This window comes from Rhinoderma darwinii, chromosome 1, assembly GCF_050947455.1.
Source record: "Rhinoderma darwinii isolate aRhiDar2 chromosome 1, aRhiDar2.hap1, whole genome shotgun sequence".
Taxonomy (NCBI): Eukaryota; Metazoa; Chordata; class Amphibia; order Anura; family Rhinodermatidae; genus Rhinoderma; species Rhinoderma darwinii.
The window spans coordinates 591,795,101-591,863,617 of record NC_134687.1 but is presented as its reverse complement, the minus strand read 5'-3'; the positions used below and the strand labels follow the sequence as shown (position 1 = coordinate 591,863,617).

General features: G+C 43.8%; 2 protein-coding genes across 5 annotated transcripts in view; both read right to left on the bottom strand.

The window, feature by feature from the left end:
* Positions 1–22,494: 22,494 nt before the first annotated feature.
* PIGO (phosphatidylinositol glycan anchor biosynthesis class O) lies at positions 22,495–56,237 on the bottom strand. 4 transcript variants are annotated; one of them, XM_075840031.1, is made up of 11 exons: positions 56,142–56,237; positions 33,565–34,046; positions 32,950–33,093; positions 31,266–31,389; positions 30,966–31,125; positions 30,107–30,280; positions 27,378–28,929; positions 26,462–26,665; positions 26,097–26,302; positions 25,058–25,128; positions 22,495–23,088 (listed from the first exon to the last, which is right to left on the bottom strand). In XM_075840031.1, exons 2-11 carry the CDS (start codon positions 34,043–34,045, stop codon positions 22,959–22,961), a joined length of 3,246 nt encoding a protein of 1,081 aa, XP_075696146.1. In that variant the 5' UTR covers position 34,046; positions 56,142–56,237; the 3' UTR covers positions 22,495–22,958. The 4 variants fall into 4 exon arrangements, with proteins under 4 accessions (XP_075696146.1, XP_075696136.1, XP_075696167.1 ...); XM_075840021.1 differs by having other exon boundaries at positions 56,131–56,229; XM_075840052.1 differs by lacking the exon at positions 33,565–34,046 and having other exon boundaries at positions 56,142–56,235.
* Positions 56,238–61,417: 5,180 nt separating this feature from the next.
* STOML2 (stomatin like 2) overlaps positions 61,418–68,517 on the bottom strand; it is a 12,695-nt gene continuing 5,595 nt past the window's right edge. Inside the window, exons 5-10 of the mRNA XM_075854943.1 lie at positions 67,446–67,547; positions 66,268–66,402; positions 64,482–64,626; positions 62,442–62,521; positions 61,845–61,973; positions 61,418–61,647 (exon numbers count right to left, since the gene is read on the bottom strand). Of these exons, the coding sequence (XP_075711058.1) occupies positions 61,546–61,647; positions 61,845–61,973; positions 62,442–62,521; positions 64,482–64,626; positions 66,268–66,402; positions 67,446–67,547 (693 nt within the window). The 3' untranslated portion in view covers positions 61,418–61,545. The remainder of the gene's footprint in view (positions 61,648–61,844; positions 61,974–62,441; positions 62,522–64,481; positions 64,627–66,267; positions 66,403–67,445; positions 67,548–68,517) is intronic.

Here is a 68,517-nt window from a genome sequence, read left to right as displayed (position 1 = left end):
GTTCTATCTGCCTCCTCTCTTCTCCCTTTAACCTCTATCTGCCCCGATGACGTGCTCTCTCCTCGCCGTATGTATGAATACGCCCAGTTGAAGCACTTTTATGGAGCAGTTAATCGACGCGCACATCTCCACCGGTTGTTAACTGACTTTGAACGCCTCTGTGTCTCCACCCAGCCCCCTACCCACGCCATCTCCACATTATACAAACTACTACTTGCACAGCGATCCCAACAACTCCCCTCCTTCTGCGGGGCTTGGGAGAGAGAATTACAGACTACATTTACAGAAGCACAGTGGAAGAGGTGTTTCACCCTTTCTCAAAAAGTCTCTATAGCCAGTAGGGCCCAGGAAACTAGTTACAAAATTGTCTCTAGATGGTATCGGGTCCCGGCGGCTCTGCATAAATGGTTTCCATCTGTGCCTGACAGTTGTTGGCGGTGTGGTGTTGCGGGAGGCTCCATGTCACATGTCTGGTGGAGTTGCCCCTTGTTGAGGAGTTTTTGGGATGCAGTACTTAAATTAATACTAGAAGTTACCGGAGTTTCTGTTCCCGATTCCCCAGAAGCTGCTCTGTTATTTATGTTCCCGATGCCAATACACGTTTATAAAAGTTCCCTAGCTAGACATCTCCTTCAGGCGGCAAAGTCAGTGATCCCGCGCAGGTGGAAAACTGCAATGCCTCCAACATTAGATGAGTGGTTTCGGGAGGTTGCCGTGATACAGCACATGGAACACCTGGTAGCTCACTCCCCGGCAGCTGTGGTAAAATATACGTCTACATGGTCGCCATGGATAGTGTTCCTTTCGTCTTCTTCATACCTCACGGCCGTGACCTGAGTTGGCCTATGCCCCTGTGAAGTGTACGGTGGTGCTTATTTTCTGTTGGCTGCATTCATAATACCCCGGAACAGGAGTCCAGGATCCTCTTGCCCTCGCCCTTCCCTCCTTTCCCTCCCTCTCTTGGGGCCTTTTCTATTCGTTCTTTTCCCCTGTCTAGGGTAATGTGCCTCTCCTTCTCTGCTTCAATTAAGTGGCCTCAACGTATGCTCTGCTGCTTTGCTCATGAACTCATTCATGCTACTGACGTATACTGAATAATGTTCTTGAATGGGGATGTGATGCACATTTCTGATTTTGTTTTAGTGGGTTTTTGCTTTGGTCTTTGACCTTGTTTGTTTGTTAATTTACTGTGTGGAGGCCTTCCCTCCACTATGTCTTGTAACTTTGTGTACTGAAACTTAATAAAACTTTGAATAAGAAAAATTAGTAGCCAGTATTGCTCTATTAGTAGCCACTATTCGAGACCACTAACTTTACAAAAAACTTGGCTTCCGCCCCCAATACAGGGATCATTTCCCTGTGACAGATGCTCCTTTTGCCCCTTGATGCCGACGACCAAAACCTTCTCCAACCCAGTCGATGGTAGGATTTTTACCATTAAACAATTCATCAATTGTCAAAGTAGTGGTATTGTCTATGCTGCACAGTGCCCTTGCCCAAAATTATACGTGGGCAAGACCATTCAACAACTCCGTAGAAGGATCTCGAAGCATAAAAGTACGATTAATATGAAAGAGGATACACCTCTTTCTAAACACATTAGATCTTACCATCAAGGAGACATCAATGCTCTTAAATTTTGGGGCATCACCCAAGTCAAGCTGGGCCCCAGAGCGGGCAATCTTGATAAAAAGTTACTGCAAGAAGAAGCCAAATGGATTCATAGGCTTAGATCCTTAAGCCCAAATGGGCTAAATGAGGGATTCACCTTCGTAGCCTTTCTATAATTGCCCCAACTTAGAATGCCACACCTGATGTATATATACACACTGACAGCTGTCACCTGGTCACTATGACCAATCGTACCTCTATTGAAAAAGAGACAATATATTTTTATACTGATAATTCAACTGTCATGTATGTCCATTTGGACGAATTGTCCTCCCCCCCTTTTTTTCTTCTCCCTTTTTTTTTTTTTTTTTTTTCTTCTCCCTTTACTCGAACCAAGAGATTGTAGTTGAGCCATGCCCTTTGCGGATAATGACCTAACCTATAGGCTAAACTTGCAGTGTGGACAACATATATATATACTGTAATACTGACCTTTTGATGGGAACGATCCCTGCTGCTGTATCCTCTGAGTGCCCAGACATGCGCACTAAATTCTTACGTCCGGAACCTTTAACTTGAGTCTAACTGTGAATTGTGGGACCTCTGCGTCCCTAACATACTTAGACCACTATCCAAAACATCGTCTAAGCCCCTTTTGGACCCTGATGCGCACGCGCGCCCTATTGATCTCTCCCGAATCTAACTAGAGACTAGACATGCACTTGTAAATCTTCATAGATGCCAAAACCGGCTAAGTCCAGCCGGGTCCGATATACGCATGCGCTGTCGAGCCAGTCAAATCCCTAATATGTACATATATGTGGAGAACTGACCAAGTTTGACCGTGACCATAGTGCCAATGCGTTAAATTGGCCATCTATACGTTTTCTACTATGACTTCTGTCAAGTCTCTATTACGGGGACTCATCTAGTGCTACTATTCTGAGAGCTTGCTCTTTTTCTAAGAGCCTAGACATGCGCATCTATCACTGATAATGTTGATATCGGCTAAGACCCTGCAGGTCTCGTGTGCGCAGGCGCCATTTACAATGGTTAACTCAGAAAAATTTCTAAGTCCAGTTGTGACTCTAGCGCCCATGCGCACTCGGCGCATCGTAATTGGTCATATATACGACTTCCACATTGGCTGGCGCAAACGCCAATCTTCTACTATGGAGGCTCGTCCTCTGTATAGAGCTCTTATTGGTTCTCACACAGGTGAATCTTGTGTGATGCAAATCGAAATGTTTAAAGGGTTTGACAATTCACACGCGCGCTCACTAGCCCCGTATTGATCCCCTGAGGACGCTGTGTTGACAGCGAAACATGTCGGGGGGGCTAAATTTACAATTTTAAAGAGCCTAGCTTGCTTGGTAATCATAAGCACGCATACCATACCATATTCTATCCACTAAAGCTCGGCAGTCTGCAGCTGCCGACCTGATACTCTGCAATCTGAGTACCTGAGTACCTTACACTCCGTCTGGCAATACATGCAGATCGAGTGGAAACAAGCGTGTGCTAGAGCAATACTGGCTACTAATTTTAACTGTTCGTGCTGAATGTTATGTCCCCTTGGACATCTTTAATGGCAAAAATATTAAAAGTTATATTTTAATTACACTGATTAGCAGTTGGGAAATCGATTTTCAGTGTGCCTCAGGCACATTTGGTTCTTTCTATATCTAATACATATCTGCCAACTGCTAGGGTCACCCTAGTATTTGTACTCCAATTGGGTTAATTACCCTATATATTTCTGACCCCCTTTTTGTCTTCTATTGAGATACCCTATTCATATACACATCAATCATTAGGTGATGGCAAATTTTCTAGCGAGAAAATTGAATCCAGATGATCTGGCTTCTGAGGCATTGTTTGTTTTCTCCACGGAAAACGTACCACTGCATCAATTTGATGTGCATACTGCTTTCAGAGACCTTCAGAAAACCTATAAGCAGTATGTGAGATCCTGCTGGGAAATTACCAGTTTGGAAACCTACATACAGCAACAAATAATATACAGAGGTCTACGTATTAATTTAATCCCTAACCTATATCGCAGTGACACAAACTTCATCAAGGGATGGGAACAAATACTAACTGAAAGTTCCCTGCGTTTAATGCAATACTTGTTAGATTTTGAGAAAAGAGATCTTCTCAAGGTTGGCTCACAACTAGAAAAAGAAATTCATGACATCCAGACTTTCAGTTCAACACCAGAATATAGTGAATGTGAAATAAAACTACAAAAAAACATTGAATATCTACAGAGAGAAATAAAGGAGAGAAAACATAGGAAATATATCAGAGACCGCAGAGATTTCGATACAGGTCAGATATACACATATCGTAGCCGTGCCCCCTCCACCCCCTTTCAAAATCGTGATAACAGATCTGTAGACATCTCTGAGTCAGACGTATCTGGTACAGAAGATTCTAGATTTCTGTCTGACGACAATAGATTAGGAGCCAAACGAAAAATAAAAAATAGAAAATATAACCCGTCAAAAAGAACACCTACTGGCCCTAAGGGCATACCATCAATATGGAGAGCTCACAACGGGCAACGTACCGCCACTTCGGCTATCTCAGCTATCTCTACACATGCTACCTCCTCAATCTCCTCAGCGCCCCATATACCCACAACGGTGACACCCAGTGCCCCATTCTCCGTGGGGAAATATGCGGATGGCCCTATGAGGAATGCTGTGAACGTGGGAAATGCGGGCTCCTCAGCCTCAGCACCCACAAACACCTTCTCTGCGATTCCTTTTTTAGGTCTGCACAACACACCATGGAGCCAGACCAAATGACACATAGTGTAAATCGCCTGTTAGATGATATGCAAGTAGTAAATCTTTCACAATTTGAACTCAGCCCACAGCAAAAATCGCTTTTATGTAAAGGCCTATCATATACTCCCACTCCGAATTTTGATGAATTCACTTGGACTAAAGATGTCAATCTATTTGCAAGAAAGCTTGCCTTACATAAATATTTCAAGAATAAATCTGATGATAATACTGCATTTAATCACACTGAACTGACTACTTTACATGCACTAGAAGAGCTAGCAAATGAAAATGAATACCCAGCTGATATGGCTACTGGCCCTTTCTCCTCATTACGACCGAAGTCACGATTAACACCTCCAATATCGCAATATCCACATATCGATATATTTGTTAAAATGGTCAGTGCGGATCTAAAGAAACTTCAATTGCATAAACAAAAACCTCGAAGTAACCTTAGTAAATCAGAGAAAACAGCATTAGATGAACTCAGCAAAAATGAAGAAATTATATTTAAACCCTCTGACAAAGGGGGCAATATTGTTATCCTTAATCGTAAAGACTATGTCTCGATGGTCCAGAGACTCCTCAATGATACATCTACATATAAGATACTAGATGGAAATCCGACGGAACGATATCTATCTGAATTACATACCTTGCTGATTAATGCAAGGTCCAATGGACTAATATCATCTGAAGAATTTAAATCTGTATATAACTCCACACCTACTCTGGCGACTTTCTACGCCTTGCCCAAAATACACAAAAACGTTACACCAATACCTGGTAGACCAATTGTCTCCGGTAATGACAACTTAACGCAAGGTATAAGTACATACGTAAACGAAATCTTGTCACCCTTTGTTGCAGCCCTACCCTCTTTTCTACGAGATACCAAGGACACCCTCACCAGGATCCAGGGGATTAATGTATCTTCCACCACACTAATAGCCACTATTGATGTCGAGTCACTGTACACTAATATCAACCATGATCTGGGCCTTGGTGCTGTACGACACTTTTTGAGCACTAAGGGGACTCAGTTTCAGGCACACAATAATTTTACTATATCCCTATTACAATTCCTACTCACACACAATTATTTTCTTTTCGATAACAAATTCTATCACCAACTCAAAGGCACGGCCATGGGCACTGTTTGTGCACCCACTTATGCCAACTTATTTTTAGGATGGTGGGAGGACACTTTAATTTTTAACGAGGATTTACTCCCCTTCACTTGTCACATCTCTTTCTGGGGTAGATACATAGATGACATACTTGTCTTCTGGGAGGGAGATATTGCTCTCTTCTCTGATTTCATGGATGTCATCAATAATAATCATATTGGGATGAAATTCACCTACACTATACACACAAATGAAATTAATTTTTTGGACCTAAAAATTTCCCTGGACCCTGGTGGGGCTGTCCAAACTAATATCTATAGAAAGGAGACTGCAACAAATAGTTTCCTACATTGGGGAAGTTATCATCCGCCGGCTCTCAAAAAAGGTATCCCAATCGGACAGTACTTAAGAGCAAAAAGAAACTGCTCTGAAGAAACCACCTTTCAAATGGAATGTGATACTCTATATAACAAATTCCTTGCACGTGGATACCCAAAGAAAACTCTGCATAGAGCCTATGCAAGGGCGAGGGCAACATCTAGGGATGATCTACTGCATGGTAAAAAGGAGAATGAAAAACATGTTCTTGATGGTAGCAAACAATCTCCCCTTATCAGATGTATAGGGAATTTTGACAATTGTTTATATCAAATTAAAAACATCTTAAAGAGACACTGGTCTATTCTACTAACAGACACTGACCTCTGTGACACAATCTCCAACATTCCCAACGTCACATATCGGAGAGGTAAGAACCTCCGTGAATACTTGACACATAGCCACTATTCGAGACCACTAACTTTACAAAAAACTTGGCTTCCGCCCCCAATACAGGGATCATTTCCCTGTGGCAGATGCTCCTTTTGCCCCTTGATGCCGACGACCAAAACCTTCTCCAACCCAGTCGATGGTAGGATTTTTACCATTAAACAATTCATCAATTGTCAAAGTAGTGGTATTGTCTATGCTGCACAGTGCCCTTGCCCAAAATTATACGTGGGCAAGACCATTCAACAACTCCGTAGAAGGATCTCGAAGCATAAAAGTACGATTAATATGAAAGAGGATACACCTCTTTCTAAACACATTAGATCTTACCATCAAGGAGACATCAATGCTCTTAAATTTTGGGGCATCACCCAAGTCAAGCTGGGCCCCAGAGCGGGCAATCTTGATAAGAAGTTACTGCAAGAAGAAGCCAAATGGATTCATAGGCTTAGATCCTTAAGCCCAAATGGGCTAAATGAGGGATTCACCTTCGTAGCCTTTCTATAATTGCCCCAACTTAGAATGCCACACCTGATGTATATATACACACTGACAGCTGTCACCTGGTCACTATGACCAATCGTACCTCTATTGAAAAAGAGACAATATATTTTTATACTGATAATTCAACTGTCATGTATGTCCATTTGGACGAATTGTCCTCCCCCCCTTTTTTTCTTCTCCCTTTTTTTTTTTTTTTTTTTTTCTTCTCCCTTTACTCGAACCAAGAGATTGTAGTTGAGCCATGCCCTTTGCGGATAATGACCTAACCTATAGGCTAAACTTGCAGTGTGGACAACATATATATATACTGTAATACTGACCTTTTGATGGGAACGATCCCTGCTGCTGTATCCTCTGAGTGCCCAGACATGCGCACTAAATTCTTACGTCCGGAACCTTTAACTTGAGTCTAACTGTGAATTGTGGGACCTCTGCGTCCCTAACATACTTAGACCACTATCCAAAACATCGTCTAAGCCCCTTTTGGACCCTGATGCGCACGCGCGCCCTATTGATCTCTCCCGAATCTAACTAGAGACTAGACATGCACTTGTAAATCTTCATAGATGCCAAAACCGGCTAAGTCCAGCCGGGTCCGATATACGCATGCGCTGTCGAGCCAGTCAAATCCCTAATATGTACATATATGTGGAGAACTGACCAAGTTTGACCGTGACCATAGTGCCAATGCGTTAAATTGGCCATCTATACGTTTTCTACTATGACTTCTGTCAAGTCTCTATTACGGGGACTCATCTAGTGCTACTATTCTGAGAGCTTGCTCTTTTTCTAAGAGCCTAGACATGCGCATCTATCACTGATAATGTTGATATCGGCTAAGACCCTGCAGGTCTCGTGTGCGCAGGCGCCATTTACAATGGTTAACTCAGAAAAATTTCTAAGTCCAGTTGTGACTCTAGCGCCCATGCGCACTCGGCGCATCGTAATTGGTCATATATACGACTTCCACATTGGCTGGCGCAAACGCCAATCTTCTACTATGGAGGCTCGTCCTCTGTATAGAGCTCTTATTGGTTCTCACACAGGTGAATCTTGTGTGATGCAAATCGAAATGTTTAAAGGGTTTGACAATTCACACGCGCGCTCACTAGCCCCGTATTGATCCCCTGAGGACGCTGTGTTGACAGCGAAACATGTCGGGGGGGCTAAATTTACAATTTTAAAGAGCCTAGCTTGCTTGGTAATCATAAGCACGCATACCATACCATATTCTATCCACTAAAGCTCGGCAGTCTGCAGCTGCCGACCTGATACTCTGCAATCTGAGTACCTGAGTACCTTACACTCCGTCTGGCAATACATGCAGATCGAGTGGAAACAAGCGTGTGCTAGAGCAATACTGGCTACTAATTTTAACTGTTCGTGCTGAATGTTATGTCCCCTTGGACATCTTTAATGGCAAAAATATTAAAAGTTATATTTTAATTACACTGATTAGCAGTTGGGAAATCGATTTTCAGTGTGCCTCAGGCACATTTGGTTCTTTCTATATCTAATACATATCTGCCAACTGCTAGGGTCACCCTAGTATTTGTACTCCAATTGGGTTAATTACCCTATATATTTCTGACCCCCTTTTTGTCTTCTATTGAGATACCCTATTCATATACACATCAATCATTAGGTGATGGCAAATTTTCTAGCGAGAAAATTGAATCCAGATGATCTGGCTTCTGAGGCATTGTTTGTTTTCTCCACGGAAAACGTACCACTGCATCAATTTGATGTGCATACTGCTTTCAGAGACCTTCAGAAAACCTATAAGCAGTATGTGAGATCCTGCTGGGAAATTACCAGTTTGGAAACCTACATACAGCAACAAATAATATACAGAGGTCTACGTATTAATTTAATCCCTAACCTATATCGCAGTGACACAAACTTCATCAAGGGATGGGAACAAATACTAACTGAAAGTTCCCTGCGTTTAATGCAATACTTGTTAGATTTTGAGAAAAGAGATCTTCTCAAGGTTGGCTCACAACTAGAAAAAGAAATTCATGACATCCAGACTTTCAGTTCAACACCAGAATATAGTGAATGTGAAATAAAACTACAAAAAAACATTGAATATCTACAGAGAGAAATAAAGGAGAGAAAACATAGGAAATATATCAGAGACCGCAGAGATTTCGATACAGGTCAGATATACACATATCGTAGCCGTGCCCCCTCCACCCCCTTTCAAAATCGTGATAACAGATCTGTAGACATCTCTGAGTCAGACGTATCTGGTACAGAAGATTCTAGATTTCTGTCTGACGACAATAGATTAGGAGCCAAACGAAAAATAAAAAATAGAAAATATAACCCGTCAAAAAGAACACCTACTGGCCCTAAGGGCATACCATCAATATGGAGAGCTCACAACGGGCAACGTACCGCCACTTCGGCTATCTCAGCTATCTCTACACATGCTACCTCCTCAATCTCCTCAGCGCCCCATATACCCACAACGGTGACACCCAGTGCCCCATTCTCCGTGGGGAAATATGCGGATGGCCCTATGAGGAATGCTGTGAACGTGGGAAATGCGGGCTCCTCAGCCTCAGCACCCACAAACACCTTCTCTGCGATTCCTTTTTTAGGTCTGCACAACACACCATGGAGCCAGACCAAATGACACATAGTGTAAATCGCCTGTTAGATGATATGCAAGTAGTAAATCTTTCACAATTTGAACTCAGCCCACAGCAAAAATCGCTTTTATGTAAAGGCCTATCATATACTCCCACTCCGAATTTTGATGAATTCACTTGGACTAAAGATGTCAATCTATTTGCAAGAAAGCTTGCCTTACATAAATATTTCAAGAATAAATCTGATGATAATACTGCATTTAATCACACTGAACTGACTACTTTACATGCACTAGAAGAGCTAGCAAATGAAAATGAATACCCAGCTGATATGGCTACTGGCCCTTTCTCCTCATTACGACCGAAGTCACGATTAACACCTCCAATATCGCAATATCCACATATCGATATATTTGTTAAAATGGTCAGTGCGGATCTAAAGAAACTTCAATTGCATAAACAAAAACCTCGAAGTAACCTTAGTAAATCAGAGAAAACAGCATTAGATGAACTCAGCAAAAATGAAGAAATTATATTTAAACCCTCTGACAAAGGGGGCAATATTGTTATCCTTAATCGTAAAGACTATGTCTCGATGGTCCAGAGACTCCTCAATGATACATCTACATATAAGATACTAGATGGAAATCCGACGGAACGATATCTATCTGAATTACATACCTTGCTGATTAATGCAAGGTCCAATGGACTAATATCATCTGAAGAATTTAAATCTTTATATAACTCCACACCTACTCTGGCGACTTTCTACGCCTTGCCCAAAATACACAAAAACGTTACACCAATACCTGGTAGACCAATTGTCTCCGGTAATGACAACTTAACGCAAGGTATAAGTACATACGTAAACGAAATCTTGTCACCCTTTGTTGCAGCCCTACCCTCTTTTCTACGAGATACCAAGGACACCCTCACCAGGATCCAGGGGATTAATGTATCTTCCACCACACTAATAGCCACTATTGATGTCGAGTCACTGTACACTAATATCAACCATGATCTGGGCCTTGGTGCTGTACGACACTTTTTGAGCACTAAGGGGACTCAGTTTCAGGCACACAATAATTTTACTATATCCCTATTACAATTCCTACTCACACACAATTATTTTCTTTTCGATAACAAATTCTATCACCAACTCAAAGGCACGGCCATGGGCACTGTTTGTGCACCCACTTATGCCAACTTATTTTTAGGATGGTGGGAGGACACTTTAATTTTTAACGAGGATTTACTCCCCTTCACTTGTCACATCTCTTTCTGGGGTAGATACATAGATGACATACTTGTCTTCTGGGAGGGAGATATTGCTCTCTTCTCTGATTTCATGGATGTCATCAATAATAATCATATTGGGATGAAATTCACCTACACTATACACACAAATGAAATTAATTTTTTGGACCTAAAAATTTCCCTGGACCCTGGTGGGGCTGTCCAAACTAATATCTATAGAAAGGAGACTGCAACAAATAGTTTCCTACATTGGGGAAGTTATCATCCGCCGGCTCTCAAAAAAGGTATCCCAATCGGACAGTACTTAAGAGCAAAAAGAAACTGCTCTGAAGAAACCACCTTTCAAATGGAATGTGATACTCTATATAACAAATTCCTTGCACGTGGATACCCAAAGAAAACTCTGCATAGAGCCTATGCAAGGGCGAGGGCAACATCTAGGGATGATCTACTGCATGGTAAAAAGGAGAATGAAAAACATGTTCTTGATGGTAGCAAACAATCTCCCCTTATCAGATGTATAGGGAATTTTGACAATTGTTCATATCAAATTAAAAACATCTTAAAGAGACACTGGTCTATTCTACTAACAGACACTGACCTCTGTGACACAATCTCCAACATTCCCAACGTCACATATCGGAGAGGTAAGAACCTCCGTGAATACTTGACACATAGCCACTATTCGAGACCACTAACTTTACAAAAAACTTGGCTTCCGCCCCCAATACAGGGATCATTTCCCTGTGGCAGATGCTCCTTTTGCCCCTTGATGCCGACGACCAAAACCTTCTCCAACCCAGTCGATGGTAGGATTTTTACCATTAAACAATTCATCAATTGTCAAAGTAGTGGTATTGTCTATGCTGCACAGTGCCCTTGCCCAAAATTATACGTGGGCAAGACCATTCAACAACTCCGTAGAAGGATCTCGAAGCATAAAAGTACGATTAATATGAAAGAGGATACACCTCTTTCTAAACACATTAGATCTTACCATCAAGGAGACATCAATGCTCTTAAATTTTGGGGCATCACCCAAGTCAAGCTGGGCCCCAGAGCGGGCAATCTTGATAAGAAGTTACTGCAAGAAGAAGCCAAATGGATTCATAGGCTTAGATCCTTAAGCCCAAATGGGCTAAATGAGGGATTCACCTTCGTAGCCTTTCTATAATTGCCCCAACTTAGAATGCCACACCTGATGTATATATACACACTGACAGCTGTCACCTGGTCACTATGACCAATCGTACCTCTATTGAAAAAGAGACAATATATTTTTATACTGATAATTCAACTGTCATGTATGTCCATTTGGACGAATTGTCCTCCCCCCCCTTTTTTTCTTCTCCCTTTTTTTTTTTTTTTTTTTTCTTCTCCCTTTACTCGAACCAAGAGATTGTAGTTGAGCCATGCCCTTTGCGGATAATGACCTAACCTATAGGCTAAACTTGCAGTGTGGACAACATATATATATACTGTAATACTGACCTTTTGATGGGAACGATCCCTGCTGCTGTATCCTCTGAGTGCCCAGACATGCGCACTAAATTCTTACGTCCGGAACCTTTAACTTGAGTCTAACTGTGAATTGTGGGACCTCTGCGTCCCTAACATACTTAGACCACTATCCAAAACATCGTCTAAGCCCCTTTTGGACCCTGATGCGCACGCGCGCCCTATTGATCTCTCCCGAATCTAACTAGAGACTAGACATGCACTTGTAAATCTTCATAGATGCCAAAACCGGCTAAGTCCAGCCGGGTCCGATATACGCATGCGCTGTCGAGCCAGTCAAATCCCTAATATGTACATATATGTGGAGAACTGACCAAGTTTGACCGTGACCATAGTGCCAATGCGTTAAATTGGCCATCTATACGTTTTCTACTATGACTTCTGTCAAGTCTCTATTACGGGGACTCATCTAGTGCTACTATTCTGAGAGCTTGCTCTTTTTCTAAGAGCCTAGACATGCGCATCTATCACTGATAATGTTGATATCGGCTAAGACCCTGCAGGTCTCGTGTGCGCAGGCGCCATTTACAATGGTTAACTCAGAAAAATTTCTAAGTCCAGTTGTGACTCTAGCGCCCATGCGCACTCGGCGCATCGTAATTGGTCATATATACGACTTCCACATTGGCTGGCGCAAACGCCAATCTTCTACTATGGAGGCTCGTCCTCTGTATAGAGCTCTTATTGGTTCTCACACAGGTGAATCTTGTGTGATGCAAATCGAAATGTTTAAAGGGTTTGACAATTCACACGCGCGCTCACTAGCCCCGTATTGATCCCCTGAGGACGCTGTGTTGACAGCGAAACATGTCGGGGGGGCTAAATTTACAATTTTAAAGAGCCTAGCTTGCTTGGTAATCATAAGCACGCATACCATACCATATTCTATCCACTAAAGCTCGGCAGTCTGCAGCTGCCGACCTGATACTCTGCAATCTGAGTACCTGAGTACCTTACACTCCGTCTGGCAATACATGCAGATCGAGTGGAAACAAGCGTGTGCTAGAGCAATACTGGCTACTAATTTTAACTGTTCGTGCTGAATGTTATGTCCCCTTGGACATCTTTAATGGCAAAAATATTAAAAGTTATATTTTAATTACACTGATTAGCAGTTGGGAAATCGATTTTCAGTGTGCCTCAGGCACATTTGGTTCTTTCTATATCTAATACATATCTGCCAACTGCTAGGGTCACCCTAGTAAAGGTACAGCCAGACAACCGATCAATTATCCATTTTATGGATTTCAACACGCGCAATAATTTGTAACAGGAGATAAGTCTGTGTTCACATCATTCGGTTTCCGTTAATGGGTTCCGTCAGACCGTTCCGTCAGACCTTTCTGTCGGAGGAACCCATCAACGGAAAGGAAACGAAAACCATAGCTTCCATTTTCATTACTATTGATTTCAATGGTAATGCTTCCGTTGCTAATGTTTTCCGCTTGTCTCCGTTCCGTAAGATTTCAGGGTTTTTTCCGGAATCAATAGCGTAGTCGACTGTGCTATTGTTTCCGCCCCAAAAAATGGAAACCTTACAGAACGGAGACAAAAGGAAACCATTTGCAACGGAAGCAATTACCATTGAAATCAATGCTAATGTGATCTCTGAAACAGTGGCGCGTCAGGGGAGGAGCGGCTTGCCCGGGAGGATAGACATAGCGCCTGACGTCAAGGGAGGGTGGAGTTTGGCAGAAGCACCAAACGAACAGAAGAGGAGGAAGTGTTTGCTGTCGGCTCGCGCTTTTTTGTGATAGAGGATCTTTTAAACAGCGTCGGGGCCTTAGCCACGGAGCTGGGATCGGCTTGGCTGCCGTTTCCAGGCCTCCGGATTGATTAAGCCCTAGCCCAGTGAGGCCTGGTAGGAGGAGGAATCCGAGTCCCGTTCGTTGGGTAGCCGGACGTGCGTGGACAGCAGCGCACATCCAGGAGGCAAGTAGGGTGCATGGACGCTCGACGGCATTGGAGTCTACGAGGAGGGATTCTACTGCGGTCCGTGACATGCAAGTCGGTGGGGGTAACGCTGGGGTGGGCATGCAGGAGCCTCCTGCAGTTCTTCGGGGGGAGTGCAGTCTCCCGATTGGCACCTTGTCCCAGGATTCAGGTCGGAGAGGTGTGATGGACGAGGATAGTTGTGCCCCTGAAGCTACTGAGATGGTTCAAAAAAACTAACAACACTCAGGCAAGGATCAGAAGGCCTGGGGCCTTCTTATAGACCAGGAAATCATGGCAGTTGATAATGATGACGACTTCCTTTGTGCGCGCGCTGGCCCTTTAAGACCGGGCACGAGCGTGCGCGCACTCACCCTACGGGACCCAGCAGACCAGAGCGGAAGTGAGCGCTGGCGTCTCCTAGGAAGGAGATGGGGACCAGCGCTCACGGATCCATGGCTGCGGGCGTCGGGAGGTGAGTAAACCCGACGGCCCGCGGCCATGGACACTACACCTTGGCTTTTGGTGGGGGAGCGCAGACAGAATGCGGCTTCATACGTCTGGCTCTTGGAGGGGTTACACAACCTAAATACCCCTTTAGAATCATACAAAGTATATTGTTTCAAATAGTATATTGTATATGGGGGGAGGGCATAAAACACAATGGATGCCCATGACTACCAGTAACACTAGCGGTGACTCATGCAATACATTAGAACAACAACCTAAAAAAATTAGTCAAAACTGAACGATGATAAAAAATGTTAATTTTTATTGATACATAACGACAAAAATATATATGATTGCTCACATATTAAAAGACAAGGATGACGACCACAGTGTGGAAGAAAAGGAGGCCAGACACATGTATGTACTGGGGCTAGTATTGTAGCATACGCATGAAATGGATGGTACCAAAGTGCATAAATAAATAGATGAACTACTAGCACCTGGAAACCATCAGAAGGTATATATTTATCAAAAGGACTATGCAAGGTCCCAGTTGATGGTATATAATTTATAATCATTGGTGCAGTTGGGCACCTAAATTGCATAAGTCATTATTATGACATACACATGCAGCTAGATGAAAGTAGCTTACCCATACAGTATCAAATTGTTGTCTGGCGTCACACCCGACGCACGTATCGGCGAAAAACGCCTTCATCCGGGGGTCCCCCAGAACCCCTTCCGGTCTGTTATTATTTACATGTTTATCTATGTTAATATTTTACAGTTGATATGCCTGGCTAATGTTTTTTGTCGTCAGGTACAATTGGTTTACAATGTAATAAATAGCCTTGGCCAATTTTATACAATTAAGTGTCCGTGTAATTATTGAAAAGGGGTAATCGGGTGTTTATGTAATGAGCAAATCATCCCGTGCATTGGTCATGCAGACAGAAGCTATGGTTTCCGTTTGCCTTTCCTTTGATGGGATCCCCTGACTGAAAGGTCTGATGGAACCCACCAACGAAAACTGAACGCTGATGTGAACAGGCCCTAAACCGCCACCAGAGGTGTATGGCAGCTGCTTATTGCTCTCTTGCCATTGAGAACAGCCGTGCGTCCAGATGTATGGCATGGGCGGGGGGGGGGGGTCGGAAGGAATGTAAGCGCTGTATAAGGGTATGTTCACATGTAGTTTTTTCAGGCGTATTTCTGAGCGTAAAGGCCTTTAAATACGCCTGGAAAAACACTAGAAAAACACCTACAAACAGCTTTCCATTGAATTCACGTGCTGTTCATGGCAGCATCACCGCTGAGGCTAGCAATTGGTTGCAGCAGCAGGTGTCCGATGAATGGCACTTGACCGCTACAGGAGCGTCCGGGGGCCAGAGCCGTGGAGAACGGAGCCTCATCGCTGGAGCAGGGGGCACTTCAGGGGGTGAGTTTTTCTAGTTTATAATTTTATACCATCCCCTGCTCTTTGCGCACCCACATATGCAAATTTATTTTTAGGGTGGTGGGAAGACACTTTAATTTTTAACGAAGATTTACTTTTTTTCACATGTCACATACTATTCTGGGGGAGGTATATTGATGATATACTGATCTTCTGGGATGGTGACACTACACTCTTTCTTGATTTTATGGATATACTTAATCACAATGACATTGGCATGAAATTCACTCACCACATAAACAAAAACACCATTGATTTTCTGGATCTTCAGATCTCTCTGGATTCTGGTGGCGGTGTCCACACTAATGTCTTTAGAAAAAAGACCGCTACCAATAGCTTTTTACAATATGGCAGCTTTCATCCACCAGCACTTAAGAGGGGAATACCCATTGGTCAGTACCTCAGGGCCAGAAGGAACTGTTCCGAGGAACACACTTTTAAATCAGAATGTGATACCCTCTTCCATAAATTTTTAGCAAGAGGCTACCCCAAAAAAAATTTACATCGAGCCTATGCTAGAGCTAAGGCCACTCCTAGAGAGAAATTGCTCTATGGCAGAAAAACTAATATAGAGGAAAGATCTGAAACTTTCAATATCAGGTGTATTGGTAATTTTGACACCTGTTCTACTTAGGTCTCTGAGATTCTAAAGAAGCATTGGGCTATTTTACGGTCTGATCCGGACTTAGCGGACGCTATTTCCGACACTCCGAATGTGACCTTTAGACGTGGTAGAAATCTTCGTGAATTTCTAACGCGGAGTCATTACTCCAGACCACTCATCCCTCGTGACACATGGCTTTCATCTCCCACAGTGGGATCCTTCCCCTGTGGCAGATGTTCCTTCTGTACATACATGCCTAAGACCAAGTGTTTTACCAACCCCCTAAACGGTTGTCAATTTACCATCAGACACTTTATCAATTGCCAAACCATTGGCGTTGTATATGTTGCCAGATGCCCGTGCCCCAAATTGTATGTTGGCAAGACCACTCAGCAACTCAGGAGAAGGATCTCCAGACATGTCAGTAGTGTTAATATGAAAGAGGATACCTCCATTTCTAGACATGTGAGATCTGTTCATGGGGGCGATTCTAAGGTCCTTCAATTCTGGGGCATTACGCAATTAAAACTTGGCCCTAGGGCTGGCAACCTAGATAAGAGACTACTGCAGGAGGAGGCTCGATGGATACATAGGCTCGGCTCTTTGAGCCCCAATGGCCCCAATGAGGGTTTTACTTTTATGGCCTTCCTGTAAGAAATACCAAACCATTTTCTTCCCTTGAAATAAACCTTTCTTGCTGAATTTACCTTTCTTGCTGAATATCCCTCTTTTTTTTTTTTTCATGTGATACTTCTGTCGGTTTGACAGTTCATGAGACACACTGATTACTACTACATATATAGTCTTGATGCATATCTAGTTATACTACATTAATGCTCAGTAGGTATTACTATTGATTGTTGTCATTGACATAACAGACAACTTCATCCGTTCCCTGCTCTTTCCTACTATTTAGTTCTGTTTATTAGACTCCTTTGTGAATATTTCTTATTGTGCACTTGGTGTACATTGTTCTTATGTGTGACATTTCATGATTGCATCTTTGCTCTCTCTGCGGATATTGTGACGTTTATATTGTAATTAATACGTAATTTATGCGCTATTCCTTTGTGGCATTTATTGCCACTACCTATTGAGGATCCCGGCGTCATCCACTCGTTTGGACTATTGCACTTCAATTGGGCGCCGTTCTGGACTCTCTATTGGCTGCCCCTGTTGTCACTCTTCCCACATATAGAGCTCTCTGGATAACAATCACCCGTTTCGGCTGTTGTGCGCACGCGCGCAGCTCCCGTTATGATTTGATACAATATCACGGTGTTCTATTGGCTCCCTGCCATGCCACTCTTCTCGGCGTGGGGGCTTGTCATTTATGACTGCCTGATTGGCAGATAGGAGAGCCGTTGCCGACACACGTCACACATACGTCAGGCATACGAGTCTATGTAAGGAGCAGGAATTCACACGCGCGCTCATTAGCCCCGTGTTATCCCCTGAGGACGCTGCTTCTGCAGCGAAACATGGGGGGGCTATCGCCATCTTAATAATCACTGACGGTTCAGTTATCTTCTCTATTTGTGTGGGACTGATCCTACGCACGGCAGTCTGCAGCTGCCTAATCAGTCTCTCTCACTGCGTCCAGCGATGTGCTGGGTGCATGCACCTTGATCTTTACGATACATACTAGCCGTCTTTTGATACAATTTTAACTTTTTGTTGTTGTCTGTCTGATTCATTAATAAAAGTTATATTTAACTGCTACTACTGACACCAATCCTATGGTGGCTGGGAAATTGGGACCTCTGTGCCCGGCACATTTTTCCTCATCCCCTGCTCTTCTGCTCATTTTGAAATGTCTCGGAATATCCGTTTATGCTGGCCATAGACCTAAAACAATAATCTGCTGCAATGGGATCAATCGTCCATGGGATTGGTCATATGAATGATCCCACCAGCAGAAATCGGAACTAGGGTTGCACGATGCATCAAAATATCGAAACAATTTCGATGCCGTGCACTCTCAAACGGTTCAATACCACAAAAGTAAATCAAGTTTTTCACCGCTCGAACAGCACTGAGAAACACAGTCCAAGCTGTAGTCTTATAGACGGTTCTGCTCAGTCCACAAGCAATAGACAATCCACAATCCAGAGAAGGTGTATGCAGTTGATATGATCCTTGTAGTCCCACGGAGCTCTGCACCGTGTCCCGATTCTCAGGCTCCAGGCAGGATAAATCCTATGCCTCCACTACAGAAAAAGCAAAATAGTGCAACACCCCCTGGTTTTTTTGCAATACGCAAGATTAATTCCATACTTACAGGAAAATAGAAGAATAAAAACATTGGTGATTCAAATAAAATCAATAGCAGCACGTCAAACAAACTCGCCCGACACTGGGTTTCGCCCTCCCGGCTTCCTCTGGGGCATTTGGTTCAATACCACACAGCTTAGTATTCTAACACATAAATGTAGTTAGAGCGGGGCTGGGCTGTGTAATACAGTCATTGCCCCGCTCCTGACAACAAGTGTGCGCGGTCAGCATGAGGTGATGCGGCCGGAGCTGAACTAATGAGCGCGGGCACTGAAGACCGAACATGGCGGGCGCACTGCAAAACACCCACATGTTCTCTGTCTTCAGTGCCTGCACCGCCGCTCACTAGTGCAGCGCTGGCCGCATAACCTCATGCTGACCGCGCGCGCACACTTGTTGCCAGGAGCGGGGCAATGGCTGTATTACACAGCGCAAGCCCCACTCTAACGGCGGAGATCAGAGAAACCTCTGATCTCCGCCACAGCGTTCAAGGGAAGAATGAGAGGGGGGATGCTTTTTGGATCGCATCACGGAATCCCAGGGTTGTTTGACCATATTTTCTGTTACTAATTAACCCCATCATGTACCTCAAACATTAACCCAATGTTGTCCATTATGACTGAGAAACATGATGGGGTTAATTACTATTAGGCTGGGTTCACACGTGGCGGAATTTCACTTGAATTCCGCTGCGGACACTCCGCAGCGTTAATCCGCAGCGGAGCCGTTTCTCCATTGACTTCCACTTAAATTTAGAAGTGTTAGTTTAGACGATGCGTAAAATTCCGCTGCGGAGCATAGGCTGCGGAGCGGAATTTGGTGTCCGCAGCATGCTCTGTCTATTGCGGACCAGTGGCGGACTGGTTGCGGACTCATGGCGGAATTTCTCCATTGACTTCAATGGAGATTCTAAATTCCGCAATGAAGTCCGCAGCTGTCATGCACATGTTATGTGTGCTGCGGATGCGTCTTGCTTTTTTGACATGACATTTCTTCATTCTGGCTGGACCTATGTATTTCTAGGTCTACAGCCAGACTGAGGAAGTCAATGGGGCTCCCGTAATGACGGGAGCGTTGCTAGGAGACGTCAGTAAATAGTCACTGTCCAGGGTGCTGAAAGAGTTAAGCGATCGGCAGTAACTGTTTCTGCACCCTGGACAGTGACTACCGATCACAATATACAGCAACCTGTAAAAAAATAGAAGTTCATACTTACCGAGAACTCCCTGCTTCTGTCTCCAGTCCGGCCTCCCAGGATGACGTTTCAGTCTAAGTGACGGCTGCAGCCAATCACAGGCTGCAGCGGTCACATGGACTGCCGCGTCATCCAGGGAGGTAGGGCTGGATGCCGAAAGAGGGACGCGTCACCAAGACAACGGCCGGTAAGTATGAAATTCGTTTACTTTCACTAGGGAAAGGGCTGCCCCTTCTCTCTATCCTGCACTGATAGAGAGAAGGGAAGCACTTTTACCGCAATACGCAGCAGCCAGACCGCATCAATTTACGGCACATTTTGGGCAGATCCGCAGCCGTAATCCGCAACCCGGATTAGGTGCGGCATTGATGCGGACAGTTGCGGAGGAAATCCGCCACGTGGGGGCATGCCCTTAATGTGAGGCACATGGAGGTTCAAAATTCATTACACCACGTACCTCACATCAGAAAATGGAAGAATTTTTTATTATTATTATTATTGCTGGCAAAGTATCGTTTTGGTATAGAGTATCGCAATACAACACGAAGTATCGGTAGCGAAGTCCAAATTCTGGTATCGTGACACCCCTAATAGAGACTGAACTAGCCAATCGGGGCAAAGTGGTATCTGCTATCACATATTTATCTATCAAATATCTATCTCATAACTATTTCATATCTAGTTTTCTGAGAGCTATGCTTGATACATAATAAGGCACTAATTCTGCGGAGTGACAACTAGATGGAACGGAGGAGACGGGTAACATGACTGAATGTAAACAATCCTGCCCCTTCGCAGTGCGGAGAAGTAAACCAAGGGCAGGGCAGTGGTTTTCATGAAAGTACAGCAACGCACTGAGAGGAGGGGTTATATGTATGTACATCGCTCACTGACGGGGGATGGGAGGCGGACAGCACACTTGTACCGCTTAGGCTATGTTCACATCTGTGACTTCTCCCAACAAAGACTTATAAGGGGGTCCGCCCGGTTCAGCCAAGGTTTTCACCGCATTTAGAAGAGTGCCGCATGCTACACTATTTTTGCCGTCAAGAGTGATGGAAACCTTGAGAGAATCACCGAATTAAACCCTAAACAGCAATGGGAAAAGCCATCATTCTAGCGATCAGGTCTCATCCCCACTGAACAAAATGTCTCTATGACATGGCAGATATTATTTTTAAAATGCCTATACGCTTTAAAGCGTTCCTATTGTTACAGAAGAATATTGCCGATCACTCCTCCGGCAGCTGTAGATAGGTGCTAGATGCATTCTTTCATCCACTGGCTTCTGTAAATATCTTACTTGCTCCTCACATTTTTTTCTGTTTGTTATCAATATATCAAATATCAGCTCTTACATTTCTTTACTAGCAGTTAGGGTATGTGCACACACAAAATAAAAAACGTCTCAAAATACGGAACGGTTTTCAAGGGAAAACAGCTCCGATTTGCGGGCGGCCTGCGGCTGACAGTCCGCAGCCGGCCGACCCGAAAATCACGGCCGTGCACACGGCTACGGTCGTGTGCATGAGGCCTTAGTGTTTGTACAATACATTTTGTTTTCAATCTTTACTATGGCATTTTGGCTACAAAGTCACTTTGGTTGTCTTTTTTAGCTGTTATTTGACTGTGCCATGCTCCGTTATTGTGACTATTTATTTTTTCAATTTTCTGTGTTTTTTTTTTTTACTAAATACTCTAAGTATATTTATAAAGCATGATGTATGTGACTTCTTATATGGTCATTTTCTATGTGATTTATAGGTTTAATGATCTGAGAGAACACAATACTACTGGGTGACAGAGAAAAGCTACTATGTCACGGTCAGACAGCTACTTCCAGTACATGGAGAGCAGGAGGATCCTGAGCGTACAAGAAAACATCTGCAAACTATTACTGCACATAAGGCTACAGAAGAGCAGCCATGTCTTCATTTTTGGCTAGAGGTGCACTTTAACCTCCCAAGATCTCCTTCTTATTCATAACAAAGTTCTTCTGCTGTTTGATGATCACATTATAATAGCCTGTCTGCAATATAACTAACGGTGGGTATAATATTCCGGGACCTGTTGATGGGATCTGCCATTAATAACATATTTGAGGCTTGGCAGATATGCCATCCGGGGAGAAATGGATAAGACCGGTTGGATTTTACCAGTCAGATTGTATTGAAAACAAGCGGCACCAGAGCATTTTGTTAGGCGCTTATCTCGCCTACTCCATTTAAATAACACAAAATGATCAGTTGAGCCAAGACAAGATTCTCCTGATAAATGATTTGGTTGATGGTTACCTAATGTCTATGGTCACATGCAAAGACATATTATTTAAACGAAGAATATAATCTACAGATTTAGGGGCAATATTTGGTGCGTCGCACATGAACAAAGACAAAATACGTGACACGGGGTATTTTTAATTCGTAAAATTCCAGTAATCCTTGGCAGTTTGTTTTTTCATTACCCAAGCGGTTGGTGACGCACTGCTTCACGATGAACCACCCTCTCGGTGCACTGTGCATGCTCACCCACAAATGTATTAAAAAGGTTTTCCTACATAGTTCAGTTGGCACAGTGAATGATGGTCGGCACAGATGCGGCGCTCCTGAACTCACAGTGCAAACTGCCTGAATGTTAACACAGGTTTTTAACACCAACGTCTCAGTAAATATATCATAGATGGCCTTTGGATCAAAGTGGAGACAAGAAAAAACCCTGCCAAGAGGGCAACTCTGTCCAAACCCTGGGTAGAGAAGAAGCCGATGTCCTGAGCTCTGTAGGTACAATCGTCCACGAGGCACTGAGTGAATTCGGAGTCTCTGGTATTTTTAGAACACATCAATCGTCCACGTTCTCCAGCGCTACCTGCTCTGGTGAATGATGAGGTTCTTGAACCAGTTACTGACCGCACAGTCAACCCTTAAAATCAGTGCAATTCCTAAAATGAGGAATAGGCTGCTGACTGCAAAGCCCAAACCTTCAAACAAGAACCTGGGAGAAACACAGAAGAAGACAAGAAGTGACATAATATTACTCTCTCTCCATATCCAAGCGTGAATCTTTGTAAATAGTTTGGTTTACTTGAGTGACATGTGTAATACTCTAGTTACAACCAAAGCTGTATGCACAGTTCTGCTGCTTTTTGGTTGCAGGTGGTCTAAGCTGTCTGGGTTGCATCTGCCAGCGCGGTGCTGATGTGCTCCAGATGGCAGCTAGTAGAACCGTGAATGCTGGATTAATAGATGTATTGACACGTGGCAATTCTTTTATACCTACATTTAGCGTGCTATGAATTTTCTATCAACACCGGATGGATGTTCATGCCTTTACTACTGCCGTACGTACTACAACCAATGTTATTTGCATATTGTATCCCACTAGTAATACAGTACAGAAGTAACAAATTGGAGGAGAACTGTCACAATTCAACCTGATCACACAATACAATCATTTTTTAATATGAATGATCCATATTTATTGGCAGAATATTTCCCTTATTTGATGAAGGCAGGGGCTAATATCAGAATAATCCCTAATATCTGTCATGGTAATCCGAACACATGCTAATTACACATACTTGCCAGTCTAGTAGATTGTGTCACACACTACCAAAACCTGTATATGGGTATAGTGCCGGTCTCATTGCAATGACAAAACCGGAGCCCCGGATGTGTCCCCACAATATGGCACTCTAAGCATAGTTAAAGTCTCCACACTATAAGAACATTGTCTTTAAAGTGTCCCCACAGTACTTACAACTTTCCCATAGTAATAACAGAATCCCTATAGTGTCCGCTCAATAGCTGCAGTGCCTTTATAGCACGCTTCAGTAGATATAATGCCCTAATTGCTACCCCTAGTAGTTACAGAAATCAGAACACGTTTCCATGTTATAATTCAATCCTATTTCACCTATAGCTACAGTGTACCCACGTTCCCCCCAGAGTATCTTATGGTACGCTAAAATGATGGTCAAAGGACAACCATTTCCAAGTTAGAATTCAATCATATTAGACACACTGTTTTATATAGTTACAGTGTACCCATAATGGCCCCTAGTAGTAAGTGCCTTCATAGTGACCCCACAGTAGTTACAGCTTACTCATAGTGCCCTGACAGTAGTTACAGCTTACTCATAGTGCCCTGACAGTAGTTACAGCTTACTCATAGTGCCCTGACAGTAGTTACAGCTTACTCATAGTGCCCGGACAGTATTGCAGTACTACCGCCACACGAGTAAGCATCTGCATAGTGCTCATACAGGATTTACTGTGCCCACATAGCTACAATGCTCTCATAGTGGCCCACAATAATGAGTGCCACCTCAAGAGTCAGCATACTGACGCAAAGTAGTTTGTGTCCCAATGGCGGTTTCAAAGTAGTTGAATGTGCCCCCCAAAGTAGTCAAATAGACTGCAGCTTATTAGGCTTTGTTCACATCTGCGTCGGGACTCCGTTCATGGGTTTCCGTCAGAGCTTTCCGTCAGGGGAACCCATGAACGGAATCCAAACTGAAACAAACTAAAACCATAGGTTTCCGTTTGCATCACCTTTGATTTCAATGGTGACGAATCCGGTGCAAATGATTTCCATTTGTCCCCGTTGTGTAAGGGTTCCGCTGTATTGACGTAATACCGTAGTCTACTGCGCTATTCATTCCGTCAAAACAACAGAACCCTTACACAACGGTGACAAACGGAAACCATTTGAACCGGATCAGTCACCATTGAAGTCAACCTACGGTTTCCGTTTGTTTCAGTTTTGGTTCCGTTAATGGGTTCCCGTGACGGAAAGGTCCGACGGAACTCATGAACCGAGTCCTGACGCGGATGTGAACGAAGCCTTATTCAGCTCCACCACATTATGGAAAAGCCGGATACATGTAAATTCTGTTAATATGTTGCCGTTTTAAAAGGAATCGCAACTAAATAAATAAATATAAGAATGATATTGAACTTACTTTGGTGCAAATACTTTCCAAACCATGAGATGCCGACGAAGTATCATGGCCGCACAGACGCAGGACAGAAGCTGGAAAGTCACAGAACACACATTAGAAGCAACTTCAGTACCAAAATAATACTTTGTTTTCGATCTCCCAATATATTCTCTCCGTGCACAGTTACAAGTATCCTGGCAATAGAGCAGAGAGGCTGGAGGGATGGGAACATTTTCCCTGCCAATTCCACCATAAACTATATGTTAATCTGTATAAGCGGCACCATAGGCAGAATAGAGGCTGCAGTGAATAGTACCTGAGGATGGGTTTGCAGGGAAACAACAGGGAATTAGAACTTCCCTTCAGTTCTGAGAACTTATTATTGTAATCTGTATATTAGTGACAATGCTGATGTAAGTCCCTTATAAATACATATGAGGATTCACCTAAATGTGTAGGACATGTTCACTATTAACACAATTTGACATCGGATGTGCAGAGATGCAGAGGCACGCTAGACCGTACAAGAATATATTTTATTTTGAGGGATTTTCTTTGGGTTGTGCACTTTAAAGTGTAGCTAAACGTTTGAGAAACTTCTGACCGGTCATAGAGACATGTCAGAAGTTTGTATTGGTGGTGGTCCAAGCACCGAGACCCCCACCAATGGCTAGAACGAAGCAGCTGAAGTGCTGGTGTGAGCGCTCAGCCGCTTCGTGTCTGTTCGGCTTTTTTCAGAAATAAATGTATCGATGTGCGAACTCTATAGAAAGTCTATGAGCCGGTACTCCGATACATCGGCTTTCTGGAAAAAGCCGAACAGACACAAAGCGGCTGAGCGCTCACACGAGCACTTCATTCTAGCGATTAGTGGGGGTCTCAGTGCTCGGACCCCCACCAGTCCAAACTTCTGACATGTCACTATGACATGTCAGAAGTTTGTCAAACGTTTAGCTACACTTTAAATACAAATCACATTGGATCTCCAGTGAGGCAGATTGAAGGTCCACTTTAATATGTACACCCATATACTAAAACATGAACCGTATAAATGAGGTACCTGCACTCCCTGGATGAAGAGATACTTGGTCCCGAGCTGCAGCAGAGCTACAGAGAATCTGTCTGGGTCCTCCCTAAGCCTCATCTCCATCATAGGCATATCATCGTCTTCCATCTCCCCCTCTCGGTTCTCCTTCTTTCCTTTCTTTCTTCGAATGGTGGGGGCTTCACACAGGAATGGCCAGAGCAGCAACAGACCGGATCCGGCTTCCTCAGGAGAGGAAAATAGAACTTCATTAAAACGGTTATCACAAAACAAATACCCCATAATGATCCCTGTGAGCAGCAATCTCCATGACATGCCCAGGGCCTATCTTTCCAAATCTAAACCGAGAGGTGTCTGTAAACTGCTGTATTGACGGTTACCTGAGAACAAGATGTTGGCAGAGAAGGTATTGGCTGCGACTATCAGGGCTGGGATGATATTATTGGTGTGTCCATCCTGAAATCCTACAAAGGCTGAGTTCCAGTGAATGGCAGGGAAGACCGGCTGATGCCCAGTGGAGTAGAAGTTTTGGGATGCGGCAAGAGACCACGCTAGAACTGCGTACCAAGGGACACCAAATAATTCTGCAGAAAGAAACGATAGAAATGTTCCAGTCATAAAGTTAACTCAATAACTTCTGATCACCAATTAGGGCGTAGTTACCGTTTTAGCTACGTTCATTGAGACCATTTTTCCATAACATTCAATAGAATTGTACTTCACATGGAGAAATAAAAATCTACTTATTCTAAACCGCCAATAGCGACAGGAGCGCCGTAGGTTCCTTTATTCCAGCAGTCTTGGGTATCTCCGCTCACAGACCCCGACCCTCAATTAATGTGAGGCTTCATGTAGTGTAACAATGAACACATCTCAGTTGAAACATCGATGTTTTAAGCTACGTCCACATCGGCCTCACATATTTTTGCATAGTACATGATTTATTTATTTTTTACAATGGGAGTCAACGGCAGACGTAAGTAACTGTTTGGCATTTTCCGGACGTATACGCCAGGCATACACGCAGAATGCACTGTGAACAGATCCTTACCTGTGGTGTTAACCAATTCAGGTAAAAGGACGTAATTCTACATAACTAGGCAGATTGTCATTCAGTAAAAGCTTGGTGACAATCCCGGTGGGTGCTATAATGGCCACCATATTGGTTATGATCCAGGTTTCCCAGAAACAGATAAATCAAAGAATAAATATTAATATTGTTTAATTTAAGGGTAAAATGCTCTTTAAATATCCCAATCCTGCAGCCAAATTACAATCTTGAATAAGTTTACTTACCGACGCCATCACTATAAAGGTTGACGATGTGTCCGTGGATATGCAAGATGACAAATGCCTCTAGTAAAAGCAGCAGGAAGGCCGGGGTCATCCTCTCACTATGTAGCAATATTAGAACTAGAGTTAGAATAGAAATGGTGATCACCATGGAGGCAGAGTACACACTGCCCAGACCATAGGCCTCAACTGCCGCTCCCTTCTTTCCATCCTCTCCCTCGCCCGCATGTTCAAGGCGGCTTTTCAGTGTGCGCTGCATTTTCCTGTAGATCTGAGGGATTACGTGCTGCAGTTCAGCAGCAGAGCCGGGTGCTCCACGGTAAGTTGTTACTGTGTTGTCAGCATTGGAGACCTGGCTTTTCATAAATACAGTTATAGGGTTCCACAAAACCAGCAGGATGCCCAGTCCTGTCATGGCATAGATAGCTCTGGGACAGGTCACAAGAGCGAGGTGCGTAAGCTCTCTCAGCTTTGCAAAGCTATCTTCAGTACCAGAGCTCAGCGCCCAGTAGCAAGCAATTCCTAAAACAATGAGAGGGAGGCCCCAGCGAACATAGAGCACCAGCGCAGAGGAGCTATTGAGGTTGCCATAATGTTGCAGCCACTTCCTGATGAGAAACACAATGAACCCAAGACACACAACACAACACACATAGGAGAAGTTCTTCAGCTCAGGGTCCTGAACACTGGATAGAGGAGACAGGAAGGAGGAGGGCTGGCAATCTGGAGTCTCTTCACGGCAATTATGAAATAGCCCAGAAAGGCGTACGCAAATACCCAAGGCAGCCAGTAGCCACAAGAGTCGAGAGCCGTCCTTCCTGTAAGCTGGGATCAAGGAAGGCTTCAGGGACTCGCTTCCTAGTGGTGTAAATGTAGGGAGCATTAGCTTGCCATCCCAATGCAGTTTAACGACTGTCACTGTGAGCAGAGATGTGAGAAGGAAAGGCGCCACTTTCCCTTCCGCTACGACGTAACTGTCTGAAAACAAAGAACAGCAGCGGAATAAAAGCACAACACAGGGAACTGACAGTAACAGATACATAGGACGTTTCCGCCATCTCATCTTTGTCCGATAGTTGAAGTAGAAACTTATCTGGGAGACAGAAATGGCTGCAGCACAGAGGGTTACTAGATCGAGCGCCACCGCTGACGTCCATATTGCTAGGCCCAGCACGGCAGGGACTAATATAGTAAAGAGAAGGGGATAGCCCAGCAAATACTTGTAAGGCAAAGTCAAGGCTGATCCAGCCTCAGCGATTATGTAACAGAAGAAACAGGATGTGAGCAGGATGACGCAGCCCATGACCATATGCAAAGGGTGGAAGCGAGCCCAGGACTCCATGCACACATTCCTAGCTTGGTTCAGGTAGCCCTGGAGCCTGTGGATGATCTTTTGCAGATGAGCTTCCAGCTCTTCCTCGGTGTGCTGCTCCCGCTGTAACATAAGCTGCTCGTATTCGGCTGTCAACGAGGAGAAGAGATCCGCCAGAACCCTCAGTTTCTCACTGGGCAGGTCCCCCGCAGCTTGAGAATAGGAGTCTAAGTAGCGAGCCACCTGTCAGAGAGAGTAAACTGCAGCTGAAGGAAAACCCATAGACATCACATGAAGAGAAAGCAGTGACCTCACTAAAATAAACCCAGCACATTCACTGCTTGTGTACCATATGGATTCACGACACCGCTGGAAAGAGAAGCTGTCATATGGCAAGATATCTAACATGCTGTGAAATCTCGGAGGCAGTGAGCCAGTAGAACATCAGGAGGTCTAAGTGCAGAAGTCCCCCTTTATTTTGCCAGTATTACTACTATGGAGGGAAATAAACAGCTGCCCAAAAAAAAAACAACGAGGTTGGGTGCAAATCCAGATGGGCTGTTGGCATAGTTATGTTTATGGCCTGGCTGCAGGACAAGGGGCTCGGGATATTGCACTCAGGTAAGCAGAATAACTCCTGTATTCAGCTGCCCCCTGTGGCACTATATTCAGCTGCCCCCTGTGGCACTATATTCAGCTGCCCCCTGTGGCACTATATTCAGCTGCCCCCTGTGGCACTATATTCAGCTGCCCCCTGTGGCACTATATTCAGCTGCCCCCTGTGGCACTATATTCAGCTGCCCCCTGTGGCACTAGAATATGCATAATGCATAAACTATCGTGTGGGCCATAAGAGAAATGCACACATAGGTTTTCATTATTACCTGGAGTAACCCATTAACGGTGCTGCAAGACTTATACTTGTGACTTCTAATTATTGCTGAATGGAAGCATGCTCATCTGCAGAGTAAACCCAGTGGGGTTCCTTTAAACTTATAGTCTTCTTTCTTCCTCAATGCGTCACCATAGGCTCCCATGTTAAAAAAAAAGCAAATACATACAGTATACTTTTTTTTCGGTGGCCATGTGTATAGGAAAGTACAGCAGGATCTACTCTCCTACTCAATAAGGGGTCCTTGGACCTGTTTAACGCATGGGATGGCAGCATTTCCCGATGCAGTTGCTGAACGTGCACACCGAACGCTGTGTAAACATAGCCTAGGGCCTTTTATTGAGCCAAAACTGGGATTGGGATCCAAAATAGAGAAGATGAAGTATTTGATTTGTATTTTTCCTCTGTTTAGGATCCAATATGGCATGCACTTGACACTATTGTACAAATAGCAGTGCCTTGACTAGAGAAATGTAGGAAAACATGAGCAACAAAAGCACTAGGGCAATATACAAATATACAAGGTACCTGCTGGGCATTGAGATGGTAAGCACTTGTCTTTGAAAGCAGAGCTGATCGTTTATCTCCAGGCCATCCGAAGAGGTCTTCAATAATAGCTCCCAGGTTACTGTATGGGATGGGGATACCCAGGAGCAGAGACAGGCTTGGGACTAAGTTTACTTGAGGAACAGCCGCAGGGTCCTAAAAAAACAAAAACAAAAAAAAACACGTCTTATCAGATAATGACTGTTCATCTGAGCACCCAGAAATCGGAGACATAAACAGTAACCAATATCCAACTACACCCCCAAATCACCTGTTCTATACGCTGCTGATCTCAGGGACCGCTGATGTTTTTTGTTTTTTTTTAATCGATCATCCCATTGTCACTCAATGTATGTTCACATGTACAGTTTTGTTCACATTCAAGAGCGCTGTGGTAATTTAGAGCAGCAATAAAATGTTACATTGTAGGGGGTGGGATTTTTAAAAATCCTGTTCACATTTATAGGACAGGCTGCATTTTTTGTTGTCCATTGCAGTTTTGCCACAGTCATTCGCCATTCCCAAACCAGCATTAAAAACCTGTAACATGGTTTGCCATACAAGGATTTATAGGAACATTTCCCAGAACTGCTTCATTAAAAAAAACATGTTTACTTTACATTTGTTATCACTGCCTGTATGTGCGAATGTAGCCGGTTTTATGGACAGGAAATAAGGGATATATCCATAGAGGAAGCTTAATGGAGTCCTCAGCGGTCCTCAGCGACCAACTTTTACCTGTTTCGAAATGTAGGATCTTGGTACAAAGTTTGCAGTGGGGTCTTATAATCTATTACAGGCCATGGTAACCCTTCTCAGGACACCATTCTTTGATAAATACCGTCTGCAGTTGGTCAGCAAATAGAGACGCCTTGCTGTACAAGAAGAGCGCCGCAGTCACTTCCTTCTCACTGTCTCCTCCATGGTCTCCGGTGTCTGTCATTCCATGGTCTCCAGCCACCACCAGCAGGGTCTTGTCATCCAGATGTTCTATCAGCGAGCTGTTTAAAGAAGAAAAAGACGACTTTCTTTACCTGGTCCAAATTGAATTTAGAAGCAAAACATCTGCAAAGTGTCAGGAGCTGATGAATGTCAACATTAATAGCTTGATGCAAGTAGCAAAATAAGTAGTTACACTCACGTGATGACTTGGTTCATCTGCATCAGTTTCTTGGCAGTCTCTGGGTGGTCTGGTCCATGCTTGTGCCCACAATGGTCAACTCCAAGAAAATGAGTGATAACTACATCCCAGTCTCCCCCATCAACTAGTAAGACAAATCCAGGTTTAGAAAACCTATTTTTAAATACTCTAAAGCATTCTGATTCAATAGACGGGGGTCCTCAGTACGAGACCTCCTTTTATTAGACAGAGCTACAAAGTGTGGCATTCACACTGGACGATGCAGGACGTCTGTGCATTACATGAGCTGCCATATTATTTCAACGCTGCTGTGTACTAATAATTTTTTCCTGTAGTGGCGCTACAGGGGAAACAAACACTTGCCATTGGATTTCTCCACATACTAAAGCTGGTCCCAGGGGGCCCAAATATTTGGACAGCCTGTTATCAGTTTATCGTTGGGAGACCATTTTAACAAAAACGGTCAAGCTGTATAAATTAAGTCTGGAAATCGCAGCCATTACGATTACAGGTGGCTTCTTAGATCTGTAGGCCAATCAAGACTACACATTCTGTACTCCTGACAATCTCTATATAGCTCCTGTAGTTTTTTATGATATTCTAGTTTAGGCGATCAGCGAAGGCTCAACTGATGAGACCTTCTGACATGCCTCTATAATATATCAGAAGATCAATTTTGGGGGCATTTCCCCTTTAAACATTTTGAGTACAATAAAAATGACACTAGTAAAATGTACCGACTATGAAAAGGAATATTTTACCTACATCTCAACAGGAAAGAAACTTACCTCTCTAACTTTAAAGAGAACCTTTCACCTGCCAGCATGTAATAGGCAGGGCTGTTATTTAGATATCGGTGCAGTTATATTTGGTGCCCGATATTTAAATAACCCCCTGAACTGTTAATGGGGCATGTAATTGGCAAGGGGGTGTGTTACTATGGCTGTGACACTGCCCAATCAGCTACGGACAGTGCCACAGCAAGAACTGGAGAGGAGATCGTGTGAGCGCACGCGCAGCTTAGAGCTGTGAGAGCATGCGGGCGCACGCACGCTCTCACTCTTCAGCTCTTGGCAGACAAGGACGACAAGACTGTGTGATCTCTCGCGAGACCTCACACAGTCTTTGAGTCCTTTGTTGTTGAGCTGAAGAGTAAGTGAGAGCATGAGCGCGCACGCGGGATGCAAACACAGTTCCGATACCGCTGCCGAAGATACTCCCACCGCCATGGAACAAAAGAAGAAGAGTTCACATTCTTCTTTTTATCCTGTTGTGTTCCGTGGTGTCTGGAGAGCTGCGCGTGCGCACACACGCTCTCTCCAGCTCTTGCTGTGACACGGTCCGTAGATGATTGGACAATGTCACAGTGATAGTAACACGCCCCCTTGCCAACTACACCCCCCATTGACAGTTCAGGGGGTTATTTAAATAATCGGGCGCCAAATATAACGGAACCGATATCAAAATAACGGAGAAAGATAGGAAAAAAATGTATAGTGAGAAAGGGTTTGTACAACCCTGCCTATTACATGCTGCACATGTATGGGCAGGTGAAAGGTTCTCTTCAAAGCAATCTGATCAAAAAACATAGAACATTGTCTGACTCCAAGGGCTACAATATTTGGGTAAGATATCTTGTAAATGGCTCAAACTATAAAAATGCCCAGGAGGGCATGATACTCACCGGTTGGGTACAGATGCTGTAAGATCCCATCGTCCACAGTATGTAGGTCCTTTACATTGAAGGATGGGAAGAAGTAAGACTTGTAGAACTTTTTGGGGAACAGCCCGTCCCAGGTGTCATCCCCCATGAACACCACTCTCTTCCCTGTAATACAGAACAATACAGGATTACTTTAGCTGCTTCTGCCTGGAATATATATATACCGAAAGGTCAAAGTATTTTTCTTATATAATTACTGTGCCCCTTATACGCCCCACAAATACAATATGAGCAAGTGACAGTCTCATATGAGCAGGAATACTTTACAGAATATATTAGACAATCGCTTGAGAGGCAATTACGTAGAATAGTGTTATTAAAGGATCAGGAAGGCATGTCAGAAGTCGTGATCAAAGGCATCTGAGAGCGAAGCCCCTCCACCGATCGCTAGGATAAAGGAGATGCGGAGCTCTACTAAGTGCCATGTACCTTTGGCTCCTGACTGATTTCCTCAACCCACCACAGAGAAGTGAATATAGATAACACACAGTCTATGACCCATATTCAGATCTCAAGACCAGAATCCCAAGCAGAAATGTATTATAAATAAAAATGTTTTACTATGACAACACGCACCATTTTGTACCATTTGATGGATCAGGTTGTCCTCTTGAATAGCATAACTGGCAAAGTTGCTGCCCACATCCACAAACGTTGGCAGTGAACCGGTGGTGAATCCTTTAATCCTCTGCATGGTGGTGGTTGGAGGGTCAGCCCGGAAAGGGTACAGCCTGGCATGTTGTGGCTGTGACGTGATGAGCTGTTGGATCACTCCTAGCTTGTTCTCATAAGGTTTTGGGTTGACGTTTGCCGTGTTGTATTTGGCAAAGTCGTATTTCAGAGCATCGATAATGACTATAACGGCCTTGTCAAACCTCTGTGGGAACCAGCAGCGACCATCCTGGAGGTAAGGCGCAGGAGACGGGGGCGAAGAACACAGACTCTGGTTGTTAAGCTCAATTCTCATAAGAAGGAATCCGCTCATGAAAAGCCAAATACCAGAATAGAAGGAGACAGAGAGCCAAGCCAGGAAGAGGAGCAACGGAGCCCTCTTCATCCTGCAAGATCGGAATAAAAAAAAAAAAGAGATATTACGATGAGTGAATATTATAGAATATTTCCCACTAAAAATGCCCTGTTCGTTATCTTACACTCCGCCACAGATAACAAATGCTGGGTGACAAGTTATGTACCATTCAGTTTGGGCATCGTAAAGGGACTAGTGGTCATGCAGCTTCTGAATGGTACATAAAGCTCCATTGCTACAGTCCTCACTACACCATCTCTCCTACTGCTCTGCTTGTGTACGTGTCAGTCTTCACTGAAGTTGTGGCATTCTATTCATGTACCATGAAATTCAGGATGAACAGAGCTCTAGGTCTCACACAGTTTGGGGTTTGCTGCAGAGCACGGACGATACAGGACAAAGTGAAGATAAGTGTTATAATATATATATATATATATATATATATATATGAAATGAAATAAATCCAGAAATTAATCACCAACCTATGGGGTCTCCCGAAGGAGAAGTTTAAATAAAGAGGACGACTTCCGGTCCCGGCGCTGCAGGACGCGAGTGACTGAGCTCCCGCTCCCGTGTAGCCTGCTTGCCCGCAACAGTCGCTCCGGCGGCGACAATCAGCTGTGAAGCCACCAGCCCTGCACACAGGAACATACCCGGTGGTGCCTGTATGGACAGGTACCTCCTCAGAAGTGCGCATAAGCCAGCCATGGAAGACTCAGCCGCGGCCGTGGAAAAGGGAGGGAAGATGGCGGCGCTTCCCGCCACTGCGCCCCTGCTATACACACAGGAAGATGAGCTGCAGCACCCTCAGTCCCAGCTTTCAAGCCCTGCAGAACCCATAGCCTCTTCTCATCCTGCACCTATTGATTATATAGCCCTGGCCCGTGAAGTGGCCAAGCAGATAGCGCCAGACCTGCAAAAGGCACTGGAAAAAACGGTGCAAGATTCCCTGAACCGCATGCATGCGGATCTGGCACAAGTCACTTCCAGGACTGATGAATTAGAACAGCGTATGACGCTGCTGGAGGATGAAAACGAGCGCCTGCAATCCAAACTTAAAGTGGTGCTGTCTGCTACTACGCAGTTGGGGGACAAGGTGGAGGATCTGGAAAACCGCTCCAGGAGGAGCAACCTGCGACTGGTGGGTCTGAAAGAAGCGGTGATCCCTTCTGATTTACAGCGACTATGTGAGAGGACATTGCCAGCAGCTTTAGGTCTTCCACGTCCCTGCCGGGTGGAGAAGGCACACAGGGTAGGGCCGGACCCCAGACATCTCCCAGCAGCGGATGATAACAGTTCACTTCGTCCCAGACAAGTAATCTTTAAACTGTTGGATTACAATGATAAGGTAGCACTTATGAAGGCATTCCGCAGCAGATCGCGTCCTTTGGAAATAATGGGCATGAAAGTGCTACTTTTCGAGGACTATTCTACGGAGGTCGCAAAACGCAGGCGTTCTTTCAGCAAGATCTGTACCGCGCTGTTTCAAGCGAAAGTACGTTTTAACCTGCAGTACCCAGCCATCTTACGGGTGTTTCAAGAAAACGGGCGGACCAAGATTTTCACCACACCGAAGGAAGCGGAGGACGCACTTGCAGAGCTCTGCAGACAGACCCCAGCACGAGGAGCATCGCAGTCCAGCACACAGTCCACATCGCAAGTCAAGAGAAGTCAAACGGAATCGACTAGACATGGAGCGAACCTGTGCAGAAGCTTTAATGCCCACACCAGGAAGATCCCGGGGAGGTCGATCCGGAAATGGAGGGGACTCTCCGAAGCCGCAGAGGCGACCACGGGACCACACCCGATCTACGTCTCCTGATTGATGGGCGAAGTTTTCTCAGCACCATTTTATCTGATGTGATGGTCATGTGGACGCTGTAGATCAATCGCAGGTTCCGATCGTCTGCAGATAAGTTTGCAGATAATCTTAAAGTTCTGATGGCTGCATTTGGCGGTCTTATAAGGCACCTTGTTTCGGTCAGCAACTGACCTAATGTTATAACGTTATAATGTTAAAATGTATGCATTTTGATATTTTCCCGCATTTCCACTGCAGGGGATTAGAGAGTGAGTTAGGGCAGGCTCTGAGATCTCTCCTTGTGGGCGTGCTCGACCGGGAAGGATACAAGGCCTCCCCTACGCAAGGGGTTAGTTATATCTGCCACAGGTCGCATACTTGGGGAAGGTTCGGTAGGGGATTCTGGAAAATGAGGCAGGGAAGTCTAGCGGTGGAGCAGGGTTCATTTTGACACGTTATGTTATAGTCCAAACGGACTCTAAGATGTTAGACCGATGGTATAAGATTGTATAAATTTGTGTATCGGCGGCAAAGGGTTAATGAGGTCGTAAGGGCAGGTGCGGCTTACTCATTGAAGGTGATATATATGCAGGTCTGGGGGGGAGGGACGTGTTTTGGCACAACAGAAAAAAGTGAAGTCTCTTACGACAATGGGTATTAAGGGGCTGATGACCCTTGCCGCAGGTGATTTTTCTTTTTTTTAGGTAATGGCCTGATGGCCTTGATATGGAGTTTAGTTTTGGTTTCCAAGCCGGGTTTTGGCTACGTTCTTAATGTTTACGCATGGCTTTTGGGAAAAGATGGATTTGACTCCCCGAACCTATCACGACTTTTAGACATTTTAGCTCATCTTATGCATTGCCCAATAACATGAAAATAATCTCATGGAACGTTAAAGGGTTGAGGTCCCCACAGAAACGGACCAAACTTTTGCGACACATGAAACGATTACACCCAGTTGTAGCCCTATTACAGGAAACTCACCTTACCGAGCCAGAATTTAAGTATTTGCAAAAATTCTGGGTGGGCCAGGTTTTTGGCTCGCCGGCAAGGGATGGTAAGGCGGGAGTTATAATTTCGGTACACAAAAATTTTACTTTTACGCTGGTGTCCCAGGAGCGTGATGATGAGGGCCGTTGGATCCATCTAGTGATGGAGCATGCAGGGGAAGCTATCAGTATTCATAATGTGTATGGCCCAAATGCGGTCAACACAAGTTTTTTTGGTCACTTGGAAGCCCAACTCCAGCAGGATCGTACTAGGCTTTTAATTCTAGGAGGAGACCTTAACACTGTAAGGTCCTCCAGGGAAGATAGGAGCGCAGGGACTAGTTCGCAGAGAAATAGGGATAAGATCTTGCCAGACTTTTTAAGACACACTGCCCTAACAGATGCTTGGAGGAGTCTACACCCTGATGCGCAGGAATACACACATTTTTCTCATGCCCATCAGTCATGGTCGCGTATTGATTATTTGCTAGTTAATGACGCCTTATCTCGACTGTTACGTGAAGCGGCGATTGAGGATCTCGTTATTTCGGACCATGCCCCGGTTACCATTACTTTGGCCGACACAGTAGCTAGGGGAACGGATTTTATTTGGAGGTTCCCCTCCTTTCTGGCAAAGGATGAGGGCTTTCTACAGAAGCTAAAGGGGTGGTGGACGGAATATGATGGGGATAATGCATCACATCGTTCGGACCCGTCACTGTATTGGAGTACAGCCAAAGTGGTAATACGAGGGAAAATTATGCAATTTATGTCTAATCTTAAATGTAAGACTACCGAAGGGTACAAGGCAGCGAGTGACCGATTACGGTGTGCATACACAGCATTTCTACACTCTCCATCAACATCTTTGGGGGAGAAATGGAGGGAAGCTAAGCGGCAATTTGATCAGTGGTTAGATAAAAGAGAAAGTATTTATCGGTTCCAATTTGATGCTGATCTAATGCGTTTCGGCAATAAAGCGGGCAAATTATTAGCGCGACTAGCGAAGGGGAGGTTTACACCGTCACACATTTCAACACTTAACGACTCCAACGGAAATCCTACATCAGACCCAAAAAAAATTAACACTATATTAAGTAAATACCATCAAGCCCTTTACTCAGACACGCCCATAGACCCCCAAAAAAGTAGGGAATTTTTGGAGAAGGTAAAGCTGCCAGGGCTCAGTCAGGAGCAGAACGACTACTTGAGCGCAGAGATTACCTTAGAGGAAATCCAGAGCACCATTAAGACCTTATCCAAGGGAAAGGCCCCGGGTCCAGATGGATTTACAGGAGAGTTTTTTAAGTCCCTGAGAGAAGAAATTAGCCCTATCTTGGTGGCGTACTATAATATTTTACTAAGGACCGGTACTCTCCCAGCAGAGGCCAAAATAGCGCATATAAAAGGTATTACCCAAGAAGGGGAAGGATCCTCTTGACCCGGGGTCGTACCGTCCTATATCACTGATAGACCAAGACCAGAAATTACTCACAAAAGTTTTGGCCAATCGTCTGGCTACGTATCTACCCACACTGGTGGGAAAATCCCAAGTAGGCTTTGTAAAGGGCAGGGCAGCAGTGAATAATTTACGTACGGTGTTGACGGTGCTAGAAACAGTCAGGCACTATCCCCAGCCAGGTACCCGGCCGGCACTCTTAGCGCTAGACGCAGAGAAAGCTTTTGATAACATACAGTGGGAATGGCTGGGGATGGTGCTGGACAAAATGAATGTCCAGGGAGCCTTCCGGGTCTTCTTGAAGGGTGTTTACAATAATCCCCAGGCCCGCGTTCATTCCTCAGGATTTTTGTCGGATCCCTTTCAATTGCATAAAGGAACCCGGCAGGGATGTCCCCTGTCGCCACTGTTATTCAATCTAGCACTGGAACCTATGGCTAGATTCCTGGAGGAATCCGCTATGTTCAGAGGTATTCAGGTGGGATCACTGGCAGTTAAAGAGGCTCTGTCACCAGATTTTGCAACCCCTATCTGCTATTGCATCAGATAGGCGCTGCAATGTAGATTACAGTAACGTTTTTATTTTTAAAAAAACGAGCATTTTTGGCCAAGTTATGACCATTTTTGTAGTTATGCAAATGAGGCTTGCAAAAGTCCAAGTGGGTGTGTTTAAAAGTAAAAGTCCAAGTGGGTGTGTTTAAAAGTAAAAGTCCAAGTGGGCGTGTATTATGTGCGTACATCGGGGCGTTTTTACTTCTTTTACTAGCTGGGCGTTCTGACGAGAAGTATCATCCACTTCTCTTCAGAACGCCCAGCTTCTGGCAGTGCAGACACAGCCGTGTTCTCGAGAGATCACGCTGTGACGTCACTCACAGGTCCTGCATCGTGTCAGACGAGCGAGGACACATCGGCACCAGAGGCTACAGTTGATTCTGCAGCAGCATCGGCGTTTGCAGGTAAGTAGCTACATTACAAGTTACATTACATTACAAGCTCTCCTGATTGACGGACGAAGTCCTTTTTGGCGCATGTTATTTAAGCTGATGTGATGATGATTTTGTGGACGCTGTAGACCAATTGCAGATTCCGACCAGCTACAGATAAGTTTACAGATAATCTGAAAGTTATTGAGGGAGATATTTTGCGGTCTTATACAGCACTATGTACCGGTCAACAGTTGACCTATTGTTACAATGTTATCAAGGTTGAAGTATATGCATTCTGATATTTCCCTGCATTTTCACTGCAGGATATTTGTGAGGGAGTTAGATCAGGATCTGAGATTGTCCCTGGTGGGCGGGATTGACCGGGAGTGACACAATGCCTCCCCCCACGCAAGGGATTAGTGTTATCTGTTACAATGGCAGACTGAGGGAAATTGTGGTAGGAGATATGGGACACGGAGGTAGGGAAACCTTGAAGCGAAGCAAGGTTCATAGGGAAATGTGAGGATACAATCCTAACGGACTCTAGGCTGTTAAAGTAATGATAAGGGAATGTACAAAAGGGTGCGCAGGCGACAAAGAGGTACTGAGGGGGCAAGGGCAGGTGTTACTTCCTCATGGAAGGAGCCATATAGGCAGGCTGGGGGGGAGGGGGAGGGAGGGGCGCGTTCTGGCATAACAGAAAAAAGTGAAGTCACATACACCAGTGGGTATTAAAGGGAATGTGTTGCCAGAAAAACATGTTTTTTTTTAAAAAATTAAACATTTAGTGTGTGGGTGATTAAACATTGTTCAAATTTTTTTTTTTTTTTGGCACGAGCCAGGAAATATTATAAATTATTTCTAATTTATAATACTACCCATTTTTGGTCACTAGATGGGGCTGTTCCCAAAATTGCAGCATTGCAACATTGGGTTAAAAGCCCTCGCTCTAGTGAGCTCTCAGCATCCCCCCCTCCTTTATCCTGGCTAGTGCCGGGATAAACGAGGGGTTTGAAAGGTTTAACCTCCTACACTGTGTGTCGCCATTTTTTGAGGTAACCCACAGTGTAGTAGGTTTACATACAGTAGTAAACACACACAAACACTAACATACATTGAAATCTCTTACCTGCTCCTGCCGCCGCGGCTCCCTCCGGCCCGTCCGCTCCGTTTGCTGCCGCTGTTCCATGTGCATAAGTCCGGAAGCCGCGACCGGAAGTAGTAATATTACTGTCCGGCCGCGACTTCCGGTCCACAGGAAAATGGCGCCGGACGGCGCCAATTTCGAATAGGACTGTGTGGGAGCGGCGCATGCGCAGTTCCCACACAGACGCCGTACACGGCAGTCAATGGGACGGGAGCCGTTCGCAGTCCCTATGGGACTGTGGCTGCCGTATTCCATGTCTGTGTGTGTCGTTAATCGACACACACAGAAATGGAACAAAAAATGGCAGCCCCCATAGGGAAGAAAAAGTGTAAAAATAAGAAAAAGTAAAACACAAACACACAAATGAATAAAAACGTTTTTATTAAAGCACTAACATCTTTAACATATAAAAAAATTATTTGCGATGACACTGTTCCTTTAAGGGACTGCTAACCCTTGCCGCAGGTGATTTTATGATTTTGTTAGGTAAGGGATGGTTGGCCTTGTTGGTTCTGGCTTACAAGCCAGGGTTTGGTTATGATGTTAATGTTAATGTTTGTACATGGCTCTTGGGAAAAGACGGATCTGACTCCCCGGACTCCACACGACTTTTAGGCACTTTAGCTCATCTTAAACACGGCCCAATAACATGAAAATAGTTTCTTGGAACGTTAAAGGGCTGAGATCCCCACAGAAACGGACCAAACTTTTAAGGCACATGAAACGATTGCATCCTGATGTGGCCCTATTGCAGGAAACTCATCTTACCGAGCCGGAGTTTAAGTATTTGCAAAAGTTCTGGGTGGGTCAGGTTTTTGGCTCGTCGGCAAGGGAGGGTAAGGCGGGAGTTATAATTCTGGTACATAAAAACTTTGCGTTTACACTGGTGTCCCAGGAGCGGGATGACGAGGGCCGTTGGATCCATCTAGTGAAGGGGAAACCATCAGTATTTATAATGTGTATGGCCCAAATACGGTTAACACTGTTTTTTTTGGTCACTTGGAAACCCAACTCCAGCAGGATCGCACTAGGTTTTTGATTTTAGGGGGAGACCTTAACACTGTAAGGTCTTCAAAGGAGGATAGGAGCGCAGGGACTAGTTCGCAGAGAAGCAGAGATAGGATCTTGCCCGACTTTTTAAGACACACGGCCCTAATAGATGCGTGGAGGAGTTTACACCCAGATGCGCGGGAATATACACATTTCTCTCATGTTCATCAGTCATGGTCGCGTATTGATTATTTGTTAGTTAGTGACGCAATGTCGCGACGTTTACGTGAAGCGGCAATTGAAGATCTAGTTATTTCGGACCATGCTCCGGTTACCATTACATTGGCCGACACAGTAGCTAGAGGAACGGATTTTATCTGGAGGTTTCCCGCCTTTCTGGCAAAGGATGAGGGCTTTACACAGAAGCTTAAGGGGTGGTGGATGGAATTTGATGGGGATAATGTAGCGCATCGCTCGGAACCGTCATTGTATTGGCGTACAGCCAAGGCGGTAATAAGAGGGAAAATTATGCAGTATATGTCTAATCTTAAACGTAAGACGACCGAAGGATACAAGGCAGCGAGCGACAGATTGCGGCGTGCGTACACAGCATTCCTACATTCTCCATCAATGCTATTGGGGAGGAATGGAAGGAAGCCAAGCGACAGTTTGATCAATGGTTAGACAAGAGGAGAGAGTATTTACCGGTCACAATTTGATGCTGATTTAATGCGTTTCGGCAATAAGGCGGGCAAATTATTAGCGCGGTTAGCAAAGGGGAGGTATGCACCGGCACATATTTCAACACTTAAAGAATCAAACGGAACTCCTACCTCGGACCCAAAAAAAATCAACACCATATTAAGTAAATATTACCAAGCCCTTTACTCAGAAACACCCATAGATCTCCAAAAAGGGAGGGAATTTTTGGAGAAGGTGAAGTTGCCAGGGCTCACCCAGGAGCAGAATGGTAATTTGAGCGCAGAGATTACACTAGAGGAAGTTTGGAGCGCCATTAAAACATTATCTAACGGAAAGGCCCCGGGTCCGGATGGATTCACAGGGGAGTTTTTCAAATCTCAGAGAAGAAATCAGCCCTACCTTGGTGGCATATTATAATACTTTATTAGGAACGGGAGCTTTACCAGCAGAGGCCAAGGTAGCGCATATAAAGGTGTTACCCAAGAAGGGGAAGAATCCTCTTGACCCGGGGTCGTACCGCCCCATCTCGCTGATAGACCAAGATCAGAAATTGCTCACAAAAATTTTGACCAATCGACTGGCTATGTATCTACCCATACTGGTGGGAAAATCTCAGGTAGGATTTGTAAAGGGCAGGGCAGCAGTGACAAATCTACGCAAGGTACTGACGGTGCTAGAAACAGTCAGACACGATCCCCAGCCAGGTACCAGGCCGGCACTTTTAGCGCTAGACGCAGAAAAAGCCTTTGATAACATACAATGGGAATGGCTGGGGATGGTGCTAGACAAAATGAACATTCAGGGAGATTTCCGGGTCTTCCTGAAGGGAGTCTACAATAGCCTGCAAGCACGTGTTCACTCCTCGGGGTTCCGATCAGATCCCTTCCAATTACATAAAGGAACACGACAGGGTTGCCCCTTGTCGCCCCTGCTATTCAATCTAGCACTGGAACCTATGGCTAGATTCCTGGAGGAATCGGATATGTTCAGAGGCATTCAAGTGGGATCTTGTGCAGTGAAATTAGCCCTGTTCGCTGATGATGTCATACTTTTTATGTCAAACCCTCAGGAGCATTTAGGGAAGGTTTTTAAATTTTTGCAGGAATTTGGGCAATGCTCGGGATACAAAGTCAATATAGCTAAGAGCGAACTGCTGGAGTTGGGCAGGCCATTGCCGAAGACCTTTTGGCAATCCTTGGGTTGCGGGATATCACCGGTGGAACACTGTATTACCTATCTGGGTATCAAAATAGGGAGGGTACCAGACACTCTGTATGGCTTAAATTATCCCCCGTTAATTAAAAAAATACAAGCGGAACTCACTAGATGGGGCCAATTGCCGTTGTCCCTCTTGGGAAGATGTCATCTGATCAAGATGGTTAGTTTTCCTAGATTGCTATACCCCTTTCAAACGCTACCTCTCTCATTGAAGCATGTGGATGTCTCGAAATTGACGGCTTCATTCACTAAATTTATATGGGCAGGAAAAAGGCCGCGCATAGCACTCACCAAGTTCATGATGGGTAAACAAGAAGGGGGTGTGAACTTTCCGAATGTCAGGGGTTATAACGTGGTCTGTCTTTTTTGGAAATTCTTTATTTTCGTGGCAACAGCCACATATTTACAGAATACACGATACAGTAAGTACATGTGGGAAAATATATCAACTTACAGAAAACCAAGATGTATATATTTGAAATTCACAATGTAAACCTTCCACGAGGTAGTATTATATGTCATCTTTAAGGTATAAACATGAACTTCCCCACTATGCATAAGAAAGACATATTTAGGCAAAAGTTCGTGGTCTGTCTTTTGCATCATGTAGTAGATTGGCTTCATGAAAGAAGCAATTATTCCAATTTAGATCTGGAAGGGGAGTATGCTTCACCCTGGAACCTGAAAGCTTTGTTACATTGTAGAATCGCTTCTCTTCCGTGCCGTCTCAAAACCTCCATTGTATTGAGAGATACAGTTCTAGCTTGGAAAGTGGTACGTAAGCAGTTTGGGTTACCCCACCTGGTATCAAAATATATGCCGTTGAGCGGCCATCCGGAGTTTTTACCGGGAATGGACAAGGGGGACGGAATTGCCTCATGGGGGAGGGTAGGCATTGGTAGCGCAGGGGATCTTATGCATACAGAGGAAAAGAGGTGGTTAACTGGGGATGAAATCACCGCTAAACTCAGACCCATAATAGGTAGAGTCAATTTTTTGCAAGTACTTCAGGTAAGAACATTTTGTACCTCCAGGCTCAGGGATTTGAGTAAGGAAGCTACCTCGCACACTCTGGATGAGGTCATGGGTCCAACAACTGGGCGGGCGACCATTTCAGGAATGTATAGAGCATTGAGAGAGGGTTTTGTTCGTCCGCAATTAAGGATTAGTTTTAAAAGCTGGGAACGGTGGACTAAGGATCCAGATATAGGAGAGACCATACTGGGGGGTTGGGAGACGGTACGGAAGAGTGTGATAAATGAGAGCTGGAGGGAAACCTATTTCAAGTTGATGCATGCAGCTATATATGGCTTTAATATCTTGCCCTCACAATCTTTCCCTGATCGCATTACAAGTTGTCCCAAGTGCAATACACCGCTGACGAATTTGTGGCATGGAGTATAGGGGTGTGTGCATACGAAACGATTTTGGGGGATGGTACAGAAATATATTAAGGACCATTGGAAAACGAATCTCCCAATGATGCCCCAAGCGCTACTATTCCATCAGGCGCGGCCGCCGGAGGAAGAGGGTGCTCGGGAAGTAAGATCACCTCCCGTGTTGGTGCACACGATTTTACTGGTAGCTTTGAGATGCCTCCTGAGTCACTGGTTAGAGGCAGACACGCCGGGGTTAGAATTGATTGTGTCACGGCTGAAACAGTTATTGGTTCTTGAGAGGGTGGAGGTGGAAAGGCGGAAGGAAACGGGAACCAAGAAGCTATTTGATAAGTGGCAAGTATTTATAGAAACGCAATGTACAACAGCCGAAATAGCGGAAATTGTTAGGCCTTTCCAGTACACAAAGTGGTACTGCACGCAGCTCTTGGCAGGCGTTTTAGGGAGGATGCAACTGTGAACCAGCTGGGGGAGAAAGGATGAGTGGAAACTCATTGGAGGATCTAGGTGGTGTTGGAGTTGGGGGAGTCATGTTTGTTTGGTCCATCTGAAGATCGACAATTATGCCATGTTTATATGTTATGTTGAATTTAATTTAAAAGTTAATCCCATGACAGTTGAGTGCTGCGCACTCATGATGTAACTCTTACGTGAAATGTTTGTAAGAAAATGTGAAAACTGACAATAAAAAGGATATTTAAAAAAAAAAAAGATTCAAAGTCTGGGAACGATGGACTCAAGATCCAGGTATAGGTGAGATCATACTGGGGGGTTGGGAGACGGTACGGAAGAGTGTTATAAACGAGAGCTGGAGGGAAACCTATTTTAAATTGATGCATTCGGCTATATATGGCTTTAATATTTTGCCTTCACAATCCTTCCCCGACCGCATTACGTGTTGTCCCAAATGCAACACCCCCCTGACGAATTTGTGGCATGGAGTATGGGGGTGTGTTCATACTAAACGATTTTGGGTGATGGTACACAAATATATTTCGGATCATTGGAAAACGAAACTCCCAATGACGCCTCAAGCGCTGCTGTTCCATCAGGCGCGACCGCCGGAGGAAGAGGGTGCTCGAGGGGTGAGATCACCTCCCCTGCTGGTGCACACGATTTTACTGGTGGCCTTGAGATGCCTCCTGAGTAAATGGCTGGAAACAGACACGCCGGGGTTAGACCTGATAGTGTCTCGCCTGAAACAGTTATTAGTTCTTGAGAGGGTGGAGGTGGAAAGACGGAAGGAAACGGGAACCAAGAAGCTATTCGCTAAATGGCAAATATTCATAGAATCGCAGTGCACAGCAGCCGAGGTAGTGGAAATTGTTACGCCTTTCCGGCACACAGCGTGGTATTATACGCAGCTCTTGGCAGGCACTTTAGGGGGTCTGCAACTTTGATCTAGTCAGGGGATAAATGAAGCGTACCTACTTATTGATGACCTAAGTCGTGTCGGGGATGGGGGAAGTCATGTTTTCTGTTTATATGAAGATCGACACTTATGCCATGTTTGTATGTTATGTTTAATTCAATGTTAATTTAATGACAGTTGAGTGCTGTGCACTTATGACGCAACCTTTGCGTGAAATGTTTATAAGAAAATGTGAAAACTGTTAATAAAAAATGATGTTTTAAAAAAATAAAATAAAGAGGACATCATAAATAAAACGGTTGCTGTATCAACCAATTTATGATTCCTTTAATATTTAACATATTCTGGACTGCAGCGTTCTCAGTCACTTACGAAGCTGCGGCAAATACAGCTGATGGGTAAGAAGGGAAGCCGCAGGGAACAGGTATTGCCCCAATGGTACTGTATGTTTATATCACTCCTGCAGTCTAACATTGTGATGGATGGTTATTGATGTATTTGACATATTCATTGTCCATAACTGGTGATGCATGTCCAGGATCAGAGAAGACCACTGAGATGGTGGCAACACTGGCACAGAGAGGTTCTGAACCAAGATTTGGGGTGTGATATATTGAACAGTGTAGGTATAGGTGACTGTTTGGAATCCTATGAGTTGCAAGACGACTGGTGGCGCAGTTCGCATACGTGTTGCTTTTATGATAAGGACCCCCCCCCGGCCACTCCCTAAACTTCAAGAAATTTTGTTATTGAGCCTCTGTAGAAGGTCACACATCTTATCCTTCTCCACAATCCTCCAGTCCCCTTCCTGCCCTCTATGTAATAGTAAACCGTATGTACATAGGGAACGGCCACACAATGTGGAGAGACCCAGACAATAATGCGGTCAGCGGTCTTCCGAGGGTTAAACCTTCATTTCTTACACAGGTTGCATACATTCAATCTATTGTGTAGACGTGGCCCAAATTTACGAAGGCTGGAGTATCTTACACCAATCATAGTTTTAAGGAGATAGTTGCCAAATTTATTAAAAGGCGCATCTTAATAAATTTGGAGCAATTCGTATTTTCTGAAAGGCAGAAAAAAAAAAAAACGGGTGTGCCATTTTCAGGCTTCATACTACATTTGAAAAAAACGACGCCCCCCTAGAGACCACGCCCACTTTTAAAATTTGCAGCGTGACAAGAAAATATGCAAATGTTGGGATCGCAGGGACTGCCCCAGAAGAAGCCGGAACGCCGAAACCCTGGGTCGGGCTAACTACTTGGCGTGCCGCATGCTAATGTTTTTAGATGTGCCTGTAAAACATTTTACTTTTTTGCGAGTATAATTAAACCTTTCTTATCAGAAAGTGACGCTCAATTTGTCCTTGATTCATAAAACACTATTGTTAGGGGGGATATCATATCTGGAAAGAACCACAAGTCCCAGTGGGATCACAGAGAGCGATACACGTGTAGCTGCACGTCTATTCCTTGATGGAGGAGTCCGGATAACAACTAATAAACGAGAGATTGTACTGATCTGCGCTAACACAGGCCGTCAGAGCGGGCACTTAGACTTTTCCGGTCTTTACCTGCTCCGGCCTGAGGCGTGTGCATTTTTAGAAATTGCTTTTTGTTTCTTTAATTAAAACCATGATCTTGAGATCAGTGGGGGTCCCTGGAATCAGACCCCACAGCATTCTGGATTCAGACTACGTCAGTATTTGATCCATACTTATATGTGCACTATGGGAAAAAAATTACAATTAAAATTTTATGTAAAAATCAATGCAGAATAATGAATGCAATGAAGAAAACAAAATGTGCCTGAACACACACAATACCCAGCTATCACAGCGTATAAGTAAATGAATTAATAATTAACTTTTATTAGGTATAACTAAAAAGTTAGCAAAGTGGGACATACAACATATAAATTAAAAATAGCCAAGGTTGACCAGCAAGTAGGTATATAGAGGAGCGTGATCGTATTTGAGTAAGTGGAGTGCACCTAAGCACTGCTGTAACAGACCAGCGGCAGTCGGACGATATGCCGCTGACTAACAGTATCATTGCTGGCCCAACTCTGAATTAAAATTAGCACAGAAGCCTCCCTGGCATGTTTCGCTACGAACGTAGCGTCCTCAGGGGTATAATGGGGCTAATGATGGCGTGCACGAGATTTCCTGCTCTTTAAAACCTCAGAGATGACGTATGTAGGGGTGTGGTGTGGCCCGGGCCAATGAGGATGCCTAGAAAGCGTCACACCCACAGTCTCTGTGATGGACGTGCATTTCCTGCACTGGGAGAGCTTCCATCCACCTGCTCTCAAAAAGGGAATTCCGATTGGTCAATACCGGAGAGCGAGAAGAAACTGCTCAGACGAGAATACCTTTCAACGGGAATGCGATACTTTGTATCTTAAGTTCCTAGCACGAGGGTACCCCTAAAAAGTTCTACATAGGGCATAGGCAAGAGCTAAGGCCACTGTGAGGGAAGATCTTTTGTACGGTGCTAGCAAGAAATCAGTTACACCTCCGCCTATTGTCAGATGTGTAGGGAATTTTGATGTCTGTTCCTCTCAAATCCACAGTATTTTACGCAAACATTGGCCCATCCTACAAGCGGATTCAGATCTTAGAGAGGCCATCTCTAATTCTCCTAGCATAACAAAAAACACCAGCGGGCACCGCATATATATTGCCACATACCCTAAAAGCTGAAATGAATAGGGGGACCCAGAACACACATGCGGGTATGTATATGGCAAAAAGTCTATAGACACTGAAAATCTAGTAAAACATTTACATTTATTAACCATTTATTACCTCTCTCTATGGATAGATCATTACGCTTTAAGGACATGTTCACTTTCATGGTTTGTTGTAACATTCTCTTTCCCCGTGTTCTTATCTCCTATATTGTCATTGTTTGAGAGGTATCTAGGTAGGTCTTTTTCGGAGGCGGATTGTATTGGGCTGCATATTAGGGCGGCATCCCTCAGCTAGACCAGTTGTAACAGCCTTCTGCTTTTTTAAGTGATTTTATTATGTGTTTGTGGAGTCTTTTGTACTTAATGGATATGTTTTACTACATTTTCAGTGTCTATAGACTTCTTGCCATATACATAGCCGCATGTGTGTTCTTTGTCCCTATTTAATTCTCCTAGCATAACATATCGTAGCGGTAAGAACCTCAGAGAATTTTTGGTTCACAGCCATTTTCCTACACCTTCCATCTCACGAAAGACCTGGCTCTCGTCCCCGGTTATAGGCGCTCACCCATGTGGGAGATGTTCCTTCTGTCCTTACATGGCTACTATGAAGAGTTTCTGCAATCCGCTTGATGGCAAATCTTTTCAGATAAAAGAGTTCATCAATTGCCAGGGTAGTGGGGTAATAAATGCTGCCAAATGTCCATGCCCTAAACTATATGTTGGGAAAAGTGTCCAACAACTAAGAAGAAGGATTTCGATACATATTAGTACCATCAATACAAAAGAGGATACTCCTCTTCCTAAGCACATTCGATCCTTCCACAATGGTATTACCATCTCCCTACAGTTCTGGGGCATCACTCAACTCAAATTAGGCCCTAGAGCTGGCAATTTGGACAAAAAACTTTTACAGGAAGAAGCGAGATGGATACACAGACTAAAATCTCTGACCCCACAGGACTCAACGAAGGTTTCACCTTTGTTGCTTTCCTATAAATGGACTATACTATATCTCCCTTGTAGGTCCCCTCATTATTTTCCATTCTATTCTATTTTATTAGCAATATCTGGTATCAATATACATGCCAGAAACAGCCACACTTCATACCCTCCATCATCATGGTCTGATTCACACTCATATATGAGTCTCTAATTTAAGAGATTCAGTTACCATTTCCTGTTGTAGGGACTCCAGAGTTGTGTCTATTTGGAATACTGGAGGAAGACATATGGTCCCGTCATACCAAAATATTTCTACAAGAGACCCTTTTCTTGGCCCGCAAAGGCATTTCTATGAGATGGATGGATCGTCGACCTCCTAAGGTTACAGTATGGAAGCAGATGGTTAATTCCACTATATCATATGAACGTATCATTTTTAAACATAGAGATCGGCCGGACAACTTCCACAAAATATGGGACATATGGTGCAACAGCACTGAGACAACATACACTCCGAGGGAAATAGAGACGGCTGTGGATGCAAGGAGGGGGGGGGAGGAGAAGATAGGCAGGTAGGGATGAGACGGATAATGTAGTGGATCTCCCGGACCTCTCACATATAAACATATTGTGTGAATTTTATACAGTTGTGAAAATGTGAAGCGAATGGATGTACTATCTGTTAAAAAAAATTTATTATGCCTTTTTTTGGGTAAGTGAAGTAAACAGGATGGCAATACTGTTGAGATTTGTTCAGCACCTGCGAGTGCTTAGGTGTATTGATAGGGACACTGTTGTCCTTTGCATTTTGTTTTTTTATTCTTCATAATGTGATAAAACAAACTCACTTTTCAATAAAAACAAGTTTAAAAAAAAAAAGAGATTCAATGGTTCACCTATTATTAGTAGGAATTCTATTCTGGGATATACACACATTTTTCCCTATGTGACCCATTAATCAAGATTTGGCAATATGTATACTATTGGCCCCATCATCTTTGATCAATAATTTTTATTTCCATCATACAGTCTTTAGTGAACAACAACCAGCACCACATCTGGCACTACTATTAGAGTGAAGCAGTATGGTGATCACCGCTTTCACTGTCCTTATAGCTATATCGCATGAGTGTCTCTCTTCACCATCAAGGATGCGCTTTTTGACATTCTTTGACATCATGATAGCGAATTGATTGGCAACATACTTACCACGATTGGCTCTTCGTTCAGTCTCATTTGCTGTTTATTCTCTAAGTGCAATGTCATGCGCAGACACTCCCATACCTATTCCTGCTGACAGCCGCTTTTGATGTTATACGCATGCGTCATTCAGCTATTGTGATTGGCCGTGAGTCCCGTCCTCTGATTGTACGGCATGCACGTCCATCACAGAGACTGTGGGTGTGACGCTTTCTAGGCATCTTCATTGGCCCGGGCCACACCACACCCCTACATAAGTCATCTCTGAGGTTTTAAAAGAGAAGGAAATCTCGTGCGCCCCATTATACCCCTGAGGACGCTACGTTCGTAGCGAAACATGCCAGGGAGGCTTCTGTGCTAATTTTAATTCAGAGCTGGGCCAGCAATGATACTGTTAGTCAGCGGCATATCGTCCGACTGCCGCTGGTCTGTTACAGCAGTGCTTAGGTGCACTCCACTTACTCAAATACGATCACGCTCCTCTATATACCTACTTGCTGGTCAACAATGGCTATTTTTAATTTATATGTTGTATGTCCCACTTTGCTACCTTTTTAGTTATACCTAATAAAAGTTAATTATAAATTTATTTACTTATACGCTGTGATAGCTGGGAAAGCCGGCTATTGTGTGCGCTTATGCACATTTGTTTTCTTCATTGGATATTTGTTGCCCGCCATCGCTAGTTTTTGTGAATAATGAATGCAACGCAGATAATAAAATATGCAGCATGTTTATTATTGGCATGAACTTCACACTGACTAACGCGGATTAGCACCATTAAATACACGTATAGATTATCACTGAAATCAATATGTGGGTTCCTCAAAGAAACAAGTAGTATCATTAAATATGGCAGAAATCCAAATTTCAGCTACGTATTTGTACCGCGGATTATCTTCAAAATCCACAGAGGATTTGCCTAGTGCAAATCCTGACCGTGTGAACACAGTCTAAGGCCCCATGCACACGAATGTAAAAACGCCCGTAATTACGGCACGTTTTTACGGGCCCATGGACTTCTATTGGCCACGGGTACCTCCCTGTATGCTTACGGGAAGGTGCCCGTGCCGTTGAAAAATATAGAACATGTCCTATTTTAGGCCGTAATTACGGCACGGGCAGGCCCATAGAAGTCTATGGGGCTCCCGTAATTACGGGTGACTACGTGTGTGCACCCGTAATTACGAGAGCGTTGCTAGGCGACGTCAGTAAATAGTCACTGTCCAGGGTGCTGAAAGAGTTAAACGATCGGCAGTAACTCTTTCAGCACCCTGGACAGTGACTTCCGATCACAATATAGATCAACCTTTAAAAAAAAAAAAAAAAGACGTTCATACTTACCCAGAACTCCCTGCTTCTTCCTCCAGTCCGGCCTCCTGGGATGACGTTTCAGCCCATGTGACCGCTGCAGCCAATCACAGGCTAATCACAGGCTGCAGCGGTCACTTGGACTGCGCGTCATCCAGGGAGGTCGGACTGGATGTCAAGAGAGGGACGCGTCACCAAGACAACGGCCGGGTAAGTATGAATTTCTTTAACTTTTATTACAGAAAGGGCTGTCCCTTCTCTCTATCCTGCACTGATAGAGAGAAGGGCTGCCGATTACTGCAGTGTAATTTTGCAGCGAAAACTTGCCCGTAAATACGGGTGCAAAACGGGTCGAATACGTGTGACCAAGGACCCGTATTTACGCCAGTATTTACGGGAGGACAAAAATACGTTTGTGTGCATGAGGCCTAAGCCTGCAGTCATAGACAGAAGTAATTTGTGCTGCGAAGAGATCTGTCTAGAACAGGGGTCTCAAACACGCGGCCCCTGAGACAGTTATCTATGGCCCGCGGAACGCTGTAGCTCCCTCGGGAGAGGAGAGAGCAGGCCAAAGGAGGAGCATCCAAGTAATAGAAGCGGCTCTGCACCGGGACTCCGGTTCTGGGGAAGCCCCTGATATCACTGTCCCTATACGGGCAGTGATGTTAGGAGCAGAGCTGGAGTACAAGGCAGAGCGGACTCCGGCTCTGGGGTTGGCTCTGACATCACTGTCAGTAGATAGTGACCCCCCCCCCCCCATATATTGGGTCAATACCTACAGAGGGTACTGTGGCATAATCTAGGGGGGGTGGCATTATGTACAGATGGCACTGTGGCATTAACGGGTGGGTATGTGGCAGTATCTACAGAGGGCAATGTGGCACTATCTGGGGGGGTGGCATTATCTACAGAGGGCACTGTGGCACTATCTACAGGAGGGGCTGCACAATCTTGACATTCTTATTGTCTACCAAACGCTGCCAACTGAGCCGCCATACTGCATTTAGCGACACTTAGCCCCAATGTACACAACCGTGTTTTTCATCCGTAATTATGGACCCATTCATTTATATTTGCTACGGACACCTTTCCGTATTTTTACGGATGGGTATCTGTGCTGAAAAAATTATAGAACCTGTCGTATTCTTGTCCGTAATTACGGCACAAACTCTCCCGTAGGCTATGGGCGCTTTCGTAAATACGAATGGCTACGGATGTGCATCCGTAAACGTCCATATTTACGGAAGTGTTGCTATGCAATATGTTGGTGACATCATCTGCAGCCTCACTCTTTTCGGCTCCGTATATACGGATCAAATACGGATGCACTACGGACCATATTTGCAGATACCGTTCTGTATATACAGATAAGTTACGGATGACTACGGATCCGTATTTACATGGGGCCTTACACTGGATTGTTTTAATAAGCACATGGAGTAAATTCGCAAATTTAATGAAAGTTTAAACTGAACGCTATTTTTATAGTAATGTAGTATTATTATAGTAATGTAGTATTATTATAGTAATGTAGTATTATAGTAGTTCAAATAACTAATTGATTAACAAATAAGTTTGTATTGTATCAAATTTGAAAGTAACTTCACATTTTTTCAATGTGTGGCCCATGTACTTGGCGAGTTTGAGACCCCTGGTCTAGACTGATACATTGTAACAAGCACTCCTCCAAGTCTGTACAAGTTTTCAGCCTCTGGAACCAAACCAGACTATTCCCATTCACTGACAGCAAGCAGAGATCTTGAAAAGTATGAGGAATTAAAACACAAAAGTATAATAGAAGGTTCCACGACATATATATATATATATATATATATATACACACACACACACACACACACAGTACTGTGCAAAAGTTTTAGGCAGTTGTGGAAAAATGCTGCAAAGTAGGTGTTAGTTAACAAAATACGAAGTGAATTAACAGAATAGAAATTAAATCAAATCAATATTTGGTGTAATCACCCTTTGCCTTCAAAACAGCATTAATTCTTCTAGGTGAACTTGCTCATAGTCATGGATTTTGTAGGATTATAGTCAGGTGTAGGATTAACCAATTAGACCAAACAGGTGATAATGATCATCATTTTCAGATGTAGGTTGAAACACAGTCATTTACTGTAACAGCTGTGTAAGAGGATTAAAACTGGCTGAGGAACAGCCAAACTCTGCTACAAAGGTGAGGTTGTAGAAGCCTGTTTCATGTCACAGGTCTACCATGACGATACTGAGCACAGCAACAAGACACGATGTTGTTATACTGCATCAGCATGGTCTTTCCCAGGCAAAGATTTTAAAGCAGACTGGGGTTTCAAGATGTGCTGTTCAAGCTCCTTTTAAGAAGCACAAAGAAACGGGCGACGTTGAGGACTGTAGACGCAGTGGTCGGACAAGAAAACTTAGTGCAGCAGCTCAAAGACACATCATGCTTACTTCTCTTCAAAATTGGAAGATGTCCAGCAGTGCCATCAGCTCAAAACTGGCAGAAACTATAGGGACCCCGGTTAACCCATCTACTGTTCGGAGAAGTGTGGCCAGAAGTGATCCTCATGGAAGAATTGCGGCCAAAAAGCCATACCTTCGACGTGGAAACAAGGTCAAGCGACTCAACTGTACAAGAAACCATAGAAACTGGGGTGCAGAAAAACGGCAGCAGGTGCTCTGGACTGAGGAGTCAAAATCTGAAATATTTGCCAGTAACAGAAGGTGGTTTGTTTGCCGAAGGCCCAGAGAGCGGTACAATAAGGAGCGTCTGCAGGCAACAGTGAAGCATTGTGGCGGTTCCTTGCAAGATTGGGGCTGCATTTCAGCAAAAGGAGATGGGGATTTGGTCGGGATTAATGGTGTCCTCAATACTGAGAAATACAGGCAGATATCCATCATGCAATACCATCAAGGAGGCGTCTGATTGGCTCCAAATTTATTCTGCAGCAGGACAACGACCCCAAATATACAGCCAATGTGATTAGGAATGATCTTCAGCGTAAAGAAAAACAAGGAGCCCTGGAAGTGATGATATGGCCCCCACAAAACCCCGATCTCAACATCATCGAGTCTGTCTGGATTACATGAAGAGACAGAAGGATTTGAAGAAGCCTACATCCACAAAGGATCTGGGGTTAGTTCTCCAAGATGTTTGGAACAACCTCCCTGCCGAGTTCCTTCAAAAACTGTGTGCAAGCGTACCTAGAAATGATGCGGTTTTGAAGGCAAAGGGTGGTCACACCAAATATTGATTTGATTTAGATTTCTCTTCTATTTACTTTGTTAATTGATTAAAAAAAACTATTACGGCTGCGTTCACATCAGCGCTAGTCGACTACGCTATTGATTCCCTCAAAACGACTGAACTGCTGCACAACAGAGACAAACGGAAACCATTGGCACCGGATCCGTCACCATTCAACTTCTGGTTTCCGTTTGTGTCAGTCAGGGCTCCGTTCCGACGGAAAACTCAGACGGAACATCGGAATGGAGCCCTGACGCAGATGTGAACGCAGCCTAACCCTTATATTTTTTAAAGCATATTTACTTTGCAAAACTTTCACAGTACTGTGTGTGTGTGTGTATATTAATATCTGTTACTGATATGATGGTATTATCCAAGATGCCATATTAACGGTTATCCATTTTCCAAAGTATATCCAGGATGCAATGTAAACCAACGTGATGGCGGGATACACGGATTGTTTCTATATAATACGGAGGTGTACACATTATACAAGTCATTACACACGCGCAGTATCCCCACATAAATAACTCTACTTCCACCATTACTGTGTGTGAACTACATCAAGAATGGGCCTATAATAAGAAAAACACTAATCACTGTCCTTCCTGGCTTAATACAGAGGTGAAGGTGTTAAAAGGCTCCCCTTACAGGATACATGTGAAGAATGTAATAATATAAACAGTAATTATTAACAACCAGAATGAATATTAATACATTAGTGTCACCTGGGATCTGCAGCTGCTTGCTGTCCTCACATTGATTCTGAGGTCAGGAAAACCCGGAAGAGCAGAACCACGTTACCAGAGCAACGCTACCATAGAGAGGAGATCACGACTACGGCAGGACCCTAGACCGGAAACCATAGAGAGGAGAGCTGGCTTATCTAACCATAGATAAAGCTCGATAAACTGAAGTGCCGTATAGCGACATCTACCAGTTCGCGGCAGTATTACAGGCTGGCAATGATAGGCTGATGACGCATGCTCAGTGATAGTTCAATTGAATTTGTGCTGGTTTATATGGTTGAGAAGTTTCCAGAGTTTTACACGTGGAGGTTGCTGAAATAGTTCACACTTTTGTTTACACAAGTTGTAGCTAATGCACAAAAGGACACGCTGGGACTTGTAGTTCTAAAGCCTATATAATGATTATAGGTGAAGGAGGAGATTTACCTGCTAGGTCTTGAGGGCTATGATTCTCTTTTGAAACATATTGAGCAAATGAATGCACAGACTTCTCACTGGAAATGTACTTATCCGCCCAGCCGCAAGTCTGTCTTGCTTTTACACCCAAAAATACGCAGTTATAAAAAATAGTAATAAGACTGCCACAATAAGGGTATGTTCACACACAGCGCAAATGCTGCAGATTTTCCACAATTTATTTATTTGCTGAAAACCTGCAGCGTATTACAGGAGCAGCAGTGTGGATGGGCAGTGGAAGCCATCAGCAAGTAGGTCAACAGCTGTTGGATTTAGACTTTGCAGTTGGTGCGGTTAAGACCGCATAGAAAACCTGCATCCAAAACCACGTGCTCTTGTATTCAATTTGATGTAACTGCATCAAAAAATGCATCATATCGCCGTAAAAACGCATTTGGTATTGGATGCGCTTTTCTAAATACAGTTTTAACCGCAAATCACCTGCAATGTATGAATATACCCTAAGGAGAATCCATCTTATTTAGCCTCTCATTATCCTATAGCAGAGGATAAAATATTTTACCTCATATAAAATATCCATAGGACCCCATTCACCCAATGGATACCAAAAGAGGCATCCAGCGGACTAGTATATCCACTTTTTTTTAAAATTTTTTTAACTGTATGGAATGGAATAGCAGTCAACTTTGCTATTTCATACGGAGGCATTCAGTAAACGAAAACCATGAATTTTTTATTATTTTTTTACATAGGAGCCTATGGCCGCCAAATGTCTGGAAATTCTCGCACTGTTTAGCTTCGATGTACATTGCGAGCGCAGTGTGGATAGACACGAATTTCTTTTATTTTATTTATTTTAACTTCTTATTTAAATGTCGCTGTTCTCGCTTTTATTTTGTTTATTTTAGTTTGTGCAGTGTAGAAAAGAAAACAGTCAACAATTATCTGGTGTAACCAAGGGTATGTTCACACGGCCGTTTTTCGGCCGTAAAATCGGAAGCAGAACGCCTCCAAACATCTGCCCATTGATTTCAATGGGAAAAACGGCGTTCTGTTCCGATGGGCTGTTTTTTACGCTGCCGTTTTGAAAAACGGACGCGTAAAAAAACGGCCGTGAAAAAGAAGTGCAGGACACTTCTTGGGACGTTTTTTTAATCCATTTTTCATAGACTCTATAGAAAAACAGCTCCAAAAACGGCCATAAAAAACGCAGCGAAAAATGCGAGTGGCTTAAAAATCTTCTGAAAATCAGGAGCTGTTTTCCCTTGAAAACAGCTCCGTATTTTCAGAAGTTTTTGACTCTACGTGTGCACATACCCTAAGGCTGGATTCACACGAGCACATTACGTCTGTTATGGACGGAACGTATTTCGGCCGCAAGTCCCGGACTGAACACACTGCAGAGAGCCGGGCTCCTAGCGTCATAGTTATGTACGATGCTAGGAGTCCCTGCCTCTCCGTGGAACTACTGTCCCGTACTGAAAACATGATTACAGTACGGGACAGTTGTCCCACAGCGAGGCAGGGACTCCTAGCGTCGTACATAACTATGATGCTAGGAGCCCGGCTCTCTGCAGTGTGTTCGGTCCGGGACTTGCGGCCGAAATACGTCCGTCAATTATGGATGTAATGACCTCGTGGGAATCCTGCCTAATAGTCAATGAAAAACGGCTCCAAAAACGGCCCAAGAATTGACATGCACTTCTTTTTCGCGGCCCGTCAGAACATAAAGCAGTTTTCCCATTGCAATCAATGGGCAGATGTTTGGAGGCGTTCTGCTTTCCAATTTTACGGCCCGAAAAACTGCCGAAAATAAGCAGTGTGAATATATACTTAGGCTTCGTTCACATCTGCGTCGGGACGCCATCATGGGTTCCGTTGGAGCTTTCCACCAGGGGAAAACACGAACAGAACCCTGACTGAAACAACCAGTAACCAACCATAGGTTTCCGTTTGCATTACTATTGATTTCAATGGTGAGTGAGCCGCTGCAAATGGTTCCCGTTTGCCTCCGTTGTGAAGGGCTCAGTCGCTTTGATGGAAGCCATACCGTAGTCTACTGCGCTATTCATTGTCAAAACAGAACCCTTGTACAACGGAGACAAACAGAAACCTATGGTTTCAGTCAGGGTTCCGTTCATGGGTTGACTGAAAGCTCAGACTGAACGGAGCCTTGACGCAGATGTGAACGAAGAGAAACACGTACTAGGTTCACCCATAGAGGGAGCTGTGTGTAATGCATAACACACGCTGCTTATACAGCACCAGCTCCAACAATCTCTGCTCCATAAGGGTGGATTCACACGCGGCAGATTTTTTGTGACTGAAAATCAGTTTTATTTATCTGAAATCCACGCACCTGCTGCAAAAACAACTCCATTCGAATTATTGGTAATGAAATGGAAGGAAGGTTTTAAGTGTCTCCTCTCCTGGATCCAATTCTGGTTTAAAAAAAAATTCATGCTAAATCTACACTGGCATGGTGTGAACAAGTACTTACTAAACGAGTAAATTAAACATATTGCCAATATATTTAAAATTTGCTCCTTTCTACAATAAAAATTAGATCTTGAAACTTGATACATTTTGGTCCACTGTCATGCGGATTTTCATGGATTTTTACAGCGCTGGCGGGGGACCGTCGTCTAGTTGCACTAGTTGTCTTCCTTCATGACGACACAACTTTTCGTCATGTGACCGGCCCCGCTGTACTCTAAGATGGAAGCCTGGACTTTTATCTTCCATTTTATATATTATTCTCAAGTTTTAAAACTACGGATTCACTTATGTAATACTTTAACCTTTGTTCTTTTTAGATGTCTCACCGCAAGCTAAAATAATACTTCCTCTTTCTTAGACAGACTATGGTTGAGCACGTAGCTAAAATATGAGGATTACAGCTATAACAAAACATGAGATATAATGTATACGTGTTCTTTTATGAGGACTCCAGGATAAAATCCCTTCGAGGAGGAGGCATGGTCAATATTGATTGGATAGACTGAAGGCCATGGCCCCTCTTATGTGATTGGACAGGAAGACATGGCCAACACCCCTTTTAATGCTATATATTCTATGTATTGTTTGCTAACAAACTAGAGAATCTGATTTACGAGGTCCAGTTGATGACCATAACAACTCTATGTAATCCAACCGCTTGTACATAGAGTACAGCGGGGCCGGTTACATGACGAAGAGTCGTATCTTCAAAGGCTTTTCAACTAGACTTCCGGTCCCCCGCCAGCGCTATAAAACGTATTAAAATTTCATAACCAGTGTGACGGTGGACCGGAATGTATATTAGCGAGTGTACTCACATACTGCAGTGAATACACATACTTTTAGCTCCCCAAATAACCCCTTTAAATTAAGGGAAAATCCAGTTTTTGTACAGAAAGATTTAAAAGGAAAATCTAGTCATGACTTCAGATATGACAATGGTGGTCTCTTGTCTCTGAACACCACTGATTTCCAGAATTAAGTAGGTCCTATAGTGCTCAGACACCTTTGCCTCTGCCCAGAGATTTCCATTTCTGCAAATCTTAGGGTATGTTCACATGCAAAACGGCTGTAAAATACAGAGTGAACGTGCCCTTACAATTCATTGACATTGTGTAGCAGTCTTTCAGTAAGAGAAACCTCTGAGCAGTTTAAAAACAGTCTGGTTTCTCTATAGGACATTTAATTCTGGAAACCCGAGGTAGTTTGGAGGTCATAGACATTACCAACATCATCTTCTCACACATCTCTGACATATCAGAAGATCATTATGACTGGATTTCTCCTTTAAAAAGACCGTCTTTGCTTAAACCGGTCACCAGCATTTCACCTATTAAACCAGCAATGCCTGGTGGTAGTGGGTGAAACATTTCTATATAACCTATAATTGTCTTAGTCGGCTCTGTAGCTTTAGTATTCAGTTTTTTAGTGTTCAAGCGCCATATGCTAATGAGCAGAAAAGACTTAAATCCTCATTTGAAGAGTCAAATCGTCACTCCTCAAGTCTTTCCGAGTTAACCCCGCCTCCTTACTTTTGATTGACAGCTCCTCGCCTCCCCCCAGCACACAAAATCCCGCGCTTGTGCATTGATGTCCTCTTCTGGGGTGTGCGCACAAAGGGACACCGGATTATTATGATAAAAAGCGCAAAATGTTTGCAGACCGTTATTTACAGTCAGAGGAGGAATTTAGGAGAGGGGAGAACGGCAATGAACTTTTTATAGCAGTGGCCAGTGAGGGACAAGTAAAGTTCAATATGTGAAATGCTGGTGACAGGTTCCCTTTAAAGGGTGGAGTTCAACTGTGCCCACTTAATGGCTTCCCAAATATCCAAGAAGGGGGGGGGGCACTTAAAACAAATTGCTCTTAAAATTAGCATTTACAATATATATGGGGCTCGCATGGCTCTTACCTCCACCAAATAATACAGATAGTTTCCTCGACTGCTTGGCCTGGGTATATATTGCATACATATAAGTGGAAACATGATCTTAAATGGTCCTTTTTGTTAGACGGGTCCTGTGAAATAAGCTCCTCACATGGTGTCTCACTGCTGGGACCTTTAGTGATCTGTCGGGATCCCCCGGCAGCATGTATTCAGTTCCCCTATAGCGCCACTACAGTGGAAATAAAGCAGTACGCAGTTCCCATTGAAAAATCAATGGACTGTCCTTGTAAAACCAAGGCAAATCTCAACAGATATCTTTTTAGAAAGCCAAAAAAAAACAAAACACTGAGCGACATCCATCATGTCCGATAAGAATACAAGTGGAGAGGACATAGGTCCAGCTATCTTTATGAAAGAAAAAAATATATATACAAAAAATATTCTAAACAAATAATGGAATCCACGTTTATTTGAAGCCATATATTATATGTGACAATTCATACTTAAAATACAAAATCTCCTAATATTGGTCATTGACATCAGTGTGCGGCACAGCCGGACCATTCATCAGGACCTCCGCTACAGCTCCTCTGCCTCTCGGAATTTGTCGACTTCTGCCGGTTCTAGTGAGGAACGGTTCTGCTGTATATTTTTGGTCAGTGTGCCATAAATTCCCATTGCCTGTGTATGAAAGGACAGATAAGTTACTTGATGATACATAGAGATGGTCACCAGCAGATGGCACCCAACTATTGCAAAACTACAACTCCCAGCATGTCTTGTCAGTGCATGCTGGGAGTGGTAGATTTGCAATAGCTGGAGCGCCACAGAATGGAGACCACTTGTAAACATGTTGTAGCATTGTGCAGTATATTGACCTGGGTCACCATGCTGCTGATATCGCCGGTGTTCGCTGGGAGTAGTATCGTGTTAGATTCTTGAGCCAATTTGGAGAAGGCGGTGACATACTGTTCTGCTATGGAAAGCGATGCTGCAGCATTGCCGTGCTACAAAGATACAACAAAAAATTAACACCAACGTTACTATTTGCTTTATGAACTGCATTTCTGATTAAAAAGATCGCCTGCCGTTGGCCACATGGGGCGACGTTATGAAAAACCTGTACAGCCAGTCTGAAAACGACATAAGACTTATAACGCTGAAATAAGCGGCTCGGTCACTACCTTATGCTGCCCTCAGTAAAGACAGCGAAAAGGTGGTGACAGGTAGGCTTTAAAGAGTTAAAGCCCCGTTAGCTGCAGAAAATCCTATTAATACTGGCTCAATATGGCTTGTATGCGGTCATAGATCCATTGACAAAAAAAGCCAGAGCCACCCGATAACATCCTGTGTAGTCTCACCCATACTCGCCCACCTCCAGGTCTTAAGAAACCGTGAACAGTCTCAATGATCAATGTGTTTTGAAAAGGAACAGGAACCAAAAGTAATTACAGGAAGAGCTGCAGAGATGTTACCTGTTGGGTGAGGGCATCGGCCACCAGACGTATAGCCTCGCCCCGAGCCTTAGCTTTGGCTAGGATCGCATTTGCTTCACCTTAGAGAAAACAAAACAAACTATTCAGATTAATCTACTGTTTATAGATAATGACAAGCAAGAAATTCCCATTAGATCATCGGTACAGAGCAGAAGTATTACACATCTCAATTCATTGATCGAGGTCATTGGTGAGGATTTGTGAGCAGAGACCCTGCTCTCAAAAGGATTAAGGGGTTGCGGTGCTCTGTCAAGTGCCGTGCCCATTTATCATTTCAGAGTTATGTCGATCAGCCTTCTTGAGAAATCAATAGGACTGTAATGGCCAGGAGTGGCTTTCAATGAGACACCAATAAACAGAACCAAGCCCTTAATGTCTAGCAACTGATCGGTTTCTCAGCTCAGAACCAAAACAACGATAGCTTGGGACACATCAGTAAAGGCCCTTTTACACCGGCCGATAAATCGACCAGTGGGGCGAGCGCCAATCAACGAGACAGCGTTGATCAGCGCTCGTTTGCTCCGGTCACACGGAGCTATGGATGGGGCTGAGCGGTTGTTACTCCGATCGCTCATCCCCATACATTATTATCATTTTGGCAGCGCGTCTGACTGTTTACACAGGGAGATGTGCTGCCGACAACGATAATATTTATCTTTTTTAAAACAATACGACCAGCAGATGATCAAGCATTTGCTCCTTCACCTGCTGATCGCTGCCCTGTTCTATGAATGCTCGCCTGCCCAATAATCGCCCAGTGTAAGACCCCCTTTAGTGTAAGGATCTGTTCACATCTACGTAGGAGGTTCAGATTCCATCAAATTTTACAGGTTTCTTTTACCAGTCAAAAAAACAAAACAAACACCCCCACAAGAAGCTATTGTAAGTTAATTAGGCTCGTCAGGCACCCATGGTGCGACTGATTTGGCAAAGCATTGTGACTTCTGTTATAAACAGAAGCCGCAAAGCTAGTGTGAACACAGCCTAAAGGTGAGACTTCAGTTTTCCAGTAATATATAAAGTTGCAGAACTTTTCATTCTTTAACGATTTAAACACAAAATATATTTGATTCCTCACCATTATCAAGCCCTCTGCTTGCTGTCTCCAAGTGAGAACTTTCTTGTTTACATACAGAGGCTCAAAAACTTGTGTGGATCCAATTCACCAACTACACTAAAGGGGTTATCCAGCCACAAAATGTTGTGCAAATGGTTTACATGCTGTAAGATTAGTCACTTGCTAATGTGCTGTCTGTAGCTGAAGTGCCTCTGTAAGCCAGTCTCACATTTAGTCACATGACCATGCTCCTGGCATTTATCTCCTGCTTGTGTGACATTTTGTACACATGGTTAGCTCCCCTCTCCCCCCTCCCTGAAGCTCTGGACCTCACACATCACATGCCTGCTGCTCTCCCTCTTTGTCTCTGGTTTTCATAGAGCTGTGTGTCAGTAGTACCTTAAACCTTGTAATAAAAGGGACATGCAGGCACTTGTAAATAAAGGCAATGTCTGTGAGGAAAGAGGAATCATGGGAACTGTAGTCCGTTACATAGTAATCCCGCCCACAGCCAGCATCAAAACAAAAGGTGCTGTACAGAGCTTGGCAAGTTACTACAAAATAACCAATTCTCCATTATGGTGACATCATGCGGTACTTTTCTGTATTATTAATAAACTCGGATAACCCCTTTAATATCTACATCCTGCCTGGCCCTGTCTTTGACAACATTGCACCTGACAGAAATCTCTCAGTAGTGCAGCCTCACACTCTAAACTTTTAACCTCAACCAATCAGATCTCAGCACATTATCAAGAAACGAAAAAAACAATCAGGTTTTCACATTTTAATGTAAAGGGACTTTCTCCTAATAGGTTTCTTTAAGATTCTGTATTTAAAGTTTCCATTACCAGATTACTAAATCTCAACGTGACTACGTCATCTACTCATGTGTTGGGAAGTGGATCTCCTCCAAGTCGGATGGTACCTGTGTGCTATGCGGGGGGGTCTCAGAAACTTACCTGAAGCTTGGTTGATCTGTTCCATTCTTTCTGCCTCGGAGGCCAAGATCTGGGATTGTTTTTGCCCCTCAGCCACATTGATAGCAGATTCTCTGGTCCCTTCAGATTCCAACACCATAGCCCTCTTCCGCCGCTCGGCCTCAACCTAAAGAGACATCCAGACAGTGATCACATACCAGACAGAACAGACGGATGATGGCTGCTTTCCATCTTTACACAACTTAGTGGCTTAACCGCCATATTTCTGATACAGAGTTCCAAATTCCCTGCAGAGGAAAAATTATAAAACTGTCACTGCCTGCAGCCTCCACTGGGGGCAGATCACAACATCCTGATTTATTATTGAATACAATGTATAAATGGATGTAGGAAGCTTCTAAGCTCCCACTTGTGCCTGCAGGTGGACAGAATGTTATCATTTAAAATAGTTTGCTGCCGTTAGACGTGATAGCATGTCGCTAGGATATTTCCATTGCTCCATAATTGGTGAAGGAGCTGCATCACAAGACAGCCCCACTCACTTTAATGCGCCTGGCTAAGAGTGGTATTGTATTGGCAAAAAAGCAATGCCTACGTTCTTGGGATTTGTGGGAGTGCCAGCAGTCTGTCCTTCGCCAACCAGATACTGGCATTTCTAGTTGATGTAGCACCAGTGTTATTTGCTGGTAAAACCCCTTTAACCAAGGCCCTGCTGCAGTGCATTGTGGGGGATATAGTTTTTCCTACACTTGACTACTATCTGGAGCCTGGTGTAAACACTACATATCTCTTACAAAGAAGCACAGCATGTTCAGTACAGAAACTGAACCAGTATGGAGTTGTCAATTCCTGCACTCTGAGAGTTAGCAGGAAGCCAGCAGAATTCTCAATGCAGCTCGGGATACAAGAGTAAAATGCTCTTCATTGTCATGTAGATTTAAAATAAATGCACATTATTTCCTATCTTCAGACGCGTCATAGATGAATGTTAGAAGACAAGTTTTTGTGGAGGTCCAAATGCTGACACAACCCCTGATTTTTAGAATGAAGGAATTTGTGCTCTACTGCTTGCCACATGATCACTATATTGCAGCCGTATTGCGACTGCGTGACAATGAGTTAAAAGTGATCTTATCCCGTCACCGTACCTGCATTCTTAATAGAAGAATATGTGCTAGAGAGCAAGACTAAGAATCCTGGGTATTTTTGGCCTCAGTTTCTGAAATTGGTCTTCTAAAGTCTGTGCATTTAGAAAAACTCCCAATACCGGGGGAAAGTATGCAATTGGCACTCTCTGAATAATCCCAGCCTCGCCCACTGGCTGCAGTGAGACATTAGTAGCGAATACATAGGCAACTATGTCACTTGGTAGCTTCAAAGTTCTGCAGCTTTCTATTATGTTTTAAGTTTCAATTCCTCACCATTTAACATATCAGCTTGCTTGCTGTTGGTGAATGGAAATGGAATGGTCATTATTCAGCAGCATAAATCTCTTTTGTCCTGATAGTTTGTTACAATGTAGAAGTGTATGTAAAATGTATCAGTCTGGAGTATAGACCGTTTAGTTAAACTCTGTGAGAAATATTAGGTCTGAACAGGAAATAAGAATGAACCCATTTACTGACAGCAAGCAGAGATCTATAAAATAAAGTATATAATTATTTACGGAACTCATACAATAAACTTTATTTGCATAGAAAGGAAAACCCATTTAGCTCTGTGTGTGATCACAGTAGAAATCTAGGTGCAGACAGGTGTCTTGGGGTGGGGGTAGGTTTAACAGGAATAAAATCTTACAAGAACCTACCTGCATCTGCATGGCTTCTTTGACCTTGGGAGGCACATGGATGTCTTTGATTTCATACCGCAGACACTTGATCCCCCAGTAATCAGAAGCCTGGTTTATAGCGTCCACAATATTGGAGTTAAGGGATTCTCTCTCCTGATTCATTCGGAAAAGAAAATGATGTTGATGACAGACGTCATTTGTACCAGACAAGAACATGATATATGAACTTAAAGAAAATTTTGCACAAAATTTTATCCCATTAGGAACCATCTTGATGTCTACTTTCCAATATCTTTGGAAAGACGTCAGAAATGGATGAAAGCGACCGACAAGTGTGAAAACAAACTTAGTTTTTTATTACATCTGGTCATACATGTAATTGTTGTGGTTAAGGATACGACTGGGAAAGACTGCTAAAAATGCTTTGTCCCATCAGTCAGGACAAATACAGGACTTCTCCTTATCACAATGGCTTCCTTTACTACCAGGAACATCCCGATGACAGAGAAAAGAGGCAGCAAGAAATTTAAAGGGCCTGTCCCAACTGAACAAGTCCCGTCCTTATGCCCTTTTAAGAGCAGCTCCAGCCCTGGCAGACTCACCACGACCTGGTATTACATGGATTTCAATACATTTCTATTTATATTACAGTGGCAGCTGTAGGGGAAACGTGGCCGCCAGGTCTAAGCAGCCAGCCCATTGCAATGAGCTCATCACTGGAGCAGCTTACTTTAGGGAGGGTCCGTCCAAGCATTCTCCACAGTCTCACGGTCAGTGGACACGGGATGTTTTAGGATAGTCTATACTGCTTCTTGACTGAACACAGGTTGCCATAAACAGCATCTGTATTCTGCTAAAGAAAGGGCGGCAACAGTAGGATCTGATCCTTATCAAAACTCATTAATTATCAAGACGTCTTGAGTCCAACATCAAGCAGGATTTTTCTCTCTGGGCTTCATATTGTGCTGGCTACACACAGATTCACATAGTCTGCCCAAGTGTTTTACTTTTCTTTGACCTTTGGCACGCCTTGGATACAACCGTGCAACCCTGTATCATGAATGAGGTTTGCATATAGATGTATTACTACTACTTTTATAGACTTAATGCCTTGTGTACAGCACCAACATTATGAGGTTTAATCCTGTATAAAAATATGAGCAGGTAACGACAGTCGTCATACAAAACAAACTCACCCTGAAGACTTTGTCTAGTGACAGTTTGCCCAGTTCAGAACGCATGGTGGTTTGCGCCAACTGAGTGACTGCGTATTCCGGATCTTCCACGCCGTAACTGGCCTGAGCGGAGGGGGAAAAAAAAAAAAGGAGGAGTGAATGGGTGCACGGATACACCGTTGTTATGGCTGACTTGTGTGCTTTAAATGGTTAAATAAAGCAGATTTATATTAAAAAGGCCAGTACAGTTTGGTGCAAATAAAATGTATTCATCGGATAGTGTAAAGTACTGCAATTCCTCACCATTTTCATGATCTCTGGAAAAAATTTTGTTAACATTCAGCGTCTGAAACCCTATCCGGACTAGTCCTGCTCACACATCTGAGGGTGTATTACAATGCATCAGTGGAGGTAATCCCATATAAGCTAAACACAGATGCAGCATAAATCTCTCCTGATCAGATAGTTTGCTACAATTTATCGTAGTCATACTGATGGATGGTCAATTTGCTTATGTTCTCTGTATTAAATTACATAATGAATCATCAAGCATGCCGAATTACACAGAGATGTAACCTTCATGTCAAATGACCTAATTTCCCCCCTTATTTCTGCTTTGGGTCAAAGACATATGTAGTCTTTGAATGTTGCTCCTGTAAACTTGCAATTTGTAGCCTGGCTGAACCCCCAGACATAAAGCTATCACAAATGCAATTATTTCTCTTTATCGCAACATTTCTTATGGGGAGTTTCATTCCCATACATACATAACTCTCTATAACTCCCCCATGAGAAAGAACAGCTAATAAGGATTCTATTTTACTCTTGTCTGCAGCTGCAAACCTGATGTCAGCATCTAATGAAGAATTAGAATATTATATTTGAAATGTAATCTCTGCCTGTAATTGGCTCAAATATGAAATATTCTCATTGTAGGTTATTGGCTGAATCAGAGTTATTGTCACATTGCCTCTGATTGGCAAACCTTAAGCCTACACCCCTTTTGAATGATATTATTGTAATTGAGTTTGGCAATAAACCTCATAGGAGCATTTTGAGCATACAAGCAGCGTCTGTGTGTTTTATTCTTCCT

Excerpts from the sequence above, each read along its gene's own strand:
- PIGO (XM_075840021.1), bottom strand. Across the intron at positions 31,390-32,949 it reads ACAGCATCTGTACCCAACCG|TTGATGGGGGAGACTGGGAT; the intron begins GTGAGTATCATG and ends TTGTCTTACTAG. Across the intron at positions 30,281-30,965 it reads TTGCTGACCAACTGCAGACG|GACCCTGCGGCTGTTCCTCA; the intron begins GTATTTATCAAA and ends TTGTTTTTTTAG.